The sequence below is a fragment of the Cucumis sativus genome, unplaced genomic scaffold (genome assembly GCF_000004075.3).
Source record: "Cucumis sativus cultivar 9930 unplaced genomic scaffold, Cucumber_9930_V3 scaffold40, whole genome shotgun sequence".
Lineage (NCBI taxonomy): Eukaryota > Viridiplantae > Streptophyta > Magnoliopsida > Cucurbitales > Cucurbitaceae > Cucumis > Cucumis sativus.
In genome coordinates this window covers 316,849-388,937 of record NW_022279548.1, presented here as the reverse complement: position 1 = coordinate 388,937, position 72,089 = coordinate 316,849, and the positions used below count along the sequence as shown (strand labels likewise).

Sequence of the window (72,089 nt, the reverse complement as noted above, 5' to 3'; positions counted from 1 at the left end):
TGATCATATCTTGTAATTGTTGAACCGAGAGAGAAGCCACAGAAGTTGATTGTTGTTGTGGCTGATTTTCTTGTACCACGTTCTTCCCTTTGTCATCAACTTTAACGACAGGAGTTTGACTCGATTCAGCAGTTTCACGAGTCTGCATCTGCTCCTTTAAAGCTGCAATTTCGTGGTCTCGTTCATCAACAACCTTCATCAGGAGATTAATTTTTCTCTCCATCTCCGCCATGGCAGTCTCGACTGCTACATCAGCCATCATGACGGACATCACATCTGGGTGTGCTTCTTTCAGTGACCTGCTAGAGGCAGAATCATAATCATTATATAGAGGATTTTCCTTGATGACAATTCCAGCTTTAGGAGATTCCATCAATTGCTTCAGGATGCTTTGCGCGATGGTGGAACCTTGGTCCCGTGTGATAGGTCCCGTGTAGGTGTCGCTTGCAGCTGAAGATTTGGATGCAGCTTTCTTTGATGCCATTGATTTGCTTGTAGATCTAGATGATGAGAGAGAGATGAGAGGTAGAGATGGTCCCACTGGGCGTGCCAATTTGTTCGCACGAGATTTCCGGAGAAATTTAATTCGTGGACTTGAACTTGGAGTTGATGTTGTATTTTTGTTGATTTGATGCGATGCGGTTCAATCTCTAGAATTTGATCCTCTGATTCTCTCTCAACTGGATGCTTCAGCTTGATTTGGAGGAAGCGAAACACGTGAAGTTCTTGAAGTTGGAGCTTTGGAAGAAAGCTTGTATAGCTTGTATCTTTAAAGAAGCTTCAATCTTTGAGGATGGTCGACTTTAGGAGTTAGGGAGTCTTCTAGCTCTTGGAAGAATTCTCTCTGGATCTTCTAGAGTCAAAATTTTCCAACCTCTACAAATGAGGAGAATTCCTCTATTTATAGAGTTCACTGGTGGGCTTTATGGGTTTGAACGTGGTTGGTCCATGGACCAGACCCATGGGCTCAACCATACGGACTTAGGTTATATTTAGTCTTTGGGCTCAATTAAGCTTATTTTTTGGCTTAATTGAACTTAGTACAAGTAAATAATATTTAATTGAACTAAAATGATTAACTTAATCCAACGATTAATATGAAAACATGTGGCATTATTAGAATGACCAATTTATTTATTTTAACTCTTTAATTTGGAGCATGTGTCAAGTTTAATTAGTCCCAAATTTAATTATTTGTACTTTTCATCATTAACTTAATAAATGATGTGGCAACTTGTGATTGGTCTCAAAATTTCTTATTCAACAGTCATCATTCTATATATGAAACTCATTATACCTGAGATAGATTCAACCAATTTATCAAAGAACCTTGGAATCAACATGTATGATTTAACCGTGTCACCTTTTAATATCTTTACTATGTGTTCTTTCGCCCTCCAAGCTTTCTGCTAACTTATATTAACTCCAAGATTTGTACATGCCTTAGGCACAATTGCTTTTGGAATGAAACGATCAGTAGACATGAACCTAAACTCATCTATCAAGCAACTGTCAATTACTGTTGAAGAAGCTTGCATGTGACAACTAGTATTCAATGAACAGTCATGTTCATAAATGTATTTTCATAGCATCCACAACTCGCTCTTCTTATAACGAGATGTCCTAATAAACCATTTGCACTCTTCTAGTAGGCATCTAAATTCAAGAGACCTCAAATTTGATATTGTAGTTCTAAATTGAAAGTTGTTATTCACTTCTATTATGCCAAAACACTTTGAAAGCATCTCTTTACTTTCAAATAAACTATTTTCCTTCAAATCACCATGATATGAGATGTCTCTTATAATTTCATCATTTGAAACATAAGAAGAAGAACCTACATTCAATGACATATCAACATTCTATCGTACACTACTAGAAGAAGAAGACCTTCTAAAAAAATCAACAGTTACATGGGCAACTAATGGATGTATATTAGTTGCATCTTTAGCAAAAGATAAATACCAAGCCACATCATTGTCTTTTTTTACTGGCACACAGTTGGACCTTGCTTTTACCAAAATCAAGTAAAACAGATAATTCTACTTATCCATCCAATTGAATCTGTTCACATATTAAATCAACTAGAGAATTAAAGCTCACTCGGACATCTACCAAAATTTCAGCAACTAAGTAATTCTCATAAATATTACATCTATTCCATTGACCTCCATAAAAAACAACAATAGGAAAAGACATTATAATCTGTAAAAAAAAATAATAATAAAATTAAGTATTTAATTGTGATAGAAAGAAATAGATAGACATAGATATACATTTATTACTGAATAAAATAATAAAATGTACAAAATGATAATACTAAACACAATGCAAGAATAAGTAAACGATCGTGCGATGAAATAATATACATTAAACGATCCTATTAACCGTGATAAACGACCATTTAACAACGGTAAATGATAATATTGATTAAAATAAATTATCGTGTTGACATGGGTACACGATCGTATGATATTGGTGATCGTATTGAATAGTGTAAACAATCGTCTTGTTATCGGTACACGATCGTGTTAATATTTGTAAGTGATTCTATTGATAGTGGTAACTGATCGTGTAATTCCATGTAAATTATCGTCAAAAACTTTAATATTTGAAAATATGTTATTTTAGAAAAACTACAAGTGTTTGACAACTCTTTGAAAGCTATTGAAATACTCTCAAATTGTATTTTAAGGAATTTTAATAAAAAGAAAGTCTACATAAAAAAATTACCCTTTTTAAAGGAACATTTTTTCTCTAATCACTCCAATGGAACTCAAACACGTACTTCAAGTTAATTCTGGTATCCAAGAATCAGTCTCATCTAACATAAACAAGAACATTCAACTTGATAGAACTTCATTACCTCATTTTTACAATTCCCAAAGTTACTAAATGAAGGACCATTCCTAAAACATACTTACATCCAACTTTCTCCATGAATAAACTTATCGTTTTTATGTACTGATGAATATAGAGATGGAGCGATCAGAGTTTGTTTATGTACAAATTAGAGTGAGTTGAGAAAAGAGTGGATTTACACAAGGACGAAATGGCTGGCTGCTGCTTGTTCAAAACTGAAAGTTAGGTGACCTTGTTTCTCATAGGGACTCAGCAAATTGAAGGGCCTCCAAGTCTACTTCTTGTCTCATTATACATGGCATTAGCCATTCAACGTTGAAAGTCCATATCCCTTTTTCTATGGCCACCAAGGCTTCCTCCACGTCTTCCTCACAAGCCACAAAGATCGTCTTTCATACATTGTTTACTTTATCTAGCTCATGAATCACCTAAATTTTCAAGCATAATGAATTTGCCAAATGAGAGAAAAATTATGTATATACTACAAGGAAATTGCAAGAATTCACCCTATAAAAAAATATTAAACAAATTCTTGTTCTAGTCCCTAAAATTTTCCATCTTTTTTCAACTTTCAAAATGCTTCTATGAGATATATTCCAATCACATATAGCAGAAATGACCGATGAGTATTGAATAAATGAATATTAATTGATAAATAATTTACAAAATACTAAAACCGTTAGTTGGCTACGTTTTGGAAGCTCGATGACTAAAATGGATGTTTTTGAAAAGTTCTAAGGCTAAAATGGAATTTAAATCAACATAATAGTAAGTTCAAGATCAAAGACAAGCTAAACAATAAAATGTTGCGACAGAAAACAATCTAATCATAATTAGAAACATGGATGTATGTATTTGTACACCAAATCACAAAAAAATAACTCCAGATTTCGATCTAGAGACAATTAAAAACTTGAACAAATTTGATAATTAAAGAAACACGGAGATGGCCATATGACCCCTTGTGCATAGACTTTTTACATTACATGCTCAATTCCTAGGATCAAAACAAACATAAATATTAAAGACTTAAGAAGCACATACACTCAAGTTTGGCTAGTGTATCAATAAACAATATGTATGGAACACTCGGAGAACACGTGTTGAACACTAGTTAGTACAATAGATGTGTTAGACAACAAGTATTCCAATGCAATAAAGGTCAAGATTGGTTACACACACATATTAAACTCTTGGCTTTGAATAAGTTTTGAGTGAAGGATGAGCTTATTTTTAAGCATATAAATACATAAACTTATTGACTTTGAATTTCTATATAAATATGATACATTTTTAAATTATATATATTAAAACTGTGTTCTAGCACTATCCTATATTTTTTAGAAAAAAATGACACGTCACCATGTCTATAATTTATTGACCCATGTCTAGAATTCGTATACGTGCTTGTTTGTTGAGAACTTCACGTCTTCATTAGATGGGAGGATAGCCATATTATAGTGGTTGTATGTGTAATATAGAGAACAAACCTAGTACTCGAGATTTGTACAATAACAGAGAACTTACATTTCCACCGGCTGACTTGACTATCAGGAATAGAGTTTTAGGTGGTGTTGAGCGTGAGCTGATATGCAAACATCATACCCTTCAAATAAAGCTCAAAAACATGCTTTTGCCTTGAGAACTGCAGCTTTTAGGCTGGCTCGATACTTCGATATGTAGTCATCATCATTTAGTATGTAAGCAACTCGTCTGCAGATCAATAAGGAATTAATCAATCACAAAAATTAGGTAGGATGAAAAACATAAGTGGAAGAAAATACATTACGCTTTGATACTAGCAAGCCATTCGAACTTACCAACAAATCTGCCTTCCGGTAGCTTTCCTTTAACCAACTGGAGGAGACAATCCAAGCTCTGAATAATTTGCAATTAACTTGCAATTTTAGTAACAAGATATAGTAAAATTATGAGCAAGAGCACACTGACACGCTTGAAGCCACATGGTAATGCATATGCTCGATAATCATTGAGAACAATAACATGAGAAAATAAAGTTAAGAACAGTAGCTTGAAGAACAAAAACAATCTAAACATAAAATCTTAAAAACACATTGCTTAAATCAAGTTTACTAATATAAAAGGTAAGATATTACGTTCCACTCTCCACACTATTGAAGTTCAACATTTCACATGAAAGAAATGAAATACTACTCCCAAATATAACTGAAAAAAGCATAATTGGGTAAAGAAAAAGCATAGAGAAATGCAAAAGAATCCTTGGCTTTGATATATTGAAAGGTAAAAAATATCAACCATAGATGTCCGGGAGAAGAACTTCTACAAATACACACTTAACGCAGATTAGCATTCGCTAACATGAGACCTTCTAGAGGAATTCTGTTAGGATACTTCCTAACAAGAACAAGATCTTAATTTATTATAATGAACTATAAGAAAATACAAGATAAAACCAAGTATAAGGCACTTGGAACCTCCCTCTTGAGTACTCTCACCCAAGCCCTAGATCACTTCCCAGAATTATCCCCTCACTTACCCTCCCTCCATTTATAATAAGATGTAACCACACTTACATAATAACTACTAGTAACTTTCTAAATATCTAATTACCCTTATACCCCTAACCTTATACTAATCTAGGTATCTAACATTACCCGATGCTTCAAAACACCTTGTCCTCAAGGTGTGCTTGCAAACATGATCAAGGCCCCTTTCTCTTTTTTTCTCTTTTTAATTGCAAACAATCCCCAGCATTCTGCTCTTCAATGTTGAAAAAGAAATCCTCCCCTTCGGCTTTGAAAAACTCTCGATTCCAATAAGGTCCATTGACTTCAGCCCACAAAGCAGCCCAATGTACTTGAATTTTCCTTTTCCAAAACACATTGTCTTAGTTAACCCTTTGCTTATCACCAACAAGTGTTTAATTTTCAAACTCTTCATCTCTAGTGGGCTAGGCCATAATCAAAGTGTTGCGTCAAGACCAAAATCATACTGCCGCCGGTTTCATTCCTAGGACCCACCTACATACAAGTTTTTCTTCCCTCCTATTTTTGGAACTCTCACCCACTTCATCTACAAAATGATGTGCCCCAATGTTTTATTTAGAATAAGTTGACGCTCATTTAGAGTAAGTTGAAGCCCACTTGAAATAGTAAAACCCAAGATTGTTCCTTTTGTCCTAATCCTCTGTCCTACCAATTTCTACCACGCCATTGGCACCATCATGTGTGCAACAACTTCTTCCTCGTCACGTGATTCACCCCTATTCCAGACCACCTTCTCGAGCCTCTGTAGATCGATAACTATCAGCTTCTTCTTTCTCCATTGCAACCAGCCATTTTGTGTTTCTTTTAGCAAAAAATTTTTCTTCACTGGAGTCTTCATTTCGAGCCTCACAGGTAATCCTCGTCGACCTTCCTCTATAGTTTCTTCTTGGTCACTCTTTGCCATCCTCTTCACCTTCGTTGTATAACTGTTGCAATCACGTTTTCCTCGATTCTTCTATGGATTCAGATCCTTCTTGAAATCCATCAATTTATGGACCTGAAGATTCCAATCCGTTCTAAATAAACACAATCCAGATCAGTGCCACTGAACACAGGCATTTCAACCTTCTTGAATTTGCTATGATCGTTCGAGTTTTCATCCCTTTCAAACTTGTTTGTTTTACCTTCTACCTTGATTTCCTTCAATGTCTTACCTCCACCTTCGATTATACTCTCAATCGTTGGTCCTTTGCTCGACGATCCTTCCATTCTTTCAGAGATCGTCAAATTATCCTTTTGCTTTACCTTCGATCATTTAGCAACCGTTCTTGTTTTTCCAACTAGATGACCAGTCTTTCGATGCTTTTTGGCAAGCATAACAAGTTTTCTTCAATTGCCAGCAACTTGTGTAACTCCACTTGTATCCCGAGATTTCCTTATCAAGGTCTCCAACTTCTCTTTGATCCGTTTTTGTGCTGCTCTATCATTCTCCCAAGTAAAAACGCTCTGATACCAATTTGTTAAGATACTGTAAATATACGGCAAGTGTATCTTACTTTATTGAATTACCTCAATGAATTACAGTATAGAGAATAAAAATCACTCACATCTACTTCCTAAAGGCACACTCCAGTGAGGATCACAACAAAGAACAAGAAAAACTAAGAACAAACCGCAACCATGAAAATGACCAAAACAAACAATAAAAAGAACTTGACTTGGACCCTCTACTTCTCCCGAGCACGAAACGGCAGCCTCTACTTCTTTGGAATATTTTGTCCCCTTTCTCCCTCCTCTTTCCTCCATTTTATTTTGCTTTACTAACAAACTAATGGGAAAGATCTCCTCCGATATTCTCTCCTCCTATAATCTCTCATATATTCTTGTGTGGGTCAATATTACCCTTTTTAATTCTCCTACTGTACTTAAATAATATTGGAGACATATACTTCCTAACAAGAACAAGATCTGAATTTATTATAATGTAACTATAAGAAAATACAAGATAAAACCAAGTATAAAGCACTTGGAACCCTCCCTCTTGAGTACTCTCACCCAAACCTTATATCACTCCCCAGAATTCTCCCCACTTACCCTCCCTCCATTTATAATAACATGTAACCACCCTAGTTACCACACTTACATAATAACTACTAGTAACCACACTTACACAATAACTACTAGTAACTTCCTAAATATCTAATTACCCTTATACCCAACCCTATACTAATCTAGGTATCTAACAAATTCCATAACATAATGTATTAGGGAAGAAGGAAATCGAGGATAAAAACACTAGCTAGCCAACAAATATCTTTCATTAGTGAGCTTGAGCCATTTTACACGTAAAATGGGAAAAGTAAGCCTGAAACCCAAATTAGCCTAATGGTTGTCTTAACAACCACTACCCACCATCACGATAGAAACAACTGAAAGGAAGAGCATGATACAATCCAACTCAAACATAAGAATTGATTTTGATGTTTAACTAAAATAAATAGGCAGTAGAATAAGAAACTATGCCCTTTTAGATCTAGAAGGTTCACAACAATTTCCACCTAAGCACAACTACGAGGCAATGGAAAATAACGGCAAAGGCCTTGTCTGCATGAATCGCTAACTTGGTGCAAATGAGATGATTATCGGTATTCAAAGGCCAAAAGGACACATAGAAGAGTGTTCGTCTAAGGTTGCAAGAGAGCAATACAAAAGTTTAGAGTTTTCCGCACTTTTCCTGTAATGCATGAGCGCTTGTACTCCATCAGCAGTGAGAGAACCACCAAGTTCCTCAATCATCTAAATCAGAAAGCAGCTGCACATTAGAGCAGTCACAATTTGGAATAAAAAGAACTTTTTATTGTTAGAATCTTAGAATATTTATGAAAAGTTTATGGGAATATTTTTCTTAATTCCTAAATATTTTCCTTTTATTCCTCTGTATATTCTATTTATTCTCCTTGTACCTATTGTATTTTTCGTCAGAAAATAATAAGAAGAAAAATATAGTGGTTTTTCTCCTGGTACACAGGTTTCCACGTAAAGTTGTGTGTTTGTTTGTCTCCCTTTCAATATGGTATCCGAGCAGGTGGTCCAAGAAGGTCTCGTGTTCAAGCCTCGTATTTTCGTTTCCTCCCAATTAAAATCCATTTCCAGTTGTTGGGCCTTTCAAATATTTCAAGCCCACAAGTGAGGAGAGTGTTGGTGATATATAATTGAATTTTCTTTCTTTTTTTAAAAAAGGATACGAGTCTCACTATTATTAATATAAAGAAAGAGACAAAGCTCAATGTACATGAGGATTATACAAAGAGCAAAAGGGGAGAGGGAAGATCAACAGGCGCATCCGGGCATCACAAACTAGGTTGACACCCCCTTAGTGCCCTCAAAACATCCAAAAAGCGACAACACAAGATCAAAACAAAAAGCCACAAAAACAAAGACAAACAAAATGATAAAAAGAATCTTTCCAAAGCAAAATCATAATCAAAGGCAGCATGCTGAGAACAAAGAAGAATAAGCCTTGATTGGTTGAGCAAAAACTGTTTGAAGTAGAGGGCTGATCCGAAAGTCCTGATCATCAAAGACTTCAAAGTGGGGATGCTGTAAAGGCTGGCCAATATAACACAATATCCTACGTCGAAGATCTTCTTTTGCATTACATTTTCTAAAATTTCCAATCCACTCTGTTAAAGGCCTTTTCAAGGTCTAATTTAATGATCCATCTTTTCTTTTTTCGGATAATATATACCTCCAAAGTTTCTTTTGCTATTAAAATAGGATCCAAGATTTGGCACTCTTCCAGAAAGCCACATTGTAATGGAGAAATATCTTAGGATTCTAACAATAAAACACAAAATATCCTAACCAAATGGCTAAACAGAGGCAGCACTCTGTAATTCTTTATTTATGTAAAAGCCAAAACACATTCAACAATAGTAGATATGAAAAATAAAGGAAGAACAACATAGAAAACTTACCCAGCTCCTTTATACAGGGCTGGATACCCTCAGGCTACAGCAACCTTTACTCTCCTTGAAATAACCAAAAAAGACCTAGCCTCCCCTACCCCAACATTACATGTTTATACCTCTCTCTCTCATCCCTCCTAGTGGGCCCCACCTACACGATCCTCTCCCAATGTTCTCTCATCATTGGTTGTTAAGGAATTTCCCTTTCTACCCTTCCTTTTATAGGTATAGATAATAGGAGGTCTTACAAGGTAATACCTGGCCTGGCTTTCTTTAATCTTTCCGCGAGAACCTTTCCAAACAACTTATAAATTAATGTTGAAACAACTTATAAGCCACACTGTAATGACCTTCCTTCTCTTGACCGAACTTCAAGAGGCCTCGAAAGTTCACGTCTGGCTACTGGGTGGTCCGATTCTAAGCGGTCTCGAAGTTTCTTGCCCACAAAAGCCGAACGTTGATGCCCCAGACTCGGTTTCTTGGTTCCGTCCCAAAACGCCGAAAGAAACGCACAATGGCCTAGAAAGGAACGACTGGACTTAGAAAGGAACGACTGGACTTAGAACGGGGTCGGAGGCCTCGAAAGTTCACGTCTGGCTACTGGGTGGTCCGATTCTCAGCGGTCTCGAAGTTTCTTGCCCACAAAAGCCGAACGGTGATGCCCAGACTCGTTTCTTGGTTTCCGTCCCAAACGCCGAAAGAAAGGCACAATGGCCTAGAAAGGAACGACGGACTTAGAACGGGGTCAGAGGCCTCGAAAGTTCACGTCTGACTACTGGATGGTCCGATTCTGAGCGGTCTCGAAGTTTCTTGCCACATAAGCCGAACGGTGATGCCCCAGACTCGGTTTCTTTGTTCCATCCCAAAACGCCGAAAGAAAGGCACAATGGCCTAGAAAGGAACAACCGACTTGAACGGGGTCGGAGGCCTCAAAAGTTCACGTCTGGCTACTTGGTGGTCCGATTTTGAGCGGTCTCGAAGTTTCTTGCCCACAAAAACCGAACGGTGATGCCCCACACTCGGTTTCTTGGTTCCATCACAAAACGCCGAAAGAAAGGCACAGTGGCCTAGAAAGGAACGACCGGACTTAGAACGGGGTCGAAGGCCTCGAAAGTTCACGTTTGGCTACTGGTGGTCCGATTCTCAGCGGTCTCGAAGTTTCTTGCCCACAAAAGCCGAACGGTGATGCCCCAGACTCGGTTTCTTGGTTCCGTCCCAAAACGCCGAAAGAAAGGCACAAAGGCCTAGATAGGAACGACCGGACTTAGAACAGGGTTAGAGGCCTCGAAAGTTCACGTCTGGCTACTGGGTCGTCCGATTCTCAGTGGTCTCGAAGTTTCTTGCCCACAAAAGCCGAACGGTGATGCCCCAGACTCGGTTTCTTGGTTCCATCCAAAAACGCCGAAAGAAAGGCACAGTGGCCTAGAAAGGAACGACCAGACTTAGAACGGGGTCGAAGGCCTCGAAGGTTCACGTCTGGCTACTGGGTGGTCTGATTCTCAGCGGTCTCGAAGTTTCTTACCCACAAAAGCCGAACGGTGATGCCCCAGACTCGGTTTCTTGGTTCCATCCCAAAACGCCGAAAGAAAGGCACAGTGGCCTAGAAAGGAACGACCGGACTTAGAACGGGATCAGAGGCCTCAAAAGTTCACGTCTGGCTACTGGGTGGTCCGATTCTCAGCGGTCTCGAAGTTTCTTGCCCACAAAAGCCGAACGTTGATGCCCCAGACTCGGTTTCTTGGTTCCGTCCCAAAACACCGAAAGAAAGGCACAATGGCCTAGAAAGGAACGACTGGACTTAGAACGGGATCGGAGGCCTCGAAAGTTCACGTCTGGCTACTCGGTGGTCCGATTCTCACCGGTCTCAAAGTTTCTTGCCCACAAAAGCCGAACGGTGATGCCCCAGACTCGGTTTCTTGGTTCTGTCCCAAAACGCTGAAAGAAAGGCACAATGGCCTAGAAAGGAACGACCGGACTTAGAACAGCGTCGGAGGCCTCGAAAGTTCACGTATGGCTACTGGGTGGTCCGATTCTGAGCGGTCTCGAAGTTTCTTGCCCACAAAAGCCGAACGGTGATGCCCCAGACTCGGTTTCTTGGTTCCGTCCCAAAACGCCGAAAGAAAGGCACAATGGCCTAGAAAGGAACGACCAAACTTAGAACGGGGTCGGAGGCCTCGAAGGTTCACGTCTGGCTACTGGGTGGTCCGATTCTCAGCGGTCTCGAAGTTTCTTGCCCACAAAAGCCGAACGGTGATGCCCTAGACTCGGTTTCTTGGTTCCATCCCAAAACGCCGAAAGAAAGAAACAGTGGCCTAGAAAGGAACGACCGGACTTAGAACGAGGTCGGAGGCCTCGAAAGTTCACGTCTGGCTACTGGGTGGTCCGATTCTCAGCGGTCTCGAAGTTTCTTGCCCACAAAAGCCGAACGGTGATGCCGAGACTCGGTTTCTTGGTTCCGTCGCAAAACGCCGAAAGAAAGGCACAATGGCCTAGAAAGGAACAACCGGACTTAGAACGGGGTCGGAGGCCTCGAAAGTTCACGTCTGGCTACTGGGTGGTCTGATTCTGAGTGGTCTCAAAGTTTCTTGCCCACAAAAGACGAACGGTAATGCCCCAAACTCGGTTTCTTGGTTCCGTCCCAAAACGCCGAAAAAAAGGCACAATAGCCTAGAAAGGAACGACCGAACTGAGAACGGGGTCGGAGGCCTCAAAAGTTCACGTCTGGCTACTGGGTGGTTCGATTCTGAGCGGTCTCGAAGTTTCTTATCCACAAAAGCCGAACGGTGATGCCCTAGACTCGTTTTCTTGGTTCCGTCCCAAAACGCCGAAAGAAAGGCACAATGGCCTAGAAAGGAACTACCGGACTTAGAACGGGGTCGGCGGCCTCGAAAGTTCACGTCTGGCTACTGGGTGGTCCGATTCTGAGTGGTCTCGAAGTTTCTTGCCCACAAAAGCCGAACGGTGATGCGTTAGACTCGGAGGCCTCGAAAGTTCACGTCTGGCTACTGAGTGGTCCGATTCTGACCGGTCTCGAAGTTTCTTGCCCACAAAAACGGAACGGTGATGCCCCAGACTCGGTTTCTTGGTTTCGTCCCAAAACGCCGAAAGAAAGGCACAATGGCCTAGAAAGGATAGACGGGACTTAGAACGGGGTCGGAGGCCTTGAAAGTTCACGCCTGGCTACTGGGTTGTTCGATTCTGAGCGATCTCGAAGTTTCTTGTCCACAAAAGCCGAACGGTGATGCCCTAGACTCGTTTTCTTGGTTCCGTCACAAAACACCGAAAGAAAGGCACAATGGCCTAGAAAGGAACTACCGGACTTAGAACGGGGTCGACGGCCTCGAAAGTTCACGTCTGGCTACTATTAGAGCTTTTGGGGGAAAACATCGCTTTTGGCCTAACCAAAACTAGACCATCTATTTTTAGTGTTTTAAACATAACGTCAAGTTTGATTGAGGGCTTTGAAAAGAGGAGGAATCCTCCTCGATCCACAGTAGGCGCAAAAACAAGGCTTGTTGTCACTTCGAAGGGAGCAGTCAAACTTTAGCATGAGTGTTATTTATATTTTTTGAAAAAGTAATGATAATATTATACAACAACAAGGTGGACCTCACAGCCTAAGGTCAAGACAAAAGAGTGAACAACACTCATAGAACAAGTAGTTAGACAAAACAACCCAAAAGTACCCAAAACAACCCCACATCTCGGGAACAAGAACTAAAACCAAAAGAAACCAACTAGTGTTCCAAACATTAAAAGGAAAAAGAAAGAGAGAAAGACAACAAAGTTAATAAAGAGAAGAGAAACCCCACAGCCTGGGACAAGCAAACGAAAAGAACATTAAACAAGACCGATGAACACCATCCGACAAGAAGCAGCACGCGCTTTAATACCACGACCGAATGAGCTGAATACAACCATAGGCTCCCAATAGCAACTCCATGAAGACGATGATTTTGCTGCTACACAATGAAATAAATTGTAGCACACCAGAGAAGGCCGCCACAGTTTTCTCCTCACACTCTTCCCAATAACCGATTCTATGAGAAGATGACATAAGCAAAAGGATCGTCGACCAAACCTCCCACCCAAATGACAAGAAAAAAACAAATTGATCACGAGACTCATAGTTCCCTCCACAAAGCAAACGCGATAAAGGAATCGACCTATCCACCGACTTAACCTATCTCTAGTACCCAACCTATCCCTGATGGCCAACCAAGCACAAAAGGAGTGCTTAGGAATATTTCCCCCACCCCATAGTAAACCCGACCAACCAACCCTACTACTATGAGGACGAATAGTCTCCCACGCACTGGTGATAAAAAAAGTATCATGACTCCCCGACCCCCAAACCCACCTATCCTCAACACTCGGACTCGGCCTCACTCCCTGAACCCTATCCCAAATGTCCATCAAATCCAAAGAAACAAGCGGCCACCTTCAATCACCATCCCGACCCATGAAATCCACCAGCCTCGCATCCCACCGACTACCTGCATCATAGATCACCCTCTCCCCAAACTGCTGGATAATCGGCCCACCCTGAATCCATGGAACCAACCACACTCTACACTTCCTTCCATTGCCCACCTCCATCTTAACATGATCTTTAAGGATATCCCGCTTACGCAAGATTTCCCTAAAGCACCAAGATCGACTCACCCCAGCATCGATCTCCAAGAGCGATCTCCCTTTAAGGATATAAGATTCCACCCAAGCAACCCATAAACTACCAGATTTAACAAGTAGCAACCATAATATCTTCAACGTGCTTGCTATATTCCAAGAAGATCCATCGCGAATATCAAGACCTCCTTCATCAAAAGGAAGACAAACCTCATCCCAGGCAACTTTAGCACCACCTCTTCCCTCCTCGTTACCTCTCCACAAATAAGCCCTCAAGATCTTATCAACGTCTCTGTGGACTTTCATAGGAAGCATGAACACACTAGCCCAATAAACCTGAAGGCTCCTAAGGACTGAGCGAACAAGCTGAAGTCTACCTGCAAAAGATAACACTCTAGCAGACCAAGACCGAATACGACTGGTAATACGCTGAATAAGGGGATCACAATCAGAGCTCCGCAATCTTCTAGAGAGGAGAGGAAGCCCAAGATAACGAACAGGGAGATGACCAATGGAAAAACCCATGTTAGCAGCAAGCCGAGAGGCTTTCGAACTATTAACCCCCACAAGAAAAATTAAGCTTTTAGCAAGATTAGCAAACAGTCCCGAAAGCTCACCAAACCTCTTAATAGTCTCTTTTATGAAACTCATAGAATGATTATCAGCAGTACAAAAGATCATCAGGTCATCTACAAAAGTAAGATGAGTTAATCTGACCTTCTCACAAAACTAGTGGAATTGAAAATTCTGAGGTAGGCTGTTCAACATGCGAGAAAGCACCTCCATGACCATCACAAATAAGAACGGGGATAAAAGGTCACCTTGTCTAAGTCCTTTCCTCCCATGGAAAAAACCTTCCAACGATCCATTAATCATAATGGAGAACATCAGAGAGGTCACACACGCTCGAACCCAACTCACAAATCTTAAAGGCGTACCTATGGCAATCAGCAGGCCAAAGAGGAAATCCCAATTAACATAATCATAAGCTTTTTGGAGGTCAACCTTCATAGTGCACCGAGGTTTACCTCTGTGCAAATGGTATGCCCCTACAAGCTCCTGACAAAGAAGAATATTGTCAATAATACTCCTCCCAGGGATGAAAGCTGGCTGATTTCCACTAACAAAAGAAGGAAGCCACACACGAAGCCTATCTGCCAATATTCTTGAAATGCACTTATAAATAACGCTGCAACAAGATATAGGGCTGAAATCCTCCAATCGATCAGCACCATTCCTTTTAGGAATAAGTGTAATAGCAGTCGTATTCACCCCTTGAGGGAAGTAATTGGTCTCAAAGAAGTGTAAGACGACATCACAGAAACCCTCTCCAACCACCGTCCAAGCTCCTTTGAAGAAGCCAACTGAATACCCATCAGGGCCTGGAGCCTTTCCACCATCCATGGAGAACAGAACACGTCTCACTTCCTCCCTGCCAATAGGCGACTGGAGGGCCTGACAACACTCCTCAGTCCATCTAAACTGAACAATCTCCTCAATACTAGTAGAGAGCTCTCCATAGCTAATATTCTGAGAACCCAGACTATCTTTGAAATAATTCACTACCACCTGAGTCACCTGATCATGGTTAGTCAACCGATTTCCATCTGGGTCAATAACTGATCTCAAAGCATTGCTGCTCTGCCTTGATCGAACAGATCGATGAAAAAAGGCAGTATTCTGGTCATCTAGCTTCAACCATCTGGTTCGCGACTTCTGACGCATAGCGGCTTCCTCCACTCTAACCGCTTTCCAAAAGTTTACCGTGGCTAAGCTCGCGTGATTACTCGCCTCCTCCGACAGAGAGTTCGTCTCCATCTCTCTTTCAGCTCGGTCCATGGTATCATTGGCAAGACGAACATCCTCACTGATGGTCCGGATATGCCTACCAAAATGTCTGCGAAGAATCGACTTGAGATTTCTTAAGTTCCTCACAATATTCACAATTGGAGAAACTCTAGTATCTTTGGTCCAAGCAGAGGACACAACATCCATAAAGGACGCTTCTTGAACCCAATGGTTAAAGAAACGAAAAGAGACCACTTGTTGGCTTCGCTGATTACTGGGATAGACAAGTATGGGAGAATGATCAGAAATACCCCACGGGAGGACGTTAACCCTCATGTTAGGCCATGTACTAAGCCCCTCATCATTCACTAGGATACGATCAAGTCTCTTCATCAAACCCGACCCATGTATCTTACTAGTCCAAGTAAACCAGTTCCCCTGGACCGCGTGTTCAACAAGGTCCGCCTCTCGAATAGCCATGTCAAACTCCTCCATATCCCCACGTTCGGAGCACCCCGAATGCTTCAGACTGGAGTCTGATGGTGTTAAAATCACCCAAGACCATACCCGGTCCTCTCCAACCAGCAGAGATCTCAGCCATTTGCCTCCATAAAACACGTCTCTCGATGTTACTATTATAGGCATACACACACAGAACCTCTACCTTCTCCCCAGAGATCAAATCTGTTATTACACCAAAAATAAACTGGTCGACAACCTCGTTAGTCGTGAACACAAAACTGTTACGTTTCCACATAATCCACATTCGACCTGCTCCACTATCGCTGTAGTTACTAATGAACCCCCACGAATCACAAATCTTCTAGATATCGAGACAAAGTTCTCCTCTCGAACTCTAGTCTCCAGGATGCAACAGAAACCCACCGTAGACACAGCTAAGAAGTCCTTCACCGCTCTACACTTTATAGGGCTATTAAGGCCCCGCACGTTCCACGTACACCAACTAACCATGAGGTCGTATGGGAGCCGCCTCTCCCATAGGAATTACATCACCTGCAGTACTCAAAAGGACCATAGAAGAGTCATCTACTCGTAAGGGAGGAGGGGAGGCATCCACTATAGATAAAGGCCATTTATCTCCTTTATCCACCTCCATGAGGTTGTTAAAGGAGTTAGTGATACTCACTTCCGCCCTTTTCCCTCTGTCCCAAATAGAGATCATTCCCCTATTTTTCCTGTCAACTGGGGTAAATTCCTCCCAATTTACCTCCACCTTTTCAGGCAGTTTATGGGTAATAATTTCTCCTTCTTCCATGTGTTGGAAGGATTCCAACACAACATCTTCATACTCCCCACAAATTGGAACCACCTCTTTAGTAGGAACAACCTCTTTAACAGGAACCTCTTTACTTGCAGCTTCCTTTTTACTATCTTCATTGCCTCTTTTCTTAGGGCAGGTGTTCTGCGAGTGTCCAAAAGATCGACACAAGTTACATTTTTTCGGTTTCCACTCATAAGTGACAGTTACAATAAATTCCTCTCCTCTAAGGTTGACTGTTACTTCGGCAGGCATAATACTGTCCACATTCAATTCCACACATATACGGGCATAAGAAAGACGATGCCTCTCTTTAGTAGCAAGATCAACTGAAAGAGGTTTTCCTATTGCACTCGCTACCACAGCCAAACAGCATCCGTCCATAGCTCCAACGGAATCCTCCCTAACTTTATCAAAACATGAACTGAATCAAAGACAAAGGATTCAGGAACTATACCTGGAGTCCATTTGCGGAGGAGCATAGGTTTGGATCCACTCTATCGACTTCAGATGTTTGAATTGAAAGCAGATGAGCCCATTCTCCATCAGAGTAATTGTTACCATTTCAATTCTACCCCGAATCTTCTCTATAAGACGATAGATGACTAGATACAGCAATTTTGCATCAATTAATTGGCTGACGAGGGAGTTCTCCCACACTCTAACTCCTTGACTAATAACTTCTTCAAACGGGATCACCACAATTTTCTCTCCCACGGTAGTCAGAGGTGTATAGGTCATAGAGAAACCTCTTGTTGAGCCAAATAAGGAAGCCCATGAATTTTTGCCTGCACCTCCAGAATTATTAGATTTCTGCACCTCATGCCCACGAATCGAAACAGGCCGCCCAATCTTTGGGGCACTTGCAATAGCATCCAGCCCAGGTCCATATCCTTCGGCTGTTGCAATTTGCCCAACATGCTGAACACTTGAAGCACTAGCAGGTAAGCACTCCTTCTGTGAGATCCCAGTTTCGTGTGAGATGGGCGGCCCATCATTCAACGATGGCCATCAACCAGAAATCCATGACCAAAATTCCATTTCGTAAATGTGTCCACACCATTCGCTTCAGCCCCTTTACCGGCTCACTAGGCTTCATCACGTTTTCATTCAAAACAATCGGCCCACACGCCTTTGGGCCAACAATCTTCATGGGACCATCTCCGCTCCATGTCCGACCATTTCTTCCTCACAGAAATTAGGTCAGCCTTTGCAGTCGCCGCCCTTCGGTCGTTCGCCACCATATCATGTACGAGTTAAAGGCTTGACATCACACGTTTCTTCACCTCCTCAATGTCACTAGATAATTTCTTCATCGTTTCATGCTTAGGACATCAACCCAACACCTGTGATGATCTTTTCGGCCCAATCTAGGAACACGAATGAACTAAAAAAGAATTGAAATTCAACCAAGGAGATTCATGCGAGATCCCTTCAGCGAGTGAATTAAATCACGGTCTTCAAACCCAGAACTGATAGCCAATAAATCGATTCGTACCACACGCAATACTTTCAAGATAGTTCAAATCAATTCAGCTTGTAAATCGATTTAAACAATTTCTAGACAGACGTTAATTCTCCCGAATCAAAACGAATATCATTCGTAATGGTTCAATTGATCAATTGTAATCAATTTCGAAATGGATACCAAATGACATTAGTTTTCACATTCAATCTGCCAAAACCGAACGAATTACCTTCGAATTTGATCCCTTGCTGACCGCAGCACTCACCAGCCGTTCGCCTCCTTCACCACCCGAGTGAGAGAACTTGGAAATCCTAGAGAGACGCGTGTGAGGTACACGGCCCGAGATGAAAATTTTTCCTTTTTTACTCTAATTGAGTTTGATTGAGGGCTTTGAAAAGAGGAGGAATTCTCTCTGATCCACAATAGGGGAAAACAAGGCTTGTTGTCACTTCGAATGGAGCAGTTAAACTTAGCATTGAGTTTGATTGAGGGCTTTGAAAAGAGGAGGAATCCTCTCTGATCCACAATAGGGGAAAACGAGGCTTGTTGTCACTTCGAAGGGAGTAATCAAACTTTGAAACTAAGTGTAGAACCATAGAGAGATTACCCCACCGGTTCTAGCAAGGCCTATTACCATATTTCATACCAAAGAAAGAAAAAAGAGGCTTGTAAATGCAAACCATAAAAATGTGAGACAATCAACAACTATAAAAAAAACATATGCAATATGCATTGAAAAAAGCTCATAAAAATTAGAGAGTCAAGTCGATTAAGTCAAGTAGAATGTGTTGAGTTCCCTAACTATTAGTGCTTTTGGGGGAAAATTTCACTTTTGGCCTAACCAAAACTAGACCACCTATTCTTAGCGTTCTAAACATAACATCAAGTTTGATTGAGGGCTTTAAAAAGAGGAGGAATCCTCCCCAAACCATGGAAGGGGGAAAATGAGGGTCGTCACTCTGAAGGGAGCAGTCAAACTTAGCATTGAGTTTGATTGGAGGCTTTGAAAAGAGGAGGAATCTGATAGACCCCCTATATTACATCTGTACAGCGGAAGAGGGACAAAGAAATTAAAAAAAATATATCACGTGCACATGAATAGCATGTGAGGGTTAGTTACCTTATTGTTAGTATAAATAAAAAGTAATCGTGGGCGGGAAAGTTAGGTTTTGTTTGAGAAAGTGAATTTCTATTCTTCCTTGAGAGAGAGGATAACAGGAGTGGGATTTCATAATGTAATTAGGATTTCATTCCTATTCTATCATTAATAATATAGTAGCAATTTCATTCCAAGAGTGGTTTCCATCAAATTGGTATCAGAGCATTGATCTCGGCAAGAAGAATGCAAATGGTTCAGACTCGGATCGAAGAGATGGAGACGTTTGACCTGGAAATACAAGACATTAAGAAAGAGATTAGTAAGATACTGGTGATCGAAAAGACGTTGGCCAAAATATCCAAAAATATGGAGAGGTAGAATCAGATGATGTTACGAATTATGGAATCGACAACAATGCACAATTCATCAACGAAGAATGTGGACGAAGGCGAAGGGTGACCAAGATGGGAGAACGAAACAGGGAAGGAAGGAAAGAAAATAGATGATGAAAGTAATAGGGACTGCAATAAGTTTAAGAAGGTGGAGATGTCGATATTCAATGGAGATGATCCCGATCTTGGCTGTTTTGCGTAGAGAGGTATTTGAACATTCATAAACTTACTGAATTTGAGAAAATGACTGTATCCACTATTAGTTTTGAGGGACTAGCATTGAACTTTTACCGTTCTCAAGAAGAACGAGAGAACTTTGTAGATTGGGTGAATATGAAGGAAAGATTATTGGTGCGATTTCGATCCGTTAGGGAGGAATCGTTGTATGTAAGGTTCTTGCAAATTCAACAAAAGACAACGATAGAGGAATATCAAAATTTATTCGATAAGTGCGTAGCTCCTTTGTCGGACCTATTAGAGAAGGTGGTAAAAGAGACATTTATGTCGGGATTGAAACTGTGGATCTAGGCGGAGATGGATTTATGTGAGTCGAAGGGATTAGCACAAATGATACGAATTGCGCAAAAGGTAGAGAACAAGGAAGATATACGTCAGGAAGCAAATCTTTTTGGATATTCTGGAGAAAAGGTGATAAACTCCCATAATAGCACCAAGGCTAATACCATTGCGAATACAGAAGAAAGTAAAGGAGGAATGAATTGGCCGATGAGAACTATTACTCTACGAGGAACAACAAAAGAGGAAGTACGGAAAGAGGGACAGACGAAGCGCTTATTTGATGCTGAATTTCAATCTAGAAAGAAGGGATTGTGCTTTCGCTGTAATGAGAAATATTCTCATGACCACAAATGCAAGATGAAAGAGCAAAGGGAATTGATTGTTGTGAAGGAAGAAGGCGAGGAGTATGAAATTATTGAAGAAGGAGGAATTGATCAGAAAGAATTGAATGCCCCTGAGATCGTAGAGGAGAGTCAAATGATGGTGGAATTATCCATTAATTATGTGGTGGGATTATCCAACCTAGGGAAAATGAAGGTAAAAGAGATGATACAAGGGAAGGTGGCTATAATACTAATTGATTGTGGAGTCACACGCAATTTCATTTCAGAAAAAAATAGTGAAAGAGTTGTAACTGAGTACAAGAGAAACGTCAAATTATGGAGTCATTTTGGGCTCGGGCACTGTAGTCAAAGGGAAGGTAATTTGTGAAGATGTTGAGTTAATGCTGGGAGACTAGAAGGTAGTGAATGAGTTTTTATCCTTGAAGTTGGGAGGGGTAGTTGCCATACTTGGAATGCAGTGATTGTATTCCTTGGGAACGACTGGAGTGAATTGGAAGAATCTGATGTTAACATTTACATATCAGGGGAAGAAGGTGATAATCCAAGGAGATCCGAGCCTAACCAAGGCCAAGGTCTGTCTTAAGAAGTTTATGAAAACATTGGGGGGAAGAAGATCAAGGCTTTTTAGTAGAGTGCAGAGCCTTAGAGAAAAGTTAATCCTTAGAAGAAGAGAATTCGTGGGAGGTCGAATCAAAGTTGGTGTAGAAAATGGAATTCGACAAGTTTAGGAAAGGTACCTTAGACCAAAAAATTAGAGATTCGATCTCTATTCCCATGTGTTGAATTAAAAAATGGTGGTTAATGCTATTTGTTTTGGGAAGCAGTTCTTTAACAAAGGTTGTCCAACTTATGTTTGAACATAAAATTATTTATTGATTTAAATGGTTAAAACAGGAGGAATGGATGGGTGACACAAAAGATCACAATCCACTTATCACTTGAATCAAAATCTTTTGACAGTTTTGATTCAAAAAACTTGTTTGTTTGCAAGATTTACATATACTGTTTAGTTTTAGACAAGATAAATTGATACAGTTTTATTTTGGTACCTTTGCTGTTAGTACTTGCCAATTAATATCCGACTGCATAATATATAGATTATGGCATCTTGCTTGTCCTTTTGCAGCTGCACTTTGTATATAAATCTTGAACTTCTCTTTCTTAGTTGGCTATTTTCTGACAAGGATATGTTTTTTGTGTATGCTTGAACTTCTGAAAATATCCATATTTTTTGTGTATCAAAGCTGCCTACAATGAATGACAATGTGGATGTTTATGTGCTTGATTATGCAGTTCCTGTGAACTAACATATTGATAATTAACTTTTGGTCTAACTGCTTCTGATGATATCTAACATATGGAAATTTAGATTCTAGTAATTCAAGTTTTGTGATCCACATAATCCTTGAGTTCTGTCCCCTTGTATTTTCTTGAAATGAAAATTCGAATCATGTTTCTATCTAAAGTTGAATTGCATTATCTTTTTTTTTTTTTGAAAAGTTAATATCATAATACAACAAGGATGACCTCACAAGAGCGAACAATGCTCACAAAAACAGGAAGAATCCAGAGTATCAAAAGAAAGAACAATAATAAACCCAACAAAATTAAGAGCAACAAAAACATAAAAAGTCCAAACAACCCCACAGCCCGAGAACAAGCAGATAAAACAAAAATCAAAAGAAAACAAGCTAAATAATACCATAAGCATCCTCACGCAAATAAACAACACGAGCACTGATACAATATGGAATAAGCTGAAACAGAACAATGAGCAAACGAGCTTGACCACCATGGAGACAATGATTATGCTCCTTTCACATAAAATAAATCGTAGCACACCAGAGAACATACCACAACTTCCTTCTCACACCCTTACCAATACTCTAATGACAAACCCCAAACAACTCAACCCCCCAATACCCAATCCTGTGAGAGGAAGCCATAACCTAAAGGACCCGAGACTAAATATCACACCCAAAAGGACATGAAAAAACAAATGATAACGAGACTCTCAATCCCCACCCCACAAGAAACCTGTCCAACGAACCTTAACACTACGAGAATGAATAGTATCCCATGCACTAGCAATCAAAAAACCACTATGACGACCAAGAACCCAAACCTACCTATCACCAACATTAGGACACGAACTTACAACTTGAACCCTATCCCATAAATTAATCAAATCCAAAGACACCCTCGACCACCTCCACTCCCCTTTCGAACCAATAAACTTAGAGAGCCTAGCCTCCTATCTACTCGTTACATTATAAAGCGCTCTCTCACCAACTTGTTGAAGGATAGGACCACCCTTCAACCACGGATCCAGGCACAGTTTACAATGCCTACCATCCCCAACCTCCATCTGAACATGCTCTTTTAGACTATCTTGTTTACACATGATAGCGCAAAGACACCAAGACCGACCAACACAAGAATCGACCTCCCACAACGACCTTCCTTTATGAATATAAGCCTCCACCCAAGCAACCCATAGAAAACTCGAACTAGTCAGCAACAACCAAAGATTCTTCATAGTACTCACAACATTCTAAGAAGACCCATCAAGAATAGTAAGACCACCCTCCTCAAAAGGAACACACCTCAGCCCACGCCACCTTAACACCTCCTCTACCTTCCTCCTTACCCCTCCAAAGATAAGACCTCAAGATTTTATCAACCTCATGATGCACACTCACAGGCAGCACAAACACGTTAGCCTAGTAAACCTGAAGATTATCAAGCACATATCGAACCAGTTGCAATCTACCTGCAAATGATAAAACTCTAGCAAACCAAGAATGAATCTGACTAGTAATACGTTGAATAAGAGAGCACAATCAGTAGGTCGTAACCTCCCAGAAAGTAAAGGAAGCCCAAGATAACGAACAGGGAGATGCCTGAGGACAAAACCCAAACTGGTAGTCAAACGATAAACATCATCACTATTAACCCCTACAACAAACATAGAAATTTTACTAAGATTAGTAAATAGCCCCGAGAGATCACCAAACTTTCGAATAGTCTCGTTAATAAAACTCAAAGAGGAATCATCAGCAGCACAAAAAATCATAAGATCATTAGCAAAGGTCAGATGAGTTAAGCTAACCTTCTCACAATGCCTGTGAAACTGATAGCTCGGAGGAGGCCGATTCAACATACGAGAGAGGACCTCCATCACCACGATAAAAAGGAAAGGAGATAAAGGATCACCCTACCGCAAACCTTTCCTCCCATTAAAAAACCCTTGAAAGAGCCATTAATCATAATGGAGAACATCGAGGAGGTAACACAAGTTCTAAGGCAACTCACAAACCTCTTGGACTTCTAACACATGAAGGCTTCCTCCAATCTAACAGCCGTCCAAAAGGCCAAAATGGCAAGACCTGCTTGGCGACTCAAAACATCAGACATAGGATTTTGCCCAACCTTTCTCTGAGCTTTATCCATGGACTCTTTAGCAATACGAACCTCCTCACTTAGGCTCTAAATGTGCTTACCAAACTGTCTATGGAGGGTAGGCTTGTGGTTATGTAAATTTCTCACGAAACTCACAATCAGAGAAACTCCTACATGGCGACTCTAAATCGAAGAGACAATATCAATAAACAAAGAATCCTCAACCCAATGGTTGAAGAAACAAAAAGAAACTACCCACTGTCTCTGCTAAAAGTTGGGATAAAATAAGAGGGGAGTGATCAGAAATACCCGAAGGCCATGCAGTAATCCAACACCATTAACCAGAATACGATTAAACCGTTTTATCAAACCAAACCCATGAACCTTTCTAGTCCAGGTGAACCAGTTACCCTATACTAGAAAGGTTATTGGGTTATTTATGGTTCACCTGGACTAGAAAGGTTCATGGGTTTGGTTTGATAAAACGGTTTAATTGTATTCTGGTTAATGGTGTTGGATTACTGCATGGCCTTCGGGTATTTCTGATCACTCCCCTCTTATTTTATCCCAACTTTTAGCAGAGACAGTGGGTAGTTTCTTTTTGTTTCTTACAACTTTTGATTCTAGAGTGTCAACTCTTGTCAACAACTCTTAAATGGCTAAACCTTTTTCATTTAACAACCTTAGACAAGTTTTACATAGAAAAAACGTAATCTTATTTATCTAGAACAAAACCTTATAAAACCTTCCCAAAAGCCTAAGTCTGATAGCACAAAAGACTAATTTATCATTAGTACAAAATAACAGGACACATACGATAACAAAATGAAATCCTTCAGTAGACAGGTAGCAGCAAGTTAGGCTTAGAGGACACGATCTCTACCTAGAAAGTGGGAAAACATTTTGAATATTATGCATTTTGAAGAGTAAACAATATGCTAGAATAAATACCTTTGAACAATAACACGCTTGAAGGACTTTTCATAACATAACTTAAATATTTTATCATAAATCCGTCATAAATCATGACTTAAGAACATGCTTGAAATCACTTTAAATAAAACATTTTCCACTCACAGATACAAGCTCAAATCCTTGGTTTATAAATTTGTATGATCTTCTCATGTCTTGAAATAATGGTAAAATAGTACAATTAATTATCTTTTGCCAAGAAAATATCAAAAGTATACTTAAAAAACTCAAAAAATTACCAATAGCTCAACACGCAATATGACACTGCCTGACACGAATGGGTGGGTGGCAGGGCCTTGGTTGGGCGCTAGCTACTGTGTGTGATCTCACAAGAGGCTTTTCATGCGTGTTGGGCATGCCCGCGTGCTAACCTCACACACAAGCACATTGTGAACCTCACTTGGTTGCGTGCTTGGCATTTCGTATAGCCCTCCTCATGTGCATTCTTGGCTAGTGCATTTCTTGTGTCACATCGCGAGCTTTCAAACACGAGAGGCGCGATTATGTTGCACTTGTTTTACGTAGACAACAAGTTAGCTGATCAAAATCCAAAAACCACAGACAAACACATGATACGATGTAGCCTCTCTTCAGGTTCTTGAGAAAATGTTTTATAAAACGTGAGAAGAAAGAAATTCAATGAAAATATCGTTAAAGCAAGCATTGAAGACTGTCAATTGCAAAGAAAAACTTTGATTGCGAAGAGTGCAACAAGGCTTGGGCAGGGATTCAACTACTATGTCCCATCTATAGTACATTTTAGACTTTTTTAGTTCTGGTAGGCTTGCATAAGAAAAAGCCAAGTCACACCCAAGGTTTATGACATAAAAAGGAAAGCAAAAAGTAAAGCTAAATACAAAACATGAAAACAATGTAAATTGGGGGTGTTTGGGCATGCGGCCATAAGTAAACAGCGCCCTGGACAAGCATGCTTGTTACATTCTTCCCCACTTAAACAATTGACGTCCCTGTCGATTGGCGAAGCTAGAATTCCTCAATCTTCTTCTTTCACGCTCCAAGGACTTCAGCACATTCCTAACGTGTTTCTTCCACATGGAGGTTCTTTCACTTCAGTAGGAATTCATGTATCTTCTTCATGGGTATACCCTTCCTCACTCTCTTAGGAAGGATTTCTTCCATTTCTTTATTGTCTTTCTGCTTTAGGTCACTAGATGACCATACACCATTGTTGCACTACTGGTCATCTGGATCTTGATGGTAAGGTTTCAAGTTGCTCACATGAGCTACTAGATGATTTTTTATCCATGCAGGCAACGATACCCTATAGGATGAATTTCCAATTTTCTTCAGAACTTCAACAGGCCCTTCGTATTTTCTGGTGAGATGTTGATGTTGATGTTCTCTAAATCAAGTTTGCTTTGCTTTAAACTCTATGAAGAGTTGGTCTTCCGCTCAAAACTTGAGCCACATCCATCAACTAGGCCCAATTCTTTTGTCCAAAATCAACAAAATGTAGTAGATATTCCTTAAGCTACAATTGAATCCTTAGTTTGGCCATTTGTCTGAGGATGGCAGCTTAAGATATATTTAGGCGTGTCCCCAAGAAGGCGAATAGTTCGGTCCAGAGAGTACCAATGAATCTACCATCCCTGTCACTCACAATGCTTGATGGAACTCCCCATAACTTCAAGACGTTCTTAAAGAACAAGTGTGCTATCAGCTCGACAAACATAGTTTTGTAGTGGGGATGAAGGTGGCGTACTTCGAGAACCAATTGATTATAACCAAGATGCCTCAAAGTCGTTCACCTTTGGGATGTGTAATAAAATCCATGGATTTCGCACATTCAGGGAATTTCAATGTGTTCGACTAACTTTCCAAAGTTACTTTCTCTACTAAAGCCTGAAGCCCGTATGCTGCAAGAATAGTGTTGCCAATCGAGGTTGCAACGTTTCAAATGCAACGATCATCATACCATTCAAAATTTGAATTTTCAACATGACGAGTTTGTAACTTTAGTGCCCCTTGGAGAAGAAAATGAAATTCAGGGTATGTGTAATTCAGGTTTTGTTCCACAAGATAGTACAATTTAAATTATTCTCCATATGTTGCTTAATTATCTCAGAACGGTTTATTTAAACCAGGATGCAGTGCATGACAGCAACGGTCCGGTTTCTTTTGCAGAAATAGAGAACAACATGACAGCTAGTATGACAGCTAAAAGTGATGTATACGATACCTGCTCTCAAGGATGCTCTTTAGCCAATTCAAAGCATGAGATTTTATCAAGTATTTATCCTAAAAATCCAACCAATCAGTGTACACAAAATTTCTATCAAGAATTTGGAAGTGTAAATGTGGCATCAGAGGACCTCAATTCTGAAGAGAACATTAGGAAAATCATTAAAATTATGTTGATGAACATTGCAAACGAAACTAAGAAAACTCAGCTCATGAAAGTACGGTACCAATTTATAGTCTTCTAAAATATTCATCAATCATGTTTCTTTTATGAGATTTTCTATTGATGGTATTGAAGTTTTATATCCTTGGCTTAGTATTCTTTAAAGGGTGTTTGACAGAAGGAGTGGTCAAGAAGTTGTGAAATCTAGAAAGTTTTGAACTCTTAGGGCCTAGGACATACGAAGTCAATAAGGCATAAAATTGAAATTTTCTTGTCGGGAGTCCACAAACACTTTTGGCCAAACAAAGAGCGGAAAACTCCACACTTCCCTAATCCTACTTCTTCCAACTCTTTGGCTCATACAGCCTCTACGATCTCTAAATACTGATAGGCCCATGGTAGTGAAGGTGTACACCAGTAGCACAAGAAAGGATTCAGGTGAGGAGGATGGGAAGCTGTATTTGTTGGTCTGAATGTTGCTAGTTAAGGGAGCATGAGTCTTTTATGCTTTCATATAAATGATTATGATTGTTTGGGGAGGGTATGTTTTGGCATAGCTTGTATCAGGTTTCTTAGAATAATTGGAGAGCTAGAGAAGCTTCTGATTCCTTCCCTCCATTTATTGATAAATAAAATTGAGGTTAAGGCTTTATCATATACATACCCAGTCATTGAACTTCTCCATATTCCTTAAGAGGCATATCTTGCTTGGCTTATTTGGCTGGCTCTACTCATGTAGGATTTCGAAAGGCGAATCTGACATCCTGCCAAAAATGATTAATCAGTTTCTTTAACTGTTGAACTTTTAGGTTGTATACTAGCAAGCACATGAAGTTTAGGGATTCAATCTTATATTTTTTAAGAGTTATTCAATATCCCTACTTAGAATAGACAAATGAAGCTTGAAACTACCCATAATATTAATGTTGTTGTTTAATTATGACATTTTGTTATCGGTCTTTTAACTTACAAATATCCATCTTCTGATATGTGTTCACATGCATATTTTATGGATGTAGATTTTATAGTATTTCTTTATTTATTTTATATGGCATTAGCTGTGTAACATTTTTTTATAAAATATTAATATAAATATTAAACCACCGATTCACCAAAAAGTTTTAAGCTGGTGGTTGAAAGAAAATTCAATTATAGCCTTAAGCTTAAGCTACTTTGGTGGACTAGAGAGTTAATCTTAGAAACACTCAATCTGATCAAGTTCTCTGAAGCAAGAATTAAAGTTCGAAAAAATCTTTGCGGATTCTTACCAGCCAACTATAGAATTAAAGAGTGAGAACTGAGGAAATTTTTCCCTTAATTTTGGGGATTTTGAACCCTATAAGCTTCTGTAATAATCCAATCTGATCTATTTCAAAGTGATTTTTCCAATCCTATTGATTTATGTAGAATAAATTCAGTGATTTTAGATGAAGGGCTCCAAAGTGATGGTCTCCCAGATACCTAAATTTTCTCAAACAGAATGGCCATCCATCTCAAGAAATCCTTTCGAAGCACTTAGGAAGTGGGTGATGAAGAAGAAACCTTGTCGACTGGAAAGAGTTTCAGCCCTTGAATCCTCGCCCGGAAAAAATAATTTTCAGAAGGCAAATTCAAATTTTGGTATAGTTGGCATCTCCACGTACTTAGAAGGGGAAAAGACTTCAACAGAAAAGAGAGAAAAACAGACCTCGAAAGAAGAAAAGGCAGCCAACCAACATTTTATTATCTCAAAAAACAACTCACCTAGCCCTCCCCAACTAGATTGTTCCAAACTTAATGTATCTGCAGACATTTTAAAAGCTGACACACAGATGGTAGGCCCCAAGAATTTTATTAATCAGAATTCCAATGGCTTTTGGTATTCTGACGAATTAGAGGAAGAATCAGAGTCCTCTCCTCCATCAAGGAACTTCACTTGCGGGCCATCTCCTGTTTTCAGTTCTCAACCAAAATTACCAGCCTCTCCAAGACTAAAATATCATCTGCAATGAAAGCTATTCCATTTCATGCCAGAAATTTTTCTAAGCACCTCAAGACCTATACCAAAGGGAGAACTTCTTTTCGCAACATTTGGATGAGCTTGGCTAATTCTGATTTATTAGAGGAAAGTTGTGTGAAGATACAAATTCCAAATTCAGTTGGCAAAAGGTCAGTACTGCCTTCCTCCTTAAGTAATAAATTTTCTCAATCCTCCTCCAAACTTTCTGGTTCATTCTATAATTTTGTGCAAGATACTTCTTGTCTAAAAAAAGTTGAGAACCTAGAAGGTGAATTCATGGAAGTTGAATCAGTCACCAGTGTAAGTATCCTCCCCCTCAAGAGTTGGTTCCTTTTCGGCAGCATGTGAAATTGAATTGAAATAAGGCAGAGGTAGCAAAGATGGAGATTATATCATGGAACACTAGAGGATTCATGGGCTATTCGAAACAATTGGCTATTAAAAATATTTTGAAGAAAGCTAATCGAGATAGAGCATTGATTCCGGAGACCAAAAGAGAAGAGATTGCCAGTTGTATTATAAAGGCAATATGGAGTTCAAAAGGAATTGGCTGGGTCTTTGTTTTAAGCTAGTGGCAAATTAAGATTTTTGCTGATTATGTGGATAAATATAAGTTGTCGATTATTGAAGTTCGGTCAAGAGAAGGAAGGTCATTACAGTGTGGCTCATAAGTTGTTTCAACATTAATTTATAAGTTGTTTGGAAAGGTTCTCGCAGAAAGATTAAAAAAAGTCAGGCCAGGTATTACTTTGTAAGACCTCCTATTATCTATACCTATAAAAGGAAGGGTAGAAAGAGAAATTCTTAGCAACCAATGATGAGAGAATAATGGGAGAGGATCGTGCAGGTGGGGCCTGCCAGGAGGGATGAGAGAGAGAGGTATAAATATGTAATGTTGGGGTAGGGGAGGCTAGGTCTTTTTTGGTTATTTCAAGGAGAGTAAAGGCTGCTGTAGCCTGAGGGTATCCAGCCCGTATAAAGAAGCTGGGTAAGTTTTCTATGTTGTTCTTCTTTATTTTTCATATCTACTACTGTTGAATGTGTTTTGGCTTTTACATAAATAAAGATTTACAGAGTGCTGCTCTATTTAGCCATTTGGTTAGGATATTTTGTGTTTTATTGTTAGAATCCTAACATACTTCTCCATTACAATGTGGCTCTTCTGGAAGAGTGCCAAATCTTGGATCCTATTTTAATAGCAAAAGAAACTATGGAGGTCTATAGTATTCGAAAAAAGAAAAGATGGATCATTAAATTATACCTTGAAAAGGCCTTTACAGAGTGGATTGGAAATTTTAGAAAATGTAATGCAAAGAAGATCTTCGATGTAGGATATTGTGTTATATTGGCCAGCCTTTACAGCATCCCCATTTTGAAGTCTTTGATGATCAGGACTTTCGGATCAGCCCTCTGCTTCAAACAGTTTTTGCTCAACCAATCAAGGCTTATTCTTCTTTGTTCTCAGCATGCTGCCTTTGATTATGATTTTTCTTTGGAAAGATTCTTTTTATCATTTTGTTTGTCTTTGTTTTTGTGGCTTTTTGTTTTGATCTTGTGTTGTCGCTTTTTGGATGTTTTGAGGGCACTAAGGGGGTGTCAACCTAGTTTGAGATGCCCGGATGCGCCTGTTGATCTTCCCTCTCCTCTTTTGCTCTGTGTATAATCCTCATGTACATTGAGCTTTGTGTCTTTCTTTATATTAATAATAGTGAGACTCGTATCCTTTTTTAAAAAAAGAAAGAAAATTCAATTATATATCACCAACACTCTCCTCACTTGTGGGCTTGAAATATTTGAAAGGCCCAACAACTGGAAATGGATTTTAATTGGGGAGGAAACGACAATGCGAGGCTTGAACACAAGACCTTCTTGGACCACCTGCTCGGATACCATATTGAAAGGGAGACAAACAAACACAAAACTTTACGTGGAAACCTGTGTACCAGGAGAAAAACCACTATATTTTCTTCTTATTATTTTCTGGTGAAAAATACAATAGGTACAAGGGAGAATAAATAGAATATACAGAGGAATAAAAAAGGAAAATATTTAGGAATTAAGAAAAATATTCCCATAAACTTTTCATAAATATTCTAAGATTCTAACAATAAAAAGTTCTATTTATTCCAAATTGTGACTGCTCTAATATGCAGTTGTTTTCTGATTCAGATGATTGAGGAGCTTGGTGGTTCTCTCACTGCTGATGGGAGTACAAGCACTCATGTCATTACAGGAAAAGTGCGGAAAACTCTAAATTTTTGTATTGCTCTCTTTTTAGGGTTAGTCTTGCAACCTTAGACGAACACTCTTCTATGTGTCCTTTTGGCCTTTGAATACCGATAATCATCTCATTTGCACCAAAGTTAGCAATTCCATGCACACAAGGCCTTTGCCGTTATTTTTCCATTGCCTCGTAGTTGTGCTTAGGCTGGAAATTGTTGTGAACCTTCTAAATCTAAAAGGGCATAGTTTCTTATTCTACTGCCTGTTTACTTTTAGTTAAACATCAAAATCAATTCTTATGTTTGAGTTGGATTGTATCATGCTCTTCCTTTTCAGTTGTTTCTATCGTGATGGTGGGTAGTGGTTGTTAAGACAACCATTAGGCTAATTTGGGTTGCAGGCTTACTTTTCCCATTTTACGTGTAAAATGGCTCAAGCTCACTAATGAAAGATATTTGTTGGCTAGCTAGTGTTTTTATCCTCGATTTCCTTCTTCCCCTAATACATTATGTTATGGAATTTGTTAGATACCTAGATTAGTATAGGGTTGGGGTATAAGGGTAATTAGATATTTAGAAAGTTACTAGTAGTTATTGTGTAAGTGTGGTTACTAGTAGTTATTATGTAAGTGTGGTAACTAGGGTGGTTACATGTTATTATAAATGGAGGGAGGGTAAGGCTTGGGTGAGAGTACTCAAGAGGGAGGGTTCCAAGTGCTTTATACTTGGTTTTATCTTGTATTTTCTTATAGTTACATTATAATAAATTCAGATCTTGTTCTTGTTAGGAAGTATATGTCTCCAATATTATTTAAATACAGTAGAAGAATTAAAAGGGTAATATTGACCCACACGAGAATATAGGAGAGATTATAGGAGGAGAGAATATCGGAGGAGATCTTTCCCATTAGTTTGTTAGTAAAGCAAAATAAAAGGGAGGAAAGAGGAGGGAGAAAGGGGACAAAATATTCCAAAGAAGTAGAGGCTGTCGTCTTTCGTGCTCGGGAGAAGTAGAGGGTCCAAGTCAAGTTCTTTTTATTCGACAATCTCCGGAAGAATGGAAGGATCGTCGAGCAAAGGACCAACGATTGAGAGTATCATCGAAGGTGGAGGTAAGACATTGAAGGAAATCAAGGTAGAAGGTAAAACAAACAAGTTTGAAAGGGATGAAAACTCAAACGATCATAGCAAATTCAAGAAGGTTGAAATGCCTGTGTTCAGTGGCACTGATCTGGATTGTGTTTATTTAGAATGGATTGGAATCTTCAGGTCCATAAATCGATGGACTCCAAGAAGTTGCTGAATCCATAGAAGAATCGAGGAAAACGCGATTGTAACGGTTATACAACGAAGGTGAAGAGGATGGCAAAGAGTGACCAAGAAGAAACTATAGAGGAAGGTCGATGATGATTACCTGTGAGGCTCGAAATGAAGACTCGAGTGAAGAAAAATTTGTTGCTCACAGAAACACAAAATGGCTGGTTGCAATGGAGAAAGAAGAAGCCGACAGTTACCGGTCTACAGAGGCTCGAGAAGGTGGTCTGGAATAGGGGTGAATCACGTGACGAGGAAGAAGTTGCTGCACACATGATGGTGCCAATGACGTGGTAGAAATTGGTAGGAAAGAGGATTAGGACAAAAGGAACAATCTTGGGTTTTACTATTTCAAGTGGGCTTCAACTTACTCTAAATGAGCTTCAACTTATTCTAAATAAAACATTGGGGGCACATCATTTTGTAGATGAAGTGGGTGGAGAGTTCCAAAAATAGGAGGGAAGAAAAACGTGTATGTAGGTGGGTCCTAGGAATGAAACCGGCGGCAGTATGATTTTGATCTTGACGCAACAATTTGATTATGGCCTAGCCCACTAGAGATGAAGGGTTTGAAAATTAAACACTTGTTGGTGATATGCAAAGGGTTAACTAAGACAATGTGTTATGGAAAAGGAAAATTCAAGTACATTGGGCTGCTTTGTGGGCTGAAGTCAATGGACCTTATTGGAATCGAGAGTTTTTCAAAGCCGAAGGGGAGGATTTCTTTTTCAACATTGAAGAGCAGAATGCTGGGGATTGTTTGCAATTAAAAAGAGAAAAAAAGAGAAAGGGGCCTTGATCATGTTTGTAAGCACACCTTGAGGACAAGGTGTTTTGAAGGATCGGGTAATGTTAGATACCTAGATTAGTATAAGGTTAGGGGTATAAGGGTAATTAGATATTTAGAAAGTTACTAGTAGTTATTATGTAAGTGTGGTTACATCTTATTATAAATGGAGGGAGGGTAAGTGAGGGGAGAATTCTGGGGAGTGATCTAGGGCTTGGGTGAGAGTACTCAAGAGGGAGGTTCCAAGTGCCTTATACTTGGTTTTATCTTGTATTTTCTTATAGTTCATTATAATAAATTAAGAACTTGTTCTTGTTAGGAAGTATCCTAACAGAATAACTCTAGAAGGTCTCATGTTAGCGAATGATAATCTGCGTTAAGTGTGTATTTGTAGGAGTTCTTCTCCCGGGCATCTATGGTTGATATTCTTTACCTTTCAATATATCAAAGCCAAGGATTCTTTTGCATTTCTCTATGCTTTTTTTTACCCATTTATGCTTTTTTTAGTTATATTTGAGAGTAGTATTTCATTTCTTTCATGTGAAATGTTGAACTTCAGTAGTGTGGAGAGTGGAACGTAATATCTTACCTTTTATATTAGTAAACTTGATTTTAAGCAATGTGTTTTTGAAGATTTTATGTTGTAGAATGTTTTTTGTTCTTCAAGCTACTGTTCTTAACTTTATTTTCTCCTGTTAATGTTCTCAATGATTATCGAGCATATGCATTACCATGTGGCTTCAAGCGTGTCAGTGTGCTCTTGCTCATAATTTTTACTATATCTTGTTACTAAAATTGCAAGTTAATTGCAAATTACTCAGAGCTTGGATTGTCTCCTCAGTTGGTTAAAGGAAAGCTACCGGGAAGGCAGATTTGTTGGTAAGTTCGAATGGCTTGCTAGTATCAAAGCGTAATGTATTTTCTTCCACTTATGTTTTTCATCCTACCTAATTTTTGTGATTGATTAATTCCTTATGGATCTGCAGACGAGTTGCCTTACATACTAAATGATGATGACTACATATCGAAGTATCGAGCCAGCCTAAAAGCTGTAGTTCTCAGGGCAAAAGCATGTTCTTGAGCTTTATTTGAAGGGTATGATGTTTGCATATCAGCTCACGCTCAACCACCACCTAAAACTCTATCCCTGATAGTCAAGTCAGCCGGTGGAAATGTAAGTTCTCTGTTATTGTACAAATCTCGAGTACTAGGTTTGGTTCTCTATATTACATATACAACCACTATAATATGGCTATCCTCCCATCTAATGAAGACGTGAAGTTCTCAAAAAACAAGCACGTATACGAATTCTAGACATGGGTCAATAAATCATAGACATGGTGACGTGTCATTTTTTTCTTAAAAATATAGGATAGTGCTAGAACACAGTTTTAATATATATAATTTAAAAAGTATGTATCATATTTATATAGAAATTCAAAGTCAATAAGTTTATGTATTTATATGCTTAAAAATAAGCTTGTCCTTCACTCAAAACTTATTCAAAGCCAAGAGTTTAATATGTGTGTGTGACCAATCTTGACCTTTATTGCATTGGAATACTTGTTGTCTAACACATCTACTGTACTAACTAGTGTTCAACACGTGTTCTCCGAGTGTTCCATACATATTGTTTATTGATACACTACCCAAACTAGAGTGTATGTGCTTCTTTAAGTCTTTAATATTTATGTTTGTTTTGATCCTAGGAATTGAGCATGTAATGTAAAAAGTCTATGCACAAGGGGTCATATGGCCATCTCCGTGTTTCTTTAATTATCAAATTTGTTCAAGTTTTTAATTGTCTCTAGATCGAAATCTGGAGTTATTTTTTGTGATTTGGTGTACAAATACATACATCCATGTTTCTAATTATGATTAGATTGTTTTCTGGTCGCAACATTTTATTGTTTAGCTTGTCTTTGATCTTGAACTTACTATTATGTTGATTTAAATTCCATTTTAGCCTTAGAACTTTCAAAACATCCATTTTAGTCATCGAGCTTCCAAAACGTAGCCAACTAACGGTTTTAGTATTTTTAAATTATTTTATCAATTAATATTCATTTATCCAATACTCATCGGTCATTTCTGCTATATGTGATTGGAATATATCTCATAGGAAGCATTTTGAAAGTTGGGAAAAGATGAAAAATTTTAGGGACTAGAACAAGAATTTGTTTAATATTTTTTGATAGGGTGAATACTTGCAATTTCCTTGTAGTATATACATAATTTTTTCTCTCATTTGGCAAATTCATTATGCTTGAAAATTTAGGTGATTCATGAGCTAGATAAAGTAAACAACGTATGGAAGACGAGCTTTGTGGCTTGTGAGGAAGACGTGGAGGAAGCCTTGGTGGCCGTAGAAAAAGGGATATGGACTTTCAACGTTGAATGGCTAATGGCATGTATAATGAGACAAGAAGTAGACTTGGAGGCCCTCAATTTGCTGAGTCCCTATGAGAAACAAGGTCACCCTAACTTTCAATTTTGAACAAGCAGCAGCCAGCCATTTCGTCCTTGTGTAAATCCACTCTTTTCTCAACTCACTCTAATTTGGTACATAAACAAACTCTGATCGCTCCATCTCTATATTCATCAGTACATAAAAGACGATAAGTTTATTCATGGAGAAAGTTGGATGTAAGTATGTTTTAGGAATGGTCCTTCATTTAGTAACTTTGGGAATTGTAAATATGAGGTAATGAAGTTCTATCAAGTTGAATGTTCTTGTTTATGTTGGATGAGACTGATTCTTGGATACCAGAATTAACTTGAAGTACGTGTTTGAGTTCCATTGGAGTGATTAGAGAAAAAATGTTCCTTTAAAAAGGGTATTTTTTTTATGTAGACTTTCTTTTTATTAAAATTGCTTAAAATACAATTTGAGAGTATTTCAATAGCTTTCAAAGAGTTGTCAAACACTTGTAGTTTTTCTAAAATAACATATTTTCAAAATTAATTACTGTAATAGTTAAACAAAAGATTCTTTCCCTTAGAACTTTTAAAGTTTGTCTAGTTACCTCTTAAACCTTTCAATTGTTTAATAGGTCTTTCAATTTTATGTTTTAAGTGTCTATAAATTTTGATTTTTTTTATTTGTTAGATATAAATCTGAAGAAATGAATAAAGTAGATTTGTAAGTTTAAAATAGTTTAAAAGTTGAGAAATTAAATTTGTGGTTTAAAAAGTTGGAGTAAATAGTTTGTGTTAAGTCGGGTTGTGATATTTTATTTATTTATTTTAATAATAGAAGAGAGGGAGACGAAAACTGCAAACTGAAGGGAGAAGAAGCGGTGGCTGAATTTGTATATTTCTCCTTTCTTTTCAATTTGAGAAAATTTCTTTGCAATTCACTTTGAAAAGGAAATGAATTGTAACGACCCAACTTTTCTAGGTAAGTCGAGGTCATTAATTTTTGACAAAAGACTTTGGTTGATACAAAATGAAACGTAAGCCAATTTAAAAACAACTTTAAGTCAGGCCTGATTTTCTAATATAAAAAAAAAACTTAAAAATAATACTATTTACAAATAAAAGTTTGTAAACTAAATTTCAATACAACATCTTAAACCTCAAAAGAAACCATAAGCGGAAGCAAAATGACACGTTTCCTATGGCAATCACGCTTCCTTCCTGCCCCTCGCCGATTTGCCACCTTTATTTCCTTTGCCTGAAAATTAAACATAAGAAGGGTGAGTATAACAATACTCAGTAAGAGACCCTCTACTGGTCCCGTCAGGGGAAAATAAATTGTTAACATTCTATTGGGACACCCTGTACAGTCGCAGTCTTGTGATCCCGTAGGATGCACATTTCAGTCTAACGCCCCGAGGGACGTACATATCAGTCTAGTGTTCTGCAGAAACACATATCAGTCTAATGCTCCCGAAGGTGCAGAATAAATTGGTGATCCCGTGGGACACCTACAAGGCACACATCCCAATAAAAGCTAACAATTTTCCCCTCATTCCATTCAATCCATCTTTCAGTTACTTCAAAATATAAAGTTCTTTCTCTCAACGTCCTAACAGTCAACTTATCTCACTTTAGTCATATGTCTGTCAATAACATACTAATACGTCAGTCAATCAAACTATACAGTCAATACACCCCTCAGTTCACCAGCACACAGTCATACTTTAGCGTAACGTACACCCAGTCTAAACGACAATCACAAGTTCACATCTGCATCTCATACAAACACAATCTACAATTTTCGTCCTGTCCACATCCACACACATATATATATATTCCAAGACAATCACAATATGCATTCAACACTAAGTCTACTTCAATCCATATGTATATATATATTTTCAGTCAATCCACAGTATACATTCAACACCGAATCTACATCCATACGTGTATATATATATATCATCTCAACATCTTTACTCAGTCAGAGACAATCATACAGACATACAATTCACAATCATAAGTGAGTCCAGTAGAAAATCCCTTACCTCAAAGTTAGGGAAGCTCCTTAATCAACTAACGTCCTCGAAACAATCCTAAGCAATACAATACAAAAATTTGATTACTTTCAAGATACATATCTCACTTACTTTCCTCAACGTAAGTTCCAACTCACCGAAGTATTGGCGAACTGAACCCTCAACAATTCATATATTGGTTGTGAATTTAAGGGAGCCCAACGTTACTCCCAACACCTCAACGCACGACTGTCGAACTCGCAGCAAAAATCCTAAGTGTGGGTCGGTCAGCGGTCGGCCAAAGGAGACGTGGCGGCTGCCTCAAAATCGATCGACGATCTGACGCGGCGACCGGGCTTCACAAGATGTATGCATCGACGGCTTCACGGAGGTGAAGACAGACGCGGTCGGAGAGTCGCGCGGCAGTGCAGAAAAAGAGGAGAGAACGAAATGGGCGCGGCTGGAAACAGAGGTTGCGCGGCAGGGCTTCACGAACCGGCCGACGGTTGCAGCGACGGATCTGGGTTACTGCGAACTGCAAGGGTGAAGCACGAGCGGCAGCGAGGACCTGGACGGCTCGGCGATGCAGATCTGGACGACGGTTGTGAGCGGGGAGGCACGACAGTTACAGGTGGATGGGCGCGGTTTCGATCCGAAGGAGAAAAGAGAGGGTGGCGGTTGGGTTCGGCTTCGGTGAATGGAGACGGAAACAGACGAACGGAGAGTCACGCGGGACGACTGTTGCAAGGTTGCTTCGCGAACGGAGATGGAGAACGGAAGGGAGGGTCGCGGCGCTGGGCGGAAGAAGAAAAGGGAAAAAAGAAATTTTCATTTTCTTTTCTTTTATTTAATAAAATGTAAAATAAATATAATAATAAAAATATAATTAAAATTATACATATTTAATTATATTAATACATTTTCAAATCTTCTTTCTCCCCTTCAACATATTTTAAAAAACAAATCTTGAACAAATCGAAATAATTCTCTCAAAATAATTTACCTTCAAGTTTGGGGCGTTACATGAATATTTCTCCTCTCAGGCTTATCTCTCTCTTCTTCTCAATTTATTTTCAATTTTTCTGTGTGCTTCTCACAGTGTATGCATAATCTCTCTTTCATTTTGATCTTCATCTCCATTTCAAATATCTCCCACACAAAGAACAAAGAAATGAGTAAAGTAACTGAGAGAGCATTTTGTTTTTCCCTTCATATGGTTGGTTACTTTTTGTCAATTAAATGAAAAGTGAAGAATAAGATAAGATTTTCTTTACCCATTTGCCATCATCATCAAAGCTATTTACCTCATTTTTGTTCACACACACACACTTCATTTTGTTGGATTACACTCATTTGAGAAAATAGCAAAATTTTATTAGAAGAATAGCAAACATGAGCATTTCACGTGTTTTGAATTTTCATTAACCCTAAAATCTCCTCGCCTGCTTTTAGTTAAACTGTAACTAATTTTGAAATATGCAAAATTTTAGCATAAATATTGATTTTCTCCTACATTATCTTAACACACTTTTTTTTCCTCCAAATATTGGATTTGTATCAAATCTTTATTTTCAAATTTTAGTTTATCCAAATTTTCATTTTTCAAAATTTCATCGTTATTCTACTTTTATTTTTGTATTTCATATATATATATATATTTATAATATTTAATCTTATTTTTTCTCTTTTCCTATTCATCTTCTTCCTTTCTCTCTCTTCAACCCATAGGCCACACCACCGTCTCTTTTCTTCTTCTCTTTCATTCTCCAATCAACTTCATCACCGTCTTCCACCTACATCGAACGTCAAGCAAATTTTGTCCTATCGTCGCATCACCGTTAGACCGAGTCACTCCGGTTCCATCACGCCATGTATGTTTAGATTTGAATTGTTCGGTTATTTGTTGCACCGATCCGTCTCTGTTAGAATTTGATTCTCCACAATTTGGGTAAGTTATGGAATTTACATATAGAGTGAATTGAATGGATTAAATTGTTTGTAGAAGTGATTGATTTCTCTTCAATTATGTTTAGGTCGGTTCGTTGCACTTTAGTTTGAAAAATAAGCTTAAGTAAGGTTATAAGGTAAGGGATTCTCTACTATTGGACTCACTTATAGTTCTGAATTGTGCTGTCTGTATAGTTACCTCCGATTGAGTAAAGATGTCGAAACGATTGGGACGAAACCAAGAAACCGAGTCAAGGGCATCACCGTTCGGCTTTTGTGGGCAAGACTCTTCGAGATCACTCAAATCGGACCGTCCAGTGGTTAGATGTGAACTTTCGAGGCCTCCGACCCCGTTCTGAGTCCGGTCGTTCCTTTCTAGGTCATTGTGCCTTTCTTCGACGTTTTGGGACGGAACCAAGAAACCGAGTCTGGGGCATCACCGTTCGGCTTTTGTCGGCAAGAAACTTTGAGATCACTCAGCTCAGACCGCCTAGTGGTTAGATGTGAAGTTTCGAGCTCCAACCCCTTTTGAGTCCGGCCGTTCCTTTAGGCCATTGTGCCTTTCTTGACGTTTGGGACGGAACCAAGAAACTGAGTCTAGGGCATCATCGTTCAACTTTTGTGGGCAAGAAACTTCGAGATCACTCAGAATCAGACCGTCCAGTGGCTAGATGTGAACTTTTGAGGACTCCGACCCCTGTCTGAGTCCGGTCGTTCCTTTCTAGGCCATTGCGCCTTTCGTCGGCGTTTTGGGACGGAACCAAGAAACCGAGTCTGGGCCATCACCTTTCCCCTTTTGTGGGCAAGAAACTTCAAGATCACTCAGAATACGACCGCCCAGTGGTTAGATGTGAACTTTCGAGGCCTCCGACCCCGTTCTGAGTCTGGTCGTTCCTATCCTAGGCATTATGCCTTTCTCCGGCGTTTTGGGACGGAACCAAGAAACTGAGTCTAGGGCATCACTGTTTGCCTTTTGTGGGTAAGAAACTTCGAGATCACTAAGAATCGGACCACCCAGTGGCTAGATGTGAACTTTCGAGGTTTCCGACCCCTGTCTGAGTCCGGTCGTTCCTTTCTAAGCCATTGTGCCTTTCTTTGGCGTTTTGGGACGGAACCAAGAAACGGAGTCTGGGCATCACCGTTCGGTTGTTGTGGGCAAGAAACTTCGAGATCACTTAGAATCGGACCGCCCAATGGGTAGATGTGAACTTTCGAGGCCTCCAACCCCTTTCTGAGTTCGGTCGTTCCTTTCTAGTCCATTTTGCCTTTCTTCGGCTTGGTTTAATCTTGGGTGAGAGTACTCAAGAGGGAGGGTTCCAAGTGCTTTATACTTGGTTTAATCTTGTATTTTCTTATAGTTACATTATAATAAATTCAGATCTTGTTATTGTTAGGAAGTATATGTCTCCAATATTATTTAAATACAGTAGAAGAATTAAAAAGGGTAATATTGACCCACACGAGAATATAGGAGAGATTAAGAGAGCACAATCAGTAGGTCGTAACCTTCCAGAAAGTAAAGGAAGCCCAAGATAACGAACAGGGAGATGCCTGAGGACAAAACCCAAACTGGTAGTCAAACGATAAACATCATCACTATTAACCCCTACAACAAACATAGAAATTTTACTAAGATTAGTAAATAGCCCCGAGAGATCACCAAACTTTCGAATAGTCTCGTTAATAAAACTCAAAGAGGAATCATCAGCAGCACAAAAAATCATAAGATCATTAGCAAAGGTCAGATGAGTTAAGCTAACCTTCTCACAATGCCTGTGAAACTGATAGCTCGGAGGAGGCCGATTTAACATATGAGAGAGGACCTCCATCACCATGATAAAAAGGAAATGAGATAAAGGATCACCCTACCGCAAACCTTTCTTCCATTATAAAACCCTTGAAAGAGCCATTAATCATAATGGAGAACATCGAGGAGGTAACACAAGTTCTAAGGAAACTCACAAACCTCTTGGACTTCTAACACATGAAGGCTTCCTCCAATTTAACAGCCGTCCAAAAGGCCTCAATGGCAAGACCTGCTTGGCGACTCAAAACATCAGACATAGGATTTTGCCCAACCTTTCTCTGAGCTTTATCCATGGACTCTTTAGCAATACGAACCTCCTCACTTAGGCTCTGAATGTGCTTACCAAACTGTATATGGAGGGTAGGCTTGTGGTTATGTAAATTTCTTACGAAACTCACAATCAGAGAAACTCTTACATGGCGACTCCAAATCAAAGAGACAACATCAATAAACATCTTTCAACATTATTATTAGAGGCAAAAATACATATGTTGGGATTTTATGTCCTAAAACTCGTAGTTTGTTATCATATTCAGTTCAATAAAATCATTATTGAAAAATTAAAAATTATAATCTTAAATCCAATAAACTAAGTCTTGATGCTATTTTTTAATACATTTGAACTTTATGTCGAGACATAAATGTGGATCAAGTTCGAGTATATAGCCTCAATAGTCTATAGTGCCTTATTTAGAGAAACTACAGATGTGACCCGCTTTGTAATTAGTACAAACGAGGTGATCCTCAGTTGTTCATGTAGAGACATGAAAGTGGGGGCATCCTATGTAAAGTACTTACATAAGACTGATCCATGAAATAGTCACTTTTACGTTAAACACCGTTTACTGTTTAGAACTGACGATTTCGTTTATTGATGACTTAGGTAGCTTAATCTTAATCCTAAGCTAACTATGAACTCCTGTTCAATGAGATTATCCTTACATTTGCATAGGTGAGGGTATCTCATCAACGTTCTCCAATAAGCCTCTCATTTCAAGGGTAAGATTGGATGAATGGCTGGGAACATAGGATGCAAGACATAATTCACTTCTACCTGTTTTAGGGTTAGTAGATAGGTTGTTCTCTTAAACACTATAAAGTACTTACATAAGACTGAATTCACTTCTACTTGTTTTAGGGTTACATCTGCATAGGTGAGGGTATCTCATCAACGTTCTCCCAATAAGCCTCCTATTTCAAGGGTAAGATCAGATGAATGGCTGGGAACATAGGATGCAAGAAAAAATTCACTTCTACCTGTTTTAGGGTTAGTAGATAGGTTGTTCTCTTAAGCACTAAATCCATGTCTTGAACAAGGGGCCCACCCTCACATTAGCCCGAGAGGGATTAAGTTTATAGGTTGGACCTTAAACCAATTTTCAATAGTGGATCAATGAGACTTAAGAAATAAGATGTAGTCTCAAGGATAAAACAGTAATTTGATCCATTCGAGGTTACGAATAACATGTGAAGGATTAACTTATTGATCATGGTTAATCTTGAATCGTTGGAGCCCATGATATATAAGTCCATTAGGTTTCCCTGCTAGTTCATATGGAATAAACTTAGAACATTGTGATGGAATAAGTCGAATTGTCGAATTGAGAGAAGAGAGAGAAATCGACAAGTATACCGACAAGGTGCACCTTGAGGACATGAAAGTCATGTTAAGAAAGACTGAAAAGAATTAAAACTTAATACCTATACCAACAAAGTGAACCTTTTTTTTCGGTGGCTCGATTATAGGGACTTCAAAGTTAAGCGTGCTTAGCTTGAAGAAATTCTATGTTGGGTGACCTCTTGGAAATTTTCCTAGGATGCATGTGAGTGAGGAAAAGCATGCTGAAAGATTTCGTGTTGTTTTGAGAAGAGGAATTTCATTCTAATAAGTTTTTAAGAATAGTAAGGATGATGCTGCCAGGTGGCAGGGGATGCAGAGAATGCTGGAGATACGAATTCCAAATCCTAAGTTTAATGTGTTACATTTTGGTTTCAAAAACTTTTGGAATTTTGTGAGAGGTATAGACATTCATATTCGAATAGATACAAAGGTATAATATTTCCTAATTCTTTTAATTTAGGGTTGCAAGTTAAATAGGTGCAATTAGGGGAATTTTGTATTCCATTTTTCCACTACGCATGTCTCTTTCTAACATAGACTATGAAGAAACTTTCTCTATCGTTGCCATGATAAAGTCAATTAGAATAGTCTTATGCATCGCCACGTTTTATGATTATGAAATTTGGCAGATGGATGTCAAGACAACTTTTTTTGAATGACAATCTTGAAGAGAGTATCTATATTACTCAATTATAGGGGTTTATAGATCAAGATCAAGAACAAAAGGTTTGTAAGATTCAAAAATCCATTTATGGATTAAAACAAACATCTAGATCCTGGAATATAAGATTTGATACTATGATCAAATCTTATGGCTTTGATACAAAAGGTTGACGAACCTTATGTTTACAAAAAAAGGTCGTCAATTCCATTGTAGTATTCTTAGTCTTGTATGTAGATGATATTCTACTTATTGGAAAAGGATAGGATTTCATACTAATATCAAGAAATGGCTAGCTATGCAATTTCAAATGAAAGTTCTGGGAAATGCACAATACGTTCTTAAGATCCAAATTGTACAGAACTGCAAGAACAAAACACTAGCCATGTCTCAAGCATCTTATATAGACAAAATGTTGTCTAGATATAAAATGTAGAATTCCAAAAAGGGTATGCTATTATACATCTACGGAATTCATTTGTCAAAGGAACAATGTCCTAAGACACCTCAAGAAATTGAGGATATGAGAAAAATTTCCTATGGTTCCGCTGTTGGAAGTTTGATATATGCAATGTTGTGTACTAGATCTGACATCTGCTACTTAGTAGGGATGGTCAGTAGGTATCAGTCCAATCTTGGACGTGATCACTAGACAACCGTTAAGAATGGTCTAAAATATCTTTGAAGAACAAAACACTACATTCTCGTGTATGGTACAAAAGATTTGATCCTTACTGGATACACTCATTATGATTTTCAAACTGATAAAGATGCTAGAAAGTCTACATCAGGATTAGTATTCACTCTAAATAGAAGAGTAGTAGTTTGGAGAAGCATAAAACAAACTTGTATAGTTGATTCCACAATGGAGGGAGAATACGTAGCAACTTTTGAAGCAACAACAGAAGCATTATGGCTAAGAAAATTCTTGACAGATCTGAAAGTCGTTCCAAATATGCATCTATCAATCACTTTATACTGTCACAACAGTGGTGCAGTTGCAAATTCAAGAGAACCTAAAAGCCGTAAACGGGGAAAACATATCGAAGGTAAGTACCATCTTATCAGGAAAATTGTACATCGTGGTGACGTTGTAGTAACCCAGATTTTTTCAGAGAAATTGTGGATGCCGCCCGCTTTGTAGTTAATACAAACGAGGTGATTCTGAATCGTTCCAGTACATACATGAATGATCCGTTAGTTAACGAATGTTGATTAACTCAGTCTATAAGAATTTTGTCAATTAATCTTGAATCATTGGAGTCCATGATATATAGGTCCATTAGGTTCCCTTGCTAGCTCATATGGAATAAACTTAAAACAGTGTGATGGAATAAGTCGAATTGTTCGAATTGGGAGAAGAGAGAGAAACTGACAAGTATATGTGTTATAGCCATCGAATTTCATATTAGAAATAGAGCTTTGAGTTGTTGGGCTTTAGTATTCCATGGACATGCAATTTTGCATGGAAAATCCTTATAAATAGGGTCGTTGACCTCATTTGATGGGCTGGCTATTGAATTTGGGCTCTTGTACCAAATTGGATTTCTTTTTCTTATTTACATAGAAAAAAATTACCAAGCCCATTTCTTTTTCCATCTATTTCTTTCTCCCGGTACTGATCTGAGGATAGTAGGTGAACCCTATTTTAGAATATATTGAAGGATGAAACGTAACTCTTTCACGGAAGTGGGGGCTCTCCACTCCTTAATAGCTACAACTTATGTTCGTCCATTCAAATCTTTCTACATTCGATGATGTGACCAGAAAATTGATACGCTATTTAGCAAAAACACTTTTCTCTTTCTTGAAATATAACTGATTATGTTGGAGCTTGTCAAAACTCAAACTCTTCGACACGCTCTTCCATTTGTGCAATAGAACTTGAAGAGCTACTTCCACGTTCAAAAGTACCTACTTTGGTGGTTTTATGTTCTAACGAATCAACCCTCAGCGCCAATTCATTTATGGGTAGTTTGTCTATTTAGGCATTCAATGCGTCTAATTCTCTAACTTTTTCTTTAAACATCTCAAGTTCGGTCTGGAGAAATCTTAATTCGTTTGGCAATTCTTTCATATCCAAGAATTCCTCTTCAATCTCAGTCAGTCGCTTAGATTGCAACTTCGATAGTTGTTTCATTGTCGACATAATTGCATCTCGCTTAGCCAAGGAGCTAACAAAGCTTTAATACCACTTGTCACACATGCAACTTTTCAAATACGGGACGGGTGATTGTGCAACACTTGTTCTAAATTGATGAACAAGGCAACCTTGTGAAATTTGAAAGTTGTGGACAAACTTGTTGTACGATGTAGCCTCGCTTCATCTTTTGAGAGAAATTGGTTTTATAAAACGTGAGAGATAAAGAAAAACAATGATAACATCCTTAAAGAAAAAATTGAATATTGTCAATTGCAAAGAAAGCTTAGATTTGCAAAAATCACAACAGGACTTAGTTGGGGATTCAATTACCATGCCTCCCCTACAATACATCTTAAACTTTTTTAGCTTTGACAACCTTGCATATGAAAATTGCGAAACGACGCACCTTAGGTCGGTGACAACAAAAAGAAAGCAGTTGACTAAACTAAGTACAAAGCATAAAGATAAAATGGTTTGAGGATATTCGAGCATGCGGCCATAGGAAAATAATGCCTTGGACAAGCACACTTGTGACACTCTGCGTGCCACAATCGCAATCTTTCAAACATGGAACGGCAATTGTAGAACACTTGTTTTGCTCAGTCAATAAGTCAGTCATGTAAAATCTGAAAATCACGAACAAACTCACGATATGATATAACCTCCCTTCCCGTTCTTGAAAAAATTGTTTTATAAAATGTGAGAGAGAATATCATTAAAAACATCATTAAAGAATGCGTTGAAGACTTTCAATGGCAAATAAAAATTTGATTATAAAGAATACGATAAGACATGGTTGGGGATTCAACTATTGGGTCTCCTATAGTACAATTTAGACTTTTTGAGCTTTGACAGGTTTGCAAATGAAAATGTGTGACACCTCACACCCTAGGTCTATGACATAAAAAGGAAAGCAATAGACTAAACTAAATACAAGACATAAAGAAAAGGTGATTTGGGGTATTTGGGCATGTGGCCATAGATAAACAACGCCTTAAACAAGCATGCTGGTGAGAATAGAAGCTTATAGTTAGCTCAGTATTAAGATTAAGTTATATTTGATATCTATCAATGAAATAGTAAGTTTTTCAAAGTTAACGATGTTATAACTTAAAAGTGACTATTTCATGGTTCTAGTCTTTTGTAAACTCTTTACATAGGATGTCCACACTTTCATGTCTCTAGGATTTAGGATCACATCGTTTATACTAAATACAAAGCAGACTGCATTCATTGTGTCCTGGAATAAGGTGCCTAACTGTATTCGTACAATCTATACTATTTAGGCTCTATACTTAAACTTGATCAACTTTTATGTCTCTACATAAAGTTCAAGTTTACTTAATAATAACCTCGGGTCCTTAGTTTATTGGCTTTAAGATTATAGTATCAATAACGACTTTAATGAATAGATTATGATTACGAGTTTTAGGACATTTATTACAACATCTAGTTCTTACAACTTTTGATTCTAGAGTGTCAACTCTTGTCAACAACTCTTAAATGGGTAATCCATCGAGATGATCGATCATTGCAGCAATAGTGTTAGTGATATATATTAAACCACCAATTGTACGTCTGTAATTATCATAAAAATAATAAAACTACAAACACAATGCTTTTCTTTCGATTCTTACGTTTTCACGTAAGCTTTGGTTTCGTATATATTGCTTTCAATATGGTATTAGAGCTCATTAAGCCTAAACGGATATTTGGTTCAAGATAGGTGAAACCAAAGAGGCACCATCTTGAAGGGGCATGTTCCCACAATTGAAAAACCAAGGAAACTTAGACTCCTTATAAAATAGATGAGCTACTCCTCTCATTGCCAATTGGTATTGTGATGAAACCTCATACTTTGGTAATATATAATTAAATTTACCTTCAACCACTAGCTTAAGCTTTTGGGTGAATTTGGGGTTTAATATGGTATTAGAGCAGGTGGTCCAAAAGGTCTTATGTTCAAGTCCCTGTATTGGTGTTTCCTTCCCAATTAAAATTGATGTTCACTTGTTGGACCTTTTAGATATTTCGAACCCATAAGTGGGGATTGTTAGTGATATATAATTAAATTTACTTTTAATCACTAGCTTAAGATTTTGGGTGGTGGTTTAATTAATAGCATCAGCTTTCTAAAAAATTTCTTCAAGGCGGGTTTCCAAGAAGCGAATTGAGTTAGGAACTTTCATTAGGTAGAGCATTTGCTCTTCAACCTTTACCAGTCGTCCACATGGGCCTTGCCCGACTATTTTGTTATGGACATGTTTACATTTTAACCGTTAATAAGCCAACTTAGGCTATCACACCCCACCATGAGCACCTACTTGCGTGGCTCGAGATATGGCGTGAAGCCAATCGATAGCACCCACGTCAAGAACGACACCATTTGACCCTTAGCTTGAACGTTTAAACTCTAAACAATAGCGGAAACATAACACATAAATTTTACTAAAACCAATTGGGCTAAACCTTTTTCATTTAACAACCTTAGACAAGTTTTACATAGAAAAAACGTAATCTTATTTATCTAGAACAAAACCTTATAAAACCTTCCCAAAAGCCTAAGTCTGATAGCACAAAAGACTAATTTATCATTAGTACAAAATAACAGGACACATACGATAACAAAATGAAATCCTTCAGTAGACAGGTAGCAGCAAGTTAGGCTTAGAGGACACGATCTCTACCTAGAAAGTGGGAAAACATTTTGAATATTATGCATTTTGAAGAGTAAACAATATGCTAGAATAAATACCTTTAAACAATAACACGCTTGAAAGACTTTTCATAACATAACTTAAATATTTTATCATAAATCCGTCATAAATCATGACTTAAGAACATGCTTGAAATCACTTTAAATAAAACATTTTCCACTCACAGATACAAGCTCAAATCCTTGGTTTATAAATTTGTATGATCTTCTCATGTCTTGAAATAATGGTAAAATAGTACAATTAATTATCTTTTGCCAAGAAAATATCAAAAGTATACTTAAAAAACTCAAAAAATTACCAATAGCTCAACACGCAATATGACACTGCCTGACACGAATGGGTGGGTGGCAGGGCCTTGGTTGGGCGCTGGCTACTGTGTGTGATCTCACAAGAGGCTTTTCATGCGTGTTGGGCATGCCCGCGTGCTAACCTCACACACAAGCACATTGTGAACCTCACTTGGTTGCGTGCTTGGCATTTCGTATAGCCCTCCTCATGTGCATTCTTGGCTAGTGCATTTCTTGTGTCACAATCGCGAGCTTTCAAACACGAGAGGCGCGATTATGTTGCACTTGTTTTACGTAGACAACAAGTTAGCTGATCAAAATCCAAAAACCACAGACAAACACATGATACGATGTAGCCTCTCTTCAGGTTCTTGAGAAAATGTTTTATAAAACGTGAGAAGAAAGAAATTCAATGAAAATATCGTTAAAGCAAGCATTGAAGACTGTCAATTGCAAAGAAAAACTTTGATTGCGAAGAGTGCAACAAGGCTTGGGCAGGGATTCAACTACTATGTCCCATCTATAGTACATTTTAGACTTTTTTAGTTCTGGTAGGCTTGCATAAGAAAAAGCCAAGTCACACCCAAGGTTTATGACATAAAAAGGAAAGCAAAAAGTAAAACTAAATACAAAACATGAAAACAATGTAAATTGGGGGTGTTTGGGCATGCGGCCATAAGTAAACAGCGCCCTGGACAAGCATGCTTGTTACATTCTTCCCCACTTAAACAATTGACGTCCCTGTCGATTGGCGAAGCTAGAATTCCTCGATCTTCTTCTTTCACGCTCCAAGGTCTTCAGCACATTCCTAACGTGTTTCTTCCACATGGAGGTTCTTTCACTTCAGTAGGAATTCATGTATCTTCTTCATGGGTATACCCTTCCTCACTCTCTTAGGAAGGATTTCTTCCATTTCTTTATTGTCTTTCTGCTTTAGGTCACTAGATGACCATACACCATTGTTGCACTACTGGTCATCTGGATCTTGATGGTAAGGTTTCAAGTTGCTCACATGAGCTACTAGATGATTTTTTATCCATGCAGGCAACGATACCCTATAGGATGAATTTCCAATTTTCTTCAGAACTTCAACAGGCCCTTCGTATTTTCTGGTGAGATGCTGATGTTGATGTCCTCTAAATCAAATTTGCTTTGCTTTAAACTCTATGAAGAGTTGGTCTTCCGCTCAAAACTTGAGCCACATCCATCAACTAGGCCCAATTCTTTTGAAAATCAACAAAATGTAGTAGATATTCCTTAAGCATACAATTGAATCCTTCAGTTTGGCCATTCGTCTGAGGATGGCAGCTTAAGGATATATTTAGGCGTGTCCCCAAGAAGGCGAATAGTTCGGTCCAGAGAGTACCAATGAATCTACCATCCCTGTCACTCACAATGCTTGATGGAACTCCCCATAACTTCAAGACGTTCTTAAAGAACAAGTGTGCTATCAGCTCGACAGAACATAGTTTTGTAGTGGGGATGAAGGTGGCGTACTTCGAGAACCAATTGATTATAACCAAGATGCCTCAAAGTCGTTCACCTTTGGGATGTGTAATAAAATCCATGGATTTCGCACATTCTACTAAAGCCTGAAGCCCCGTATGCTGCAAGAATCAGTGTTGCCAATCGAGGTTGCAACGTTTCAAATGCAACTGATCAGCATACCATTCAAAATTTGAATTTTCAACATGACGAGTTTGTAACTTTAGTGCCCCTTGGAGAAGAAAATGAAATTCAGGGTATGTGTAATTCAGGTTTTGTTCCACAAGATAGTACAATTTAAATTATTCTCCATATGTTGCTTAATTATCTCATAACGGTTTATTTAAACCAGGATGCAGTGCATGACAGCAACGGTCCAGTTTCTTTAGCAGAAATAGAGAACAACACGACAGCTAGTATTGCAAAATTATCCAATACTCTTGGTAATTTGGATGAGACACATTGTTCTTGCTCTAAACATAGCGCAAAGAGAGTTTGGGAAGCATCACTTTCTTCCCTGACGTCAAAGAAAGTAAAAGGAGTCAATCTGGACCATTTCCATTCCCACTCTAACAAAAATCTTGATCCTAAAAGTGATGTATACGATACCTGCTCTCAAGGATGCTCTTTAGCCAATTCAAAGCATGAAATTTTATCAAGTATTTATCCTAAAAATCCAACCAATCAGTGTACACAAAATTTTTGTCAAGAATTTGGAAGTGTAAATGTGGCATCAGAGGACCTCAATTCTGAAGAGCTAGAGAAGCTTCTGATTCCTTCCCTCCATTATTGATAAATAAAATTGAGGTTAAGGCTTATCATATACATACCCAGTCACTGAACTTCTCCATATTCCTTAAGAGGCATATCTTGCTTGGCTTATTTGGCTGGCTCTACTCATGTAGGCTTTCAAAAGGCGAATCTGACATCCTGCCAAAAATGATTAATCAGTTTCTTTAACTGTTGAACTTTTAGGTTGTATACTAGCAAGCACCTGAAGTTTAGGGATTCAATCTTTATATTATTCTTAAGAGTTATTCAATATCCCTACCTAGAATAGACAAATGAAGCTTGAAACTACCCATAATATTAATGCTGTTGTTTAATTATGACATTTTGTTATCGGTCTTTCTAACTTACGAATATCCATCTTCTGATATGTGTTCACATGCATATTTTATGGATGTAGATTTTATAGTATTTCTTTATTTATTTTATATGGCATTAGCTGTATACTTTTTTTATAAAATATTAATATAAATATTAAACTACCGATTCACCAAAAAGTTTAAGCTGGTGGTTGAAAGAAAATTCAATTATAGCCTTAAGCTACTTTGGTGGACTAGAAAGTATAATCTTAGAAACACTCAATCTGATCAAGTTCTCTGAAGCAAGAATTAAAGTTCGGAAAAATCTTTGCGGATTCTGCAACTATAGAATTAAAGAGTGAGAACTGAGGAAATTTTTCCCTTAATTTTGGGGATTTTGAACCCATAGAAGCTCCTGTAATAATCCAATCTGATCTATTTCAAAGTGATTTTTCCAATCCTATTGATTTATGTAGAATAAATTCAGTGATTTTAGATGAAGGGCTCCAAAGTGATGGTCTCCCAGATACCTGAATTTTCTCAAACAGAATGCCCCATCCATCTCAAGAAATCCTTTCGAAGCACTTAGGAAGTTGGGTGATGAAGAAGAAAACCTTGTTCGACCGGAAAGAGTTTCAGCCCTTGAATCCTCGCCGGAAAAAATAATTTTCAGAAGGCAAAATTCAAATTTGGGTATAGTTGGCATCTCCACGTACTTAGAAGGGGAAAAGACTTCAACAGAAAAGAGAGAAAAACAGACCTCGAAAGAAGAAAAGGCAGCCAGCCGACATTTTATTATCTCAAAAAACAGCTCACCTAGCCCTCCCCAACACAGATTGTTTCAAACTTAATGTATCTGCAGACATTTTAAAAGCTGACACACAGATGGTAGGCCCAAGAATTTTATTAATCAGAATTCCAATGGCTTTTGGTATTCTGACGAATTGGAGGAAGAATCAGAGTCCTCTCCTCCATCAAGGAACTTCACTTGCGGGCCATCTCCTGTTTTCAGTTCTCAACCAAAATTACCAGCCTCTCCCAAGACTAAAATATCATCTGCAATGAAAGCTATTCCATTTCATGCCAGAAATTTTTCTAAGCACCTCAAGACCTATACCAAAGGGAGAACTTCTTTTCGCAACATTTGGATGAGCTTGGCTAATTCTGATTTATTAGAGGAAAGTTGTGTGAAGATACAAATTCCAAATTCAGTTGGCAAAAGGTCAGTACTGCCTTCCTCCTTAAGTAATAAATTTTCTCAATCCTCCTCCAAACTTTCTGGTTCATTCTTTAATTTTGTGCAAGATACTTCTTGTCTAAAAAAAGTTGAGAACCTAGAAGATGAATTCATGGAAGTTGAATCAGTCACCAGTGTAAGTATCCTTCCCCCTCAAGAGTTGGTTCCTTTCTTGGCAGCATGTGAAATTGAATTGATATAAGGCAGAGGTAGCAAAGATGGAGATTATATCATGGAACACTAGAGGATTCATGGGCTATTCGAAACAATTGGCTATTAAAAATATTTTGAAGAAAGCTAATCCAGATAGAGCATTGATTCCGGAGACCAAAAGAGAAGAGATTGCCAGTTGTATTATAAAGGCACTATGGAGTTCAAAAGGAATTGGCTGGGTCTTTGTTTGAAGCTAGTGGCAAATTAAGAGTTTTGCTGATTATGTGGATAAATATAAGTTGTCGATTATTGAAGTTCGGTCAAGAGAAGGAAGGTCATTACAGTGTGGCTCATAAGTTGTTTCAACATTAATTTATAAGTTGTTTGGAAAGGTTCTCGCAGAAAGATTAAAGAAAGTCAGGCCAGGTATTACTTTGTAAGACCTCCTATTATCTATACCTATAAAAGGAAGGGTAGAAAGAGAAATTCCTTAGCAACCAATGATGAGAGAATAATGGGAGAGGATCGTGCAGGTGGGGCCTGCCAGGAGGGATGAGAGAGAGAGGTATAAATATGTAATGTTGGGGTAGGGGAGGCTAGGTCTTTTTTGGTTATTTCAAGGAGAGTAAAGGCTGCTGTAGCCTGAGGGTATCCAGCCCCGTATAAAGAAGCTGGGTAAGTTTTCTATGTTGTTCTTCCTTTATTTTTCATATCTACTACTGTTGAATGTGTTTTGGCTTTTACATAAATAAAGATTTACAGAGTGCTGCCTCTATTTAGCCATTTGGTTAGGATATTTTGTGTTTTATTGTTAGAATCCTAACATACTTCTCCATTACAATGTGGCTTTCTGGAAGAGTGCCAAATCTTGGATCCTATTTTAATAGCAAAAGAAACTATGGAGGTCTATAGTATCCGAAAAAAGAAAAGATGGATCATTAAATTATACCTTGAAAAGGCCTTTAACAGAGTGGATTGGAAATTTTAGAAAATGTAATGCAAAAGAAGATCTTCGATGTAGGATATTGTGTTATATTGGCCAGCCTTTACAGCATCCCCATTTTGAAGTCTTTGATGATCAGGACTTTCGGATCAGCCCTCTGCTTCAAACAGTTTTTGCTCAACCAATCAAGGCTTATTCTTCTTTGTTCTCAGCATGCTGCCTTTGATTATGATTTTTCTTTGGAAAGATTCTTTTTATCATTTTGTTTGTCTTTGTTTTTGTGGCTTTTTGTTTTGATCTTGTGTTGTCGCTTTTTGGATGTTTTGAGGGCACTAAGGGGGTGTCAACCTAGTTTGAGATGCCCGGATGCGCCTGTTGATCTTCCCTCTCCTCTTTTGCTCTGTGTATAATCCTCATGTACATTGAGCTTTGTGTCTTTCTTTATATTAATAATAGTGAGACTCGTATCCTTTTTTAAAAAAAGAAAGAAAATTCAATTATATATCACCAACACTCTCCTCACTTGTGGGCTTGAAATATTTGAAAGGCCCAACAACTGGAAATGGATTTTAATTGGGGAGGAAACGACAATGCGAGGCTTGAACACAAGACCTTCTTGGACCACCTGCTCGGATACCATATTGAAAGGGAGACAAACAAACACAAAACTTTACGTGGAAACCTGTGTACCAGGAGAAAAACCACTATATTTTTCTTCTTATTATTTTCTGATGAAAAATACAATAGGTACAAGGGAGAATAAATAGAATATACAGAGGAATAAAAAAGGAAAATATTTAGGAATTAAGAAAAATATTCCCATAAACTTTTCATAAATATTCTAAGATTCTAACAATAAAAAGTTCTATTTATTCCAAATTGTGACTGCTCTAATATGCAGTTGTTTTCTGATTCAGATGATTCAGATGATTGAGGAGCTTGGTGGTTCTCTCACTGCTGATGGGAGTACAAGCACTCATGTCATTACAGGAAAAGTGCGGAAAACTCTAAATTTTTGTATTGCTCTCTTTTTAGGGTTAGTCTTGCAACCTTAGACGAACACTCTTCTATGTGTCCTTTTGGCCTTTGAATACCGATAATCATCTCATTTGCACCAAAGTTAGCAATTCCATGCACACAAGGCCTTTGCCGTTATTTTTCCATTGCCTCGTAGTTGTGCTTAGGCTGGAAATTGTTGTGAACCTTCTAAATCTAAAAGGGCATAGTTTCTTATTCTACTGCCTGTTTACTTTTAGTTAAACATCAAAATCAATTCTTATGTTTGAGTTGGATTGTATCATGCTCTTCCTTTTCAGTTGTTTCTATCGTGATGGTGGGTAGTGGTTGTTAAGACAACCATTAGGCTAATTTGGGTTGCAGGCTTACTTTTCCCATTTTACGTGTAAAATGGCTCAAGCTCACTAATGAAAGATATTTGTTGGCTAGCTAGTGTTTTTATCCTCGATTTCCTTCTTCCCCTAATACATTATGTTATGGAATTTGTTAGATACCTAGATTAGTATAGGGTTGGGGTATAAGGGTAATTAGATATTTAGAAAGTTACTAGTAGTTATTGTGTAAGTGTGGTTACTAGTAGTTATTATGTAAGTGTGGTAAGTGTGGTAACTAGGGTGGTTACATGTTATTATAAATGGAGGGAGGGTAAGTGGGGAGAATTCTGGGGAGTGATATAAGGCTTGGGTGAGAGTACTCAAGAGGGAGGGTTCCAAGTGCTTTATACTTGGTTTTATCTTGTATTTTCTTATAGGTTACATATAATATATTTCAGATCTTGTTCTTGTTAGGAAGTATATGTCTCCAATATTATTTAAATACAGTAGAAGAATTAAAAGGGTAATATTGACCCACACGAGAATATAGGAGAGATTATAGGAGGAGAGAATATCGGAGGAGATCTTTCCCATTAGTTTGTTAGTAAAGCAAAATAAAAGGGAGGAAAGAGGAGGGAGAAAGGGGACAAAATATTCCAAAGAAGTAGAGGCTGTGTCTTTCGTGCTCGGGAGAAGTAGAGGGTCCAAGTCAAGTTCTTTTTATTCGACAATCTCCGGAAGAATGGAAGGATCGTCGAGCAAAGGACCAACGATTGAGAGTATCATCGAAGGTGGAGGTAAGACATTGAAGGAAATCAAGGTAGAAGGTAAAACAAACAAGTTTGAAAGGGATGAAAACTCAAACGATCATAGCAAATTCAAGAAGGTTGAAATGCCTGTGTTCAGTGGCACTGATCTGGATTGTGTTTATTTAGAATGGATTGGAATCTTCAGGTCCATAAATCGATGGACTCCAAGAAGTTGCTGAATCCATAGAAGAATCGAGGAAAACGCGATTGCAACGGTTATACAACGAAGGTGAAGAGGATGGCAAAGAGTGACCAAGAAGAAACTATAGAGGAAGGTCGATGATGATTACCTGTGAGGCTCGAAATGAAGACTCGAGTGAAGAAAAATTTGTTGCTCACAGAAACACAAAATGGCTGGTTGCAATGGAGAAAGAAGAAGCCGACAGTTACCGGTCTACAGAGGCTCGAGAAGGTGGTCTGGAATAGGGGTGAATCACGTGACGAGGAAGAAGTTGCTGCACACATGATGGTGCCAATGACGTGGTAGAAATTGGTAGGAAAGAGGATTAGGACAAAAGGAACAATCTTGGGTTTTACTATTTCAAGTGGGCTTCAACTTACTCTAAATGAGCTTCAACTTATTCTAAATAAAACATTGGGGGCACATCATTTTGTAGATGAAGTGGGTGGAGAGTTCCAAAAATAGGAGGGAAGAAAAACGTGTATGTAGGTGGGTCCTAGGAATGAAACCGGCGGCAGTATGATTTTGATCTTGACGCAACAATTTGATTATGGCCTAGCCCACTAGAGATGAAGGGTTTGAAAATTAAACACTTGTTGGTGATATGCAAAGGGTTAACTAAGACAATGTGTTATGGAAAAGGAAAATTCAAGTACATTGGGCTGCTTTGTGGGCTGAAGTCAATGGACCTTATTGGAATCGAGAGTTTTTCAAAGCCGAAGGGGAGGATTTCTTTTTCAACATTGAAGAGCAGAATGCTGGGGATTGTTTGCAATTAAAAAGAGAAAAAAAGAGAAAGGGGCCTTGATCATGTTTGTAAGCACACCTTGAGGACAAGGTGTTTTGAAGGATCGGGTAATGTTAGATACCTAGATTAGTATAAGGTTAGGGGTATAAGGGTAATTAGATATTTAGAAAGTTACTAGTAGTTATTATGTAAGTGTGGTTACATCTTATTATAAATGGAGGGAGGGTAAGTGAGGGGAGAATTCTGGGGAGTGATCTAGGGCTTGGGTGAGAGTACTCAAGAGGGAGGTTCCAAGTGCCTTATACTTGGTTTTATCTTGTATTTTCTTATAGTTCATTATAATAAATTAAGAACTTGTTCTTGTTAGGAAGTATCCTAACAGAATAACTCTAGAAGGTCTCATGTTAGCGAATGATAATCTGCGTTAAGTGTGTATTTGTAGGAGTTCTTCTCCCGGGCATCTATGGTTGATATTCTTTACCTTTCAATATATCAAAGCCAAGGATTCTTTTGCATTTCTCTATGCTTTTTCTTTACCCATTTATGCTTTTTTAGTTATATTTGAGAGTAGTATTTCATTTCTTTCATGTGAAATGTTGAACTTCAGTAGTGTGGAGAGTGGAACGTAATATCTTACCTTTTATATTAGTAAACTTGATTTTAAGCAATGTGTTTTTGAAGATTTTATGTTGTAGAATGTTTTTTGTTCTTCAAGCTACTGTTCTTAACTTTATTTTCTCCTGTTAATGTTCTCAATGATTATCGAGCATATGCATTACCATGTGGCTTCAAGCGTGTCAGTGTGCTCTTGCTCATAATTTTTACTATATCTTGTTACTAAAATTGCAAGTTAATTGCAAATTACTCAGAGCTTGGATTGTCTCCTCCAGTTGGTTAAAGGAAAGCTACCGGGAAGGCAGATTTGTTGGTAAGTTCGAATGGCTTGCTAGTATCAAAGCGTAATGTATTTTCTTCCACTTATGTTTTTCATCCTACCTAATTTTTGTGATTGATTAATTCCTTATGGATCTGCAGACGAGTTGCCTTACATACTAAATGATGATGACTACATATCGAAGTATCGAGCCAGCCTAAAAGCTGTAGTTCTCAGGGCAAAAGCATGTTCTTGAGCTTTATTTGAAGGGTATGATGTTTGCATATCAGCTCACGCTCAACCACCACCTAAAACTCTATCCCTGATAGTCAAGTCAGCCGGTGGAAATGTAAGTTCTCTGTTATTGTACAAATCTCGAGTACTAGGTTTGGTTCTCTATATTACATATACAACCACTATAATATGGCTATCCTCCCATCTAATGAAGACGTGAAGTTCTCAAAAAACAAGCACGTATACGAATTCTAGACATGGGTCAATAAATCATAGACATGGTGACGTGTCATTTTTTTCTTAAAAATATAGGATAGTGCTAGAACACAGTTTTAATATATATAATTTAAAAAGTATGTATCATATTTATATAGAAATTCAAAGTCAATAAGTTTATGTATTTATATGCTTAAAAATAAGCTTGTCCTTCACTCAAAACTTATTCAAAGCCAAGAGTTTAATATGTGTGTGTGACCAATCTTGACCTTTATTGCATTGGAATACTTGTTGTCTAACACATCTACTGTACTAACTAGTGTTCAACACGTGTTCTCCGAGTGTTCCATACATATTGTTTATTGATACACTACCAAACTAGAGTGTATGTGCTTCTTTAAGTCTTTAATATTTATGTTTGTTTTGATCCTAGGAATTGAGCATGTAATGTAAAAAGTCTATGCACAAGGGGTCATATGGCCATCTCCGTGTTTCTTTAATTATCAAATTTGTTCAAGTTTTTAATTGTCTCTAGATCGAAATCTGGAGTTATTTTTTGTGATTTGGTGTACAAATACATACATCCATGTTTCTAATTATGATTAGATTGTTTTCTGGTCGCAACATTTTATTGTTTAGCTTGTCTTTGATCTTGAACTTACTATTATGTTGATTTAAATTCCATTTTAGCCTTAGAACTTTCAAAACATCCATTTTAGTCATCGAGCTTCCAAAACGTAGCCAACTAACGGTTTTAGTATTTTGTAAATTATTTTATCAATTAATATTCATTTATCCAATACTCATCGGTCATTTCTGCTATATGTGATTGGAATATATCTCATAGGAAGCATTTTGAAAGTTGGGAAAAGATGAAAAATTTTAGGGACTAGAACAAGAATTTGTTTAATATTTTTTGATAGGGTGAATACTTGCAATTTCCTTGTAGTATATACATAATTTTTTCTCTCATTTGGCAAATTCATTATGCTTGAAAATTTAGGTGATTCATGAGCTAGATAAAGTAAACAACGTATGGAAGACGAGCTTTGTGGCTTGTGAGGAAGACGTGGAGGAAGCCTTGGTGGCCGTAGAAAAAGGGATATGGACTTTCAACGTTGAATGGCTAATGGCATGTATAATGAGACAAGAAGTAGACTTGGAGGCCCCTCAATTTGCTGAGTCCCTATGAGAAACAAGGTCACCCTAACTTTCAATTTTGAACAAGCAGCAGCCAGCCATTTCGTCCTTGTGTAAATCCACTCTTTTCTCAACTCACTCTAATTTGGTACATAAACAAACTCTGATCGCTCCATCTCTATATTCATCAGTACATAAAAGACGATAAGTTTATTCATGGAGAAAGTTGGATGTAAGTATGTTTTAGGAATGGTCCTTCATTTAGTAACTTTGGGAATTGTAAATATGAGGTAATGAAGTTCTATCAAGTTGAATGTTCTTGTTTATGTTGGATGAGACTGATTCTTGGATACCAGAATTAACTTGAAGTACGTGTTTGAGTTCCATTGGAGTGATTAGAGAAAAAATGTTCCTTTAAAAAGGGTATTTTTTTATGTAGACTTTCTTTTTATTAAAATTGCTTAAAATACAATTTGAGAGTATTTCAATAGCTTTCAAAGAGTTGTCAAACACTTGTAGTTTTTCTAAAATAACATATTTTCAAAATTAATTACTGTAATAGTTAAACAAAAGATTCTTTCCCTTAGAACTTTTAAAGTTTGTCTAGTTACCTCTTAAACCTTTCAATTGTTTAATAGGTCTTTCAATTTTATGTTTTAAGTGTCTATAAATTTTGATTTTTTTTTATTTGTTAGATATAAATCTGAAGAAATGAATAAAGTAGATTTGTAAGTTTAAAATAGTTTAAAAGTTGAGAAATTAAATTTGTGGTTTAAAAAGTTGGAGTAAATAGTTTGTGTTAAGTCGGGTTGTGATATTTTATTTATTTTTTTAATAATAGAAGAGAGGGAGACGAAAACTGCAAACTGAAGGGAGAAGAAGCGGTGGCTGAATTTGTATATTTCTCCTTTCTTTTCAATTTGAGAAAATTTCTTTGCAATTCACTTTGAAAAGGAAATGAATTGTAACGACCCAACTTTTCTAGGTAAGTCGAGGTCATTAATTTTTGACAAAAGACTTTGGTTGATACAAAATGAAACGTAAGCCAATTTAAAAACAACTTTAAGTCAGGCCTGATTTTCTAATATAAAAAAAAAACTTAAAAATAATACTATTTACAAATAAAAGTTTGTAAACTAAATTTCAATACAACATCTTAAACCTCAAAAGAAACCATAAGCGGAAGCAAAATGACACGTTTCCTATGGCAATCACGCTTCCTTCCTGCCCCTCGCCGATTTGCCACATTTATTTCCTTTGCCTGAAAATTAAACATAAGAAGGGTGAGTATAACAATACTCAGTAAGAGACCCTCTACTGGTCCCGTCAGGGGAAAATAAATTGTTAACATTCTATTGGGACACCCTGTACAGTCGCAGTCTTGTGATCCCGTAGGATGCACATTTCAGTCTAACGCCCTGAGGGACGTACATATCAGTCTAGTGTTCTGTAGAAACACATATCAGTCTAATGCTCCCAAAGGTGCAGAATAAATTGGTGATCCCGTGGGACACCTACAAGGCACACATCCCAATAAAAACTAACAATTTTCCCCTCATTCCATTCAATCCATCTTTCAGTTACTTCAAAATATAAAGTTCTTTCTCTCAACGTCCTAACAGTCAACTTATCTCACTTTAGTCATATGTCTGTCAATAACATACTAATACGTCAGTTAACCAAACTATACAGTCAATACACCCCTAAGTTCACCAACACACAGTCATACTTTAGCGTAACGTACACCCAGTCTAAACGACAATCACAAGTTCACATCTGCATCTCATACAAACACAATCTACAATTTTCGTCCTGTCCACATCCACACACATATATATATATTCCAAGACAATCACAACATACAATTCACAATCATAAGTGAGTCCAGTAGAAAATCCCTTACCTCAAAGTTAGGGAAGCTCCTTAATCAACTAACGTCCTCGAAACAATCCTAAGCAATACAATACAAAAATTCGATTACTTTCAAGATACATATCTCACTTACTTTCCTCAACGTAAGTTCCAACTCACCGAAGTATTGGCGAACTGAACCCTCAACAATTCATATATTGGTTGTGAATTTAAGGGAGCCCAACGTTACTCCCAACACCTCAACGCACGACTGTCGAACTCGCAGCAAAAATCCTAAGTGTGGGTCGGTCAGCGGTCGGCCAAAGGAGACGTGGCGGCTGCCTCAAAATCGATCGACGATCTGACGCGGCGACCGGGCTTCACAAGATGTATGCATCGACGGCTTCACGGAGGTGAAGACAGACGCGGTCGGAGAGTCGCGTGGCAGTGCAGAAAACAGAGGAGAACGAAATGGGCGGCGGCTGGAAACAGAGGTTGCGCGGCAGGGCTTCACGAACCGGCCGACGGTTGCAGCGACGGATCTGGGTTACTGCGAACTGCAAGGGTGAAGCACGAGCGGCAGCGAGGACCTGGACGGCTCGGCGATGCAGATCTGGACGACGGTTGTGAGCGGGGAGGCACGACAGTTACAGGTGGATGGGGCGGCGGTTTCGATCCGAAGGAGAAAAGAGAGGGTGGCGGTTGGGTTCGGCTTCGGTGAATGGAGACGGAAACAGACGAACGAGAGTCACGCGGCGACGACTGCTGCAAGGTTGCTTCGCGAACGGAGATGGAGAACGGAAGGGAGGGTCGCGGCGCTGGGCGGAAGAAGAAAAGGGAAAAAAGAAATTTTCATTTTCTTTTCTTTTTATTTAAAAAAATATATAAAATAAATATAATAAAAAATATAAAATAAATATATATATATATATATTTAAAATTTTCATTTTCTTTTCTTTTATTTAATAAAATGTAAAATAAATATAATAATAAAAATATAATTAAATACATATACATATTTAATTATATTAATACATTTTCAAATCTTCTTTCTCCCCTTCAACATATTTAAAAAAAAAATCTTGAACAAATCGAAATAATTCTCTCAAAATAATTTACCTTCAAGTTTGGGGCGTTACATGAATATTTCTCCCTCAGGCTTATCTCTCACTTCTTCTCAATTTATTTTCAATTTTTCTGTGTGCTTCTCACAGTGTATGCATAATCTCTCTTTCATTTTGATCTTCATCTCCATTTCAAATATCTCCCACACAAAGAACAAAGAAATGAGTAAAGTAACTGAGAGAGCATTTTGTTTTTCCCTTCATATGGTTGGTTACTTTTTGTCAATTAAATGAAAAGTGAAGAATAAGATAAGATTTTCTTTACCCATTTGCCATCATCATCAAAGCTATTTACCTCATTTTTGTTCACACACACACAACTTCATTTTGTTGGATTACACTCATTTGAGAAAATAGCAAAATTTTATTAGAAGAATAGCAAACATGAGCATTTCACGTGTTTTGAATTTTCATTAACCCTAAAATCTCCTCGCCTGCTTTTTAGTTAAACTGTAACTAATTTTGAAATATGCAAAATTTTAGCATAAATATTGATTTTCTCCTACATTATCTTAACACACTTTTTTTTCCTCCAAATATTGGATTTGTATCAAATCTTTATTTTCAAATTTTACTTTATCCAAATTTTCATTTTTCAAAATTTCATCGTTATTCTACTTTTATTTTTGTATTTCATATATATATATATATATATATATATATATATTATATATTTAATCTTATTTTTTCTCTTTTCCTATTCATCTTCTTCCTTTCTCTTCCTCTTCAACCTACGGCCACACCACCGTCTCTTTTCTTCCTTCTCTTTTCATTCTCCAATCAACTTCATCACCGTCTTCCACCTACACCGAACGTCAAGCAAATTTTGTCCTATCGTCGCATCACCGTTAGACCGAGTCACTCCGGTTCCGTCACGCCATGTATGTTTAGATTTGAATTGTTCGGTTATTTGTTGCACCGATCCGTCTCCGTTAGAATTTGATTCTCCACAATTTGGGTAAGTTATGGAATTTACATATAGAGTGAATTGAATGGATTAAATTGTTTGTAGAAGTGATTGATTTCTCTTCAATTATGTTTAGGTCGGTTCGTTGCACTTTAGTTTGAAAAATAAGCTTAAGTAAGGTTATAAGGTAAGGGATTCTCTACTATTGGACTCACCTATAGTTCTGAATTGTGCTGTCTGTATAGTTAACTCCGATTGAGTAAAGATGTCGAAACGATTGGGACGGAACCAAGAAACCGAGTCAAGGGCATCACCATTCGGCTTTTGTGGGCAAGACTCTTCGAGATCACTCAAATCGGACCGTCCAGTGGTTAGATGTGAACTTTCGAGGCCTCCGACCCCGTTCTGAGTCCGGTCGTTCCTTTCTAGGTCATTGTGCCTTTCTTCGACGTTTTGGGACGGAACCAAGAAACCGAGTCTGGGGCATCACCGTTCGGCTTTTGTCGGCAAGAAACTTTGAGATCACTCAGCATCAGACCGCCCAGTGGTTAGATGTGAAGTTTCGAGGCCTCCAACCCCGTTTTGAGTCCGGCCGTTCCTTTCTAGGCCATTGTGCCTTTCTTCGACGTTTTGGGACGGAACCAAGAAACTGAGTCTAGGGCATCATCGTTCAGCTTTTGTGGGCAAGAAACTTCGAGATCACTCAGAATCAGACTGTCCAGTGGCTAGATGTGAACTTTTGAGGACTCCGACCCCTGTCTGAGTCTGGTTGTTCCTTTCTAGGCCATTGTGCCTTTCGTCGGCGTTTCTGGACGGAACCAAGAAACCGAGTCTGAGGCATCACCGTTTCCTTTTGTGACAAGAAACTTCAAGATCACTCAGAATCGACCGCCCAGTGGTTAGATGTGAACTTTCGAGGCCTCGGACCCCGTTCTGAGTCCAGACGTTCCTTTCTGGGCCATTGTGCCTTTCGTCGGCGTTTTAGGACGGAACCAAGAAATCGAGTCTGGGCCAACACCTTTCCCTTTTTGTGGGCTTGAAATTTTGAGATCATTTAGAATCGGACCGCTCAGTGGTTAGATGTGAACTTTCGAGGCCTCCGACCCCATTCTAAGTTCGGTCGTTCCTTTCTAGGCCATTGTGCCTTTCTTTGGCGTTTTCGGACGGAACCAAGAAACCGAGTTTGGGGCATCACCGCTCGGCTTTTGTGGGCAAGAAACTTCAAGATCACTCAGAATCAGACCGCCCAGTGGTTAGATGTGAACTTTCGATGACCTAGGTAACTTAGTCTTAATCCTGAGTTAACTATGAACTCCTGTTCACACGAGATTATCCTTAGATCTGCATAGGTGAGGGCAGCTCATCATCGTTGGCCCAATAAGCCTCCCATTTCAAGGGTAAGATCGGGTGGGTAGCTCGGAACATAGGGTACAAGATGGAATTCACTCCTACCCGCTTTAGGGTTAGTAGATAGGTTGTTCTCTTAAGCACTGAATCCAAGTCTTGAACAAGGGGCCCCACCCTCTCATTGGCCCGAGAGGGATTAAGTTTATAGGTTGAACCTTAAACCAATTGTTCAATAGTGGATTAGTGGGACTTAAGGAGCAAGATGTAATCTTCGGGGTAAAACGGTATTTTGACCCAGCCAAGGTTATGAGCAACCTGTGAAGGATTAACTTACTGATTATGGTTTTATCAAATGGACACAAATATATGTATAGTGAGGGGAGTGCAACTACGGGACATTAGTGGAATGACCCGTTAGTTAACGAATGTTGATTAACTCGGTTTAAAAAAGTTTAGCTAGTTAATATTGAATCGTTGGAGCCCATGATCTATAGGTCCATTAGGTTCTTCTGCTAGCTCATATGGATTAAACTTAGAACAGTGTGATGAAATAAGTCGAATTTTTCGAATTGTGAGAAGAAAGGGAAACCGACAAATATAATGATATAGTCGTCGATCTTCTAATTAGAAATAGAGCTTTATGTTTTACACACTATAAATATGAATGCGGATTCATACTAAGAAGCTCGAAATTGATGGAATTGGTCAAAAATAGTAAAAAGTCAAAATGTTGACTTTTGACTTTGAAAAGTCAAACTTTGATCGGCCTTATATTCAAATGTGATTTGAATTTTGGAAAAATGAATGCGGATTCATGCTCGGGAGGTTGAAATTAGTCAAGATGGACAAAATGGTAAAAAGTCAAAATATTGACTTTTGACTAAGAAAAGTCAAAGTTTGACTTTTGACTAGAAATATCTAATGACCATTTTACCCTTGGACTAAGTTAGTGGGAAAATCCAATATTTTGTTGGATAATCCCACTAACTCTTAGTGGGATATGTCGCTATATGAGATATAGACACCTAGCCCACTAAGTTCCACTAATTGTTAGTGGAACATTAGGTGTTGAGATTTGGCAAATGAATTGCATGCATTTTTGCATGTAATTAGGTTATAAATAGAGGTGTTTTCAAATGTAGAAGGACTTTTGCCTCTTTTATCATTTTCATCATCTCATACAAAGGAAAAAAAGAAACCTTCTAACCCCCTTTTATCTCCATTACTTTCTACACCAAAATTGAGTCTCACAACCCGGTTCTTTATTTAGAGGATAGCAGTTGAGTACTAGTGGTGGTCTCGGTTTGAATTGGTAAAAAGATATCAAACTTTTTGAAAGCTTCAAAGGTAATATTTCCTAAAACCCTAATTTGATTAGTTTATGGTTACATGTTAATTGTGGCAATTAGGGTAGAAATTCGATTCTTTTTCCGCTGTGCATGACTTAGTTCTATCAGTCTGGGGCATCACCGTTCGACTTTTGTGGGCAACAAACTTCGAGACCACTCAGAATCGGACCGCCCAGTAGCTAGACGTGAACTTTCGAGGCCTCCGACCTCGTTCTAAGTCTGACCGTTCCTTTCTAGGACACTTTGCCTTTCTTTCGGCGTTTTCAAACGGAACGAAGAAACCGAGTCTGGGGCATCACCGTTCGGCTTTTGTGGGCAAGAAACTTCGAGACCGCTTAGAATCGGACCACCCAGTAGCTAGACGTCAACTTTCGAGGCCTCCGACCCCGTTCTCAGTCCGGCCGTTCCTTTCTAGGCCACTATGCCTTTCTTTCGGCGTTTTGGGACGGAACCAAGAAACCGAGTCTAGGGCATCACCGTTTGTCTTTTGTGGGCAAGAAACTTTGAGACCGCTCAGAATCGGACCACCCAGTAGCTAGACGTGAACTTTCGAGGCCTCCGACCCCGTTCTAAGTCTGGTCGTTCCTTTCTAAGCCACTCTGCCTTTCTTTCGGCGTTATGGGACGGAACCAAGAAACCGAGTCTACGGCATCACCGTTTGGCTTTTGTGGGCAAGAAACTTTGAGACCGCTCAGAATCGGACCACCCAGTAGCTAGACGTGAACTTTCGAGGCCTCCGACCCCGTTCTAAGTCCGGCCGTTCCTTTCTAAGCCACTCTGCCTTTCTTTCGGCGTTTTGGGACGAACCAAGAAACCGAGTCTGGGCATCACCGTTCGGCTTTTTTGGGCAAGAAACTTGGAGACCGCTCAGAATCGGACCACCCAGTAGCTAGACGTTAACTTTTGAGGCCTTCGACCCCGTTCTATGTCCGACTGTTCCGTTCTAGGCCACTATGCCTTTCTTTCGGCGTTTTAGCACGAAACCAATAATTCGAGTCTAGGGCATCACCGTTCGGCTTCTGTGGGTAAGAAACTTCGAGACCACTCAGAATCGAACCACCCAGTAGCTAGACGTGAACTTTCGAGGCCTCCAATCCCGTTCTAAGTCTGGCCGTTCCTTTCTAAGCCATTGTGCCTTTCTTTCGGCGTTTTGGGATGGAACCAAGAAACCGAGTCTAGGGCATCACCGTTCGGCTTTTGTGGGCAAGAAACTTGGAGACCACTCAGAATCGGACCACCCAGTAGCTAGACGTTAGCATTTGAGGCCTCCGACCCCGTTCTAAGTCTGGCCGTTCCATTCTAGGCCACTGTGCCTTTCATTCGGCGTTTTGGGACGAAACCAAGAATTCGAGTCTAGGCATCACCGTTCGGCTTTTGTGGGCAAGAAACTTCGAGAACGCTCAGAATCGGACTACCCAGTAGCTAGACTTCAACTTTCGTGGCCTCCGTCCCCGTTCTAACTCCGGCCGTTCTTTCTAGGCCATTATGCTTTTCTTTCGGCGTTTTGGGACTAAACCAAGAAACCGAGTCTAGGGCATCACCGTTCGGCTTTTGTGGGCAAGAAACTTTGAGACCGCTCAGAATCGGACCACCCAGTAGCTAGACGTGAACTTTCGAGGCCTCCGACTCCGTTTTAAGTCCGGTCGTTCCTTTCTAGGCCATTGTGCCTTTCCTTCGGCGTTTTGGGACGGAACCAAGAAACCGAGTCTGGGCATCACCGTTCGGCTTTTGTGGGCAAGAAACTTTGAGACCACTCAGAATCAGACCACCCAGTAGCTAGACGTGAACTTTCGAGGCCTCCAACCCCGTTCTAAGTCCGGTCGTTCCTTCCTAGGCCATTGTGCCTTTCTTTCGGCGTTTTGGGATGGAACCAAGAAACTGAGTCTCGGGCATCACCGTTCGGCTTTTGTGGGCAAGAAACTTCGAGACCGCTCACAATCGGACCACCCAGTAGCCAGACCTGAACTTTCGAGGCCTCCGACCCCGTTCTAAGTCCGGTCGTTCCTTTCTAGGCCATTATTCCTTTCTTTCGGCGTTTTGGGACGGAACCAAGAAACCGAGTCTGGGGCATCACCGTTCGACATTTGTGGGCAAGAAACTTCGAGACCACTCAGAATTGGACCACCCAGTAGCCAGACGTGAACTTTCGAGGCCACCGATCCGTTCTAAGTCTCGTCGTTCCTTTCTAGGCCACTGTGCCTTTCTTTCGGCGTTTTGGGACGGAACCAAGAAACCGAGTCTCGGGCATCACCGTTCGGCTTTTGTGGACAAGAAACTTTGAGACCACTCAGAATCGGACCACCCAGTAGCTAGATGTGAACTTCGAGGCCTCCGACCCCGTTCTTAAGTGTAGATAAAACATCCAAGTATAACCATTATACAGGATTTTAACCTATGATGTCTAGGTGATAAACCATTTTTATTACCTCACACCTCTCATGAATGCTCATAGAACTAGATTAACTAGGCTCAAGAACTGATTACGATTTCCAGGTAGGAGATGTTCCGTAAACCGTCAACTTAAGAACCTCCAACCTTAGTCATCTTATCTGACTTGTTCACAAGATTGAACCAGGTGAGCCTTTTGTAACCAGTTTTACAAGATATCGACCTATTTCTATGAAAAATGGAAGATATGTTTAACCTAAGTGAGCATGCATTTAATCTTTGTTATTGATTTTAAAAGTCTAATTTATTTTATAACACTTATAAAAATTTTTAGACTTAATCAATCATTTTATCAATATATAAATTTAAAAAACAATCCATTAATATGGATTTTAATTTATTTAACTTTAATTAAATCATATTTAATTAAATTAAATCAAACAATAATTAATTAATTTGATTAAATCATATTTAATCAAGAATAACTTAATTAATTAAATAATTAATTAATCATATTAATTAATTTCCATATTAATCAATTAACATGCATACAATACAATATAACCTTTATATCATACATTTTAATGCATGAACATGTTAACCTATGGTGGGATTTTAAATCTATATGACATTCAAAATGCACATACAAATTTAAAGTAATTTAATCATACATCACATGCATAAATAAAAAAAAACACCCTAAAATGGACTGATTTTTGGCTCCTAAATTAAGCTAAGTACTAAATTATTACATAATTACTTTGGTGTAGTACAGAACCACTCCCAAAAACTTCGAACCGGCTGAAAAACCAACCGACTTCCAACGGCTGAAAAACCAATCGAACCGCTTGAACCGGCCAAAAACCAAATTTATTGGCTTGAACCGGCCCAGGCGCACACGGGTCGGGCGCGGGCGAAGGCAGGCGTGCGGGCGCGTACGGACGCAGCAGGCGCGCGCGGGCGCGTGCGGGTCGCGAAGCGGGTCAAGGCGGGTTTTCGGGTCTGTGACCTTCTTTTCTTCATTTTTTTTCAATTCTCTCACCCGGTTGAACCAGTTACAGCCGAACTTCAACTCTAATGACTTTTTTATTTTAAAAAAAATTACAAACACTTTGCAACAATAAAAATAAGCCATTAACAAGGCTAATTACAATAATTAGAACAAAAACACTTAATCTAGAGCCAAAATCATAATATATCCATTTTAGTTCAAACCAAAATTTATCTAATAAATATGAACCCACCACATGCAATTGGGTAAAAATGAAGCATGCTCTGATACCACATGATATAACTAAGTCATGCACAGCGGAAAAAGAATCGAATTTCTACCCTAATTGCCACAATTAACATGTAACCATAAACTAATCAAATTAGGGTTTTAAGAAATATTACCTTTGAAGCTTTCAAAAGGTTTGATATCTTCTTACCAATTCAAACCGAGACCACCACTAGTACTCAACTGCTATCCTCTAACAAAGAACGGGTTGTGAGACCAATTTTGGTGTAGAAAGTAATGGAGATAAAATGGTTAGAAGTTTCTTTTTTTTCTTTTGTGAGATGATGAAAATGATAAAAGAGGCAAAAGTCCTTCAACATTTGAAAACACCTCTATTTATAACCTAATTACATGCAAAAATGCATGCAATTCATTTGCCAAATCTCAACACCTAATGTTCCACTAACAATTAGTGGAACTTAGTGGGCTAGGTGTCTATATCTCATATAGCCACATATCCCACTAAGAGTTAGTGGGATTATCCAACAAAATGTTGGATTTTCCCACTAACTTAGTAAAATGGTCATTAGATATTTCTAGTCAAAAGTCAAACTTTGACTTTTCTTAGTCAAAAGTCAATATTTTGACTTTTTACCATTTTGTCCGTCTTGACTAATTCCAACCTCCCGAGCATGAATCCGCATTCATTTTTCCAAAATTCAAATCACATTTGAATATAAGGCGGTCAAAGTTTGACTTTTCAAAGTCAAAAAGTCAACATTTTGACTTTTTACTATTTTTGACCAATTCCATCAATTCCGAGCTTCTTAGTATGAATCCGCATTCATACTTATAGTATGTAAACATAAAGCTCTATTTCTAATTAGAAGACCGACGACTATATCACTATATTTGTCGGTTTCCCTTTCTTCTCCCAATTCGAACAATTCGACTTATTTCATCACACTGTTCTAAGTTTAATCCATATGAGCTAGCAGAGGAACCTAATGGACCTATAGATCATGGGCTCCAACGATTCAAGATTAACTAGCTAAACTCTTTTAAACCGAGTTAATCAACATTCGTTAACTAACGGGTCATTCCACTAAAGTCCCGTAGTTGCACTCCCCTCACTATAGATATATTTGTGTCCATTTGATAAAACCATAATCAGTAAGTTAATCCTTCACAGTTGCTCGTAACCTTGGCTGGGTCAAAATACCGTTTTACCCCCAAGATTACATCTTGCTCCTTAAGTCCCACTAATCCACTATTGAACAATTGGTTTAAGGTTCAACCTATAAACTTAATCCCTCTCGGGCCAATGAGAGGGTGGGGCCCCTTGTTCAAGACTTGGATTCAGTGCTTAAGAGAGCAACCTATCTACTAACCCTAAAGCGGTAGGAGTGAATTCCATCTTGTACCCTATGTTCCCAGCTATCCACCGATCTTACCCCTGAAATGGGAGGCTTATTGGGCCAACGCTGATGAGCTGCCCTCACCTATGCAGATCTAAGGATAATCTCGTGTGAACAGGAGTTCATAGTTAACTCAGGATTAAGACTAAGTTACCTAGGTCATCAATAATTGAGATAGTCAGTTTTAAACAGTAAACGGTGTTATAACGTAAAAAGACTAATTCATGGTTCAGTCTTATGTAAACATTTTACATAGGATGCCCCCACTTTCATGTCTCTACATGAACGATTAGGATCACTTCGTTTGTACTACAAAGTGGGCCGCATCCATAGTTTCTCTAAATAAGGCGCCCAACCTTTATTTCATATATACTATAGACTATTTAGGCTATATACTCGAACTTGATCCACGTTTATGTTTACACATAAAGTTCAAGTTTATTCAATAATAATATTTACAAACTACGAGTTTTAGGACAAAAAATTCCAACAGGTCGTTCCTTCTAGGCCACTATGCCTTTCTTTCGGCGTTTTGGGACGGAACCAAG

General features: G+C 38.6%; 3 long non-coding RNA genes across 3 annotated transcripts; 2 read left to right on the top strand and 1 right to left on the bottom strand.

Moving 5' to 3' along the window:
- The first annotated feature begins 34,706 nt into the window (after window positions 1-34,706).
- Window positions 34,707-36,341, top strand: LOC116405871. The gene is made up of 3 exons (XR_004218949.1): window positions 34,707-34,756; window positions 34,864-35,051; window positions 36,156-36,341. It is a non-coding gene; the product is annotated as an uncharacterized LOC116405871 (long non-coding RNA).
- A 1,855-nt stretch (window positions 36,342-38,196) lies between these two features.
- Window positions 38,197-38,745, bottom strand: LOC116405872. Its single transcript, XR_004218951.1, has 2 exons — window positions 38,475-38,745; window positions 38,197-38,394 (listed from the first exon to the last, which is right to left on the bottom strand). It is a non-coding gene; the product is annotated as an uncharacterized LOC116405872 (long non-coding RNA).
- Window positions 38,746-58,144: 19,399 nt separating this feature from the next.
- LOC116405884 lies at window positions 58,145-60,009 on the top strand. Its single transcript, XR_004218962.1, has 3 exons — window positions 58,145-58,402; window positions 58,510-58,697; window positions 59,802-60,009. It is a non-coding gene; the product is annotated as an uncharacterized LOC116405884 (long non-coding RNA).
- The last annotated feature ends 12,080 nt before the right edge of the window (window positions 60,010-72,089 follow it).